Raw genomic sequence first — 72089 nt, 5'->3', positions numbered from 1 at the left:
GATCTGACAATAGTGATTTTGAATGAGAATGTCTCTTTATAATGCATTACAGAGTGGGTGGGAGAAATGGTGACTAAAGTTGTATAGTCAGTAAGGGTGGGATCACCATTGCTTAACAATGGCCTTCTTACCTTCTGTTGAAGCAGTCACATTGACCTTCATGGACAAAAGAAACAGATGGTAGTACATAAGGATAAAATGGGTAGTACATAGGGATAAACTTGTATGGAAGGATACCAGAAAGGAGGTGGCTTGTGAAATTATAGGTTATTAATGAATATTATGAATGGTAGTTATTTAGACCTTTGCAATTATTTTTGCATTTTCTTTAAAGTAGCTAACATATTTTTATTAATTATGACTAGTAAATTTATGTGCTAGCAGCTTTCCAGTTGCATATTGGAAGGCCTCAGTATATTTTCAAAGATCCCAAATGGCTGGCTCTAATTCTTTGATATTGTAATTGCTGCCACTTTGAAAGAAATTCCCAGGTTTTCTGCACCTTTAACCAGCTCTTCTTTCTGACCTACAATGGTGTCCACAAAATCTTCACCACTCAACTTTCCAGGCAACTCTCAGAATGGGCATCATACCATCATCTGTGGCTAGAAACCTGCCCCAACCACCTGGCTTTCTAAAAAATTCACTGTCCCATTTTACCTCACCCACTAATAACTTAATGTTCATCAATCATTTAGCAATGTGGTTATAGAAGACTTTTTTTATTCTTCCAAATACTGGCATCAATACTTAGATTTTTTCCATAGTGTTTATGTCATCATGCATTCCTTTGGAAGTCTGAGAGAGAGTCATGATATTAGGGGAAGGAATCATCTTTTTAATTTACACTCAGCCATGAACATGGAAGAGCTTGTGTATATTTGGTATATTATTAGCAGAACCTTAAATTCACAGTTATGGGAAGTAATATCTATACTAATAAAAGGGTAATATACTAATTAGACCAGACGTCTTCTGGACGTCCTTTCGGATAAAGCCACGATGGCGGGGGCCAAGGCAGAGGCAGTTAGGGGTGTTCAGGCCGTCAGGGGAGAGCAGTTAGGGGGCGGGCGATCAGGCTGGCAGGCAGAGGCAGTTAGGGGCGATCAGTCAGGCAGGGAGTCGAGCGGTTAGAAGCCAGCAGTCCTGAATTGCAAGAGGGATGTCTGACTGCTGGACATCCCCCAAAGGGTCCTGGATTGGAGAGGGTGCAGGCTGGGCTGAGGGGACTGGGCCTCTAGTATATTTATATTTTTGGTTGAAACATTTATTAAACCAGTTTCAAACAGATCTATCATGATCCACACTTTCATACACACCTTCCAAGGAGGTCTGGCCTCTTGGTGCCCTACATTTTGCAGAATGGTAAAAACAAAAAAACAAAACAAAATAAAAACAAACCTGGCTTAACGACTCTGTATATAAATTTGTATATTCTTTGTGCTATGAAGAACTAATGAAAATTTTTTATATTGCCAATGTATTGTAGAGATTTTACAGCTAAAATTGGTTAAAGTTCTTTTCTATGTCTTTTGATAAAATATAACTTCAGATAGAGTTAAAGCAGGGAGAGAAAAAAATACATGTACTCTTGATAAAATTGAATAAATAGTGATCCCAGGTAATTAATACCGTTTTTGTATTTTAACCCACCCACTAATATATATATATATGGCTAATATGCTAAGTGTCCATCCAGGTAATGATGTTACGTAGCAACGCTGGGTTTGCTCTCCCTAGTGACTAGCCTCCTCGGAGTTTCTTCAGCCCAGGAACACAACTTGCTTTATAACCAGGTGGAAACATTTTACACTTAAACCAAATGTCTGTGAAACGTTTTCCCCTGCCTCATCTCATTTGATCCTCACAGAAGTCCTGGAGTAGGTAGATAGGAAACTCGGTGGTATCTATTTTCTTTTGAATAGCTGGAAAATGGAGATTTAGAAAGCTTAGAAACTTGACCCGACTGAAAAGAAGTAAGAAATGGTGGACCTTGAAAATGACTTCAGGCTTTATCACTGTGCAGAATATAGACAAACACTGCTGCAGTTAAATATTTTACCCATTGTTCTCCCTGCATGATCTACAATAATAATCTGCTTCGTGTTGATACTTACTGCTATGTTGCTGACAATTACCTGAAAGAGAAGTTGGGGTGCTTCCCTGGGCTGGAAAAAGTTTAGCTAAATCAGAAAACAGGTCTAATTAAGCAAGTTTATCCTATAACTATAAAAGGCTAAGTTGACCTGCACATGCACGATACATATAAAGCTCTTGCTGGCACCAATTGCACATGCGTGTTTCCATCTGTCATTGTCGATCATGAATTTGGTTGATACTTCTATTATAAAGAAAGGGCAAATAGTGATATTAAAATATTTCTTCCAATTAATTTCCTTTCAATGTGCATGAATTCATGCACTGGGCCACTAGTAGTTAAATAATTAAAAGCATCAGAACTGTTCTTTTGTTCAAGTTGTTTATTTAAAAATTTATTCAATATTTACTTACACTTTTTTGGGCCAGCCACTGGGCTAGGTGGTAGAGATACAAAGATAAGTCATTTGTCCTTGTTTCCAAGAAATTGTTTAGTTAGAGAAAAAAAATAGTTCTACAGATGAGAAATGTTCTAAGTGTTGTAGGTGAAAAAAAGAAGAAAGAAAGAAACTGTCTACAAGAGTCAGGGCCGTCTTCCAAGGAAAAGTGAGATAGGCCCTGAATCTTGTAGGGCAGAGAGAAGGAACAGGAACAGTGTGAGGAAAAGTGAGTGTTTTTGAGCAACAATGAGAAACAGTATAACCTGAGGAAATGAAAATGAAGAGAGAGATAGTATGATTAAGGAAGAAGATGGGAAAAGTACGTGGTGAAAGATTTTTTTTTTTTTTTTTTTTTTTGCCAGATTAGAATGTCGGAACTCGATCCTTCAGATATTGGGAAATCATTAAAAGTATTAAGGGTCTCAGTGATAATTTAAAAAAAAAAACACCTCAATGTATTTAAAAGGGAATGTATGGTATATAATCTCTTTTATATCCTTCCTTAGTTTTATTTAAATGACCTGCTATGGGGATCCTCAGAGTATCATAATTTTTATACTCTTTAGAGCCTCATTGACCTACTCTTTGCCTCTGAATTACTTCCATTATAAACTGTCTTTAAGTCCATGCCAGTTGTGCCAAAGTGAAAAGATATAGTAAATGTAACCCCTAAGGAGAACTCAAGTCATGCAATGTAACATATATTCCTGAAGCATTTGGTTTGAGTCTATGTTTTTACATTAACTATTTAATTGCCACTTCAGCTGGTTCTAAATAGCTGAAGACAACTGATATAACACATGAAAAATGAGGATATCTAACTGAAAATTAAGAAATCTGAACAGGTTCAATTGTGTTGGCAAAACAAAGTTTCTGTGCGCACAATGAATTCTAAAAATTAATTGTAAAACTGACTTAAGAAACAGTTGTAGAACACTATTTTTTTAAAAATAAAAATCCTTGGGTAAGGCATCAAGTATCATTTCATTGAGAATCCAAGACATTGAAATAACTTTAATATTCTTGTATATTGTAAAATACTTGGATTGATAGTTTGAAATGTACCTCTTCTAGGACTTTACAGTCTACTTGGTGTTCTAGTTTGAGATAAAATATTTCATGTTATCTTTCTTACTTCATTTTTAAAAATAAACTTATGAATATGTATAATTATAGCTATTTGCTATTGATTAAAATATCTAAATTTAATGAGGATGAACATATTTATATTTTTTAAATGAACTGATGGTAAAATATCTTCACAATTTGTTCAAAGTTGAGGTTGAGAATGGGAATAGAAGAACATAATGAACATATAATCATACACATATAGTACACACTCTGCAGTTTTAATATAAAACAATAATATTACATGATTCAGAATTTCTCAAGTAGTGAAATAGTAATCCTCTGAGGTGTTAAAAGTTGTTTAATGAAAAGGGTCCAAAATCAAGTAAATTTGGTAATGCTGAATTATTATTTTATTCCTCTTTTCTTAGAAAACCCTTATACTTATTAGCATTTTAAAGTCTTCTAGAAGTTCTGCCATAAAAATACCCATTTAACTTTGTTTAACTTAATGTATCCAAAACTTATTCATCTTTGGAAGCTCTCCTCTCTCCAGATCACTTATTAATAGCACATGGGACTCTAGTATTCTAAGGAACATTCTCTGGGAACAGTTGACATAGAATATAAGTAAATAGAATGTATTATACACACAGAGGTGCACATAATAAATAAATAAATGCATTGTCCTAAGTAAGTGGAACAGGCAGTCTTGACAGAAGCTGTATACTTGGAAGCTTTACAACTGAATGCTGTGCCCCGAATATAGTAGGTACTCAATAAATATCTACTGAAGTGAACTGATTTTATTTTGTAGACATTGTACTATCCCCAGCCTATCCCCCCACCTCCAAAGACCAGAATCCTATAGCACTCACTGAAGCTATTTTTTGCCTACAGTAAGATAAGCTAAGTTATTATGATCCCTTGTAATTAAAACCCTTTGCTCAGCAAAGAAAAAAAAGAAAAGAAAAAGAACTTTTGGTGGTTGTAAAACACCCCTTCGCCCTGAGACCTTAGCGTGTTGAAATAGATCATGTCGTTGTTAACCATCGGAGGATTGTTCTCTCAATGTTACGTGAACTCTGCCCAGGTTGACGAAGGCATTTGTCTTCAGGGCTCACGGCTCTCCCTGGGCCTCATGCTTTTTCACCATTCTGTGCCCTGATGACATTTCTTCTCTTGGGGTTTGATCATTCCAGGTCTATAGTTGTGCTTCCCATCTCCATGTGAGCTCAGGTACTGAAGTTCACTTGTGAAATTTAAAATAATTTTTTTTTATATTGACCTAGTTCCCAAGGTTTTCTATGAATTCGAACAAACATTTTAGTGTCTGATTTTTGAAACTACAGAGGTGAAATATAGGCCATTTAAAGTAGTCTCGTGGTTTAATAACAGAGCTCGAGCATAACCAGCAATCACAGTTCTGGGTGATAACAAGTAAGTTCAGAGCATGCACAGGAGGCAGTGTTATCTCAGAGCAGCATTACCTCCTGTGTAGCCACAAAAATCTGTCAGATTCCTTGCCTTTCTCCTTCCACCATACACCTGTAAAAAAAAAAAAAAAAAGCCATCCTTCTTACGTCTTCAGAACCCAAACCTGAAAAACTCCCAAACTAGGCTAATGGATTACTTTAAAATTTATGATTACGTACTCCAAATAAGCTCTCAGCAAAACTCAGTAATTTTGTAATGTCTTTCTGTAGGCTCAATTTGGAATTCTTTAACAGAACTCTTACCAGTTCAGTTTCTTTTCTCTTCTTAAACCTCCCTATTCTCCCACTCTTTAAATATGTACTCTCATTTGAAATGTTGCCTCATTAAGAAGAAACTAGAAGCCCTAGCCGGCTTGGCTTAGTGGATAAAGCGTCGGGCCTGTGGACGGAGGGGTCCCGGTTTCGATTTTGGCCAAGGGCACATACATGCCTGGGTTGCGGGCTCAGTCCCCAGTGGGGAGCAAGCAGAAGGCAGCCGGTCAATGATTCTCTCTCTTTATTGATGTTTCTATCTCTCTCTCCTCCCTTTTTCTCTGAAATCAATAAAGAAATATATTTTAAGAAAAAAAAAAAAGAAGAAACTAGAAGACCCTACAATAATACCCTCATCTTACCACTATCAAACTTACAGGTTATAGGCATCTGCAGGTTATTGCCTTCCTCCTTCCTATAATCATGGAGCAAGTGTTTCTCCTTCAATTAAAAGTCAGAGCCTCCACTTCTGCCTTATATAAAGCTTTATCTCTACTATTGTTTCTCTTTTCTACTTAGTTAATATCTCCCTCTCTGTTGGAGCATCCTGCCAGCTTAAACATCTTCTAATATCTCCCATGTTGAAAACCAAAAGATGGAGGAGGAGAAGGAAGAGGAGGAGGAGGAGGAGGAGAAAAGAAACTTGTCCTTTAAGCACTCTCTCTAACTACCAACCTATTTCTCTGCCCTACTTAGCACATCCAAATTTATTGAATAAAACTGTCTACATACTCTGCTTCTGCCTCCTCACCTCTTTACTTTTCAATCTCCTCCAATCTGGCTCCATTCCCATATCTTCATTGATGCTGATCTTTGTCATTTAAGCCAATACATTCTTCTTCTGTCCTCATCTTTTTAGACCTCTCAGCAACATACAACACGGCATCTAGGTCCTTCTCAGAGCTCTCCTTGACCTTGGCTTCTGTATCTGTTCTCCTGGTTATTTTCCTACTACATTGGACACTCTCTCTTTCATTCTCCTTTGATATTCTAACAACAGTAATTCTTTCGGACTTGGCTCTCCCCCTTTCTTTGGCTGAATTTTCTTATATAATGATCTCACCCATTTCCATGGCTTTATTTATTTTTTATTACATCATGACTCCCTCGAGCTTCGGAGTCATATCTAATTATCTAGTTGAATATATTTCATTACTCTCTCACTTCAGAAAGGATCATGAGGTGGCCTCATTTGTCATTCCACTCCACTCACTACAGGTGTGGGAAGTCTTCCCTTCCAGACCATCATCTTACCACTGAGTATCTAGGGCTTTCTCGCGCATTGTGAGTCATTGGGATTGTACAGAATGATGTGTCTATTTGTCCATATGGGGTAAGTCAGAGAAGGGTCAAGCAAAATCTGAGGAACCAACAGTTGTCACTCCTGCTGAGCAGTGACTGGGAGAAGTGCCAGAGGCTATTGAGGAGATACCTTTATTAAACATTGATGACAAGAACAGCTTGTCTAATCTCTGAGCACAAGGGATGGACAGCGATTACATAAAAGTAGACCCGGAGGCTCATCAGATGATGACTCCCACGTGGTTTCTCGGTACCTTAGCCATGCTCCTCACTGTGGCCCTTTGCTGAACGAGTTCCCATTCCTGTCCATGGGGCCCATTTAGGTCTAGCCCTCTTGACCCATACCACCAACCTCTCTGCTCTCATCACTTTCATCTCTTTCTTCTTCTTTTTTTTTTTTAAAAATTCTAGGCAATATTTTCATTTTTGGCTGCTGGGAAAGGGGGTGCAAGAGTGGGTGAGGGCACTGTGGGGCAGAGGCCTGAGATCCCTAGTTATGTCTCTCCCAAACATTTTATCCGTGTTAGGGATCTTCTCTATATTCTAAAGGGATCCATTGTCAGGAAGCCTCCCTCTTTTCTCTGGATGTTATAGTCAGATCCTCTTAAACCAACTAAGTCCAGAGTAGCATGGCTGTTTGAATTGGGGTTGAGGAGAGAAGTAAGCACCAGGTAATATATTAAGTTATTATCCTACCAAGATGTCTTTATTAGCTCAGGCTGCCATAACAAAATGACGTACACTGGGGGACTTAAACAACAGACATTTATTTTTCTCGCAGTTCTGAAAATTGGAAAGTCAGTATTTATGAGACAGAAAAAAAAATAAACCATGCTGAACTTACATGAGAGCAGTTGGGATGAAGTTGTAAGGATAGAAGGTTGATTACAGTGTTATTTTTGTTTTTTAATCCTCACCAGAGGATATTTTTCCATTGATTGTTAGAGAGAGGGAAAGAGAGAGGGAAAAACAGAGAGAAATATCAGGCCCAAGCCGGGGAGAAGCCTGCAACTGAGGTACGTGTGTGCTTGACCAGAATTGAACCTGGGACTCTTTGGTCTGCAGGCCGACGCTCTATCCACTGAGCCAAACTGGCTAGGGAAATTATAGTATTTTGAAAAGAGAAGAAAGCTTTTATTTTTCAAGGAGCTTGGTAAAAAGGGAACAATAGTGTTAACTAGTGGAAGCCATACATTCAAGGGAAGGTTTTGTTGTATGTTGTTTTTCCTTTGTACTTGGAAGCAAAGGAGGCTGTAATTATGGAGAAACCTATTGACTAATGAATTGGCTAACAGCCCATACAATAGAAGAAGAGAATAATAGAAGGTAGGGTGCGTCTCAGAGCACAGGGGAAGGAGGAGTTGGTCAAGTAAGTCAACACATCTCTTCAATGTTGAGTTCTTCTCCCTAACAATCAATAACGTGGGATATTTTATTAACTGTTCAATAGAGCTTTATGTTTTCTATGAAGAGTAAATTATATGTTTATGTGTGTTTTACCTCTAAAATGCCCAAGTTAAATTTGCTTTTGATTTTTGTATGGCTTATGATTAATTTCTTCCCTTGTTGATGGGTAGTCTGGATAAAAATTGACTACACTCTGTGGTGGCATTATATTGTCCCTGATCTTCTTCCTATACAAACAGAAGTCTGTGTGACTGTTGTAAATTAAACTATAAACGTTTCAAAATACATTGCCACTTTGGTACTGTTCACCAGTCAAGTCCTAATCACTCCAGCTACAGCATGTTTTACTTTTTATTAGATCTTTGACATCTATGTCCATGATTCAGTTTCCTTTTACTTGACACCTTAGCTCATTATAGGAGCAATTGAAAAACTTCCCTAATTAAAATTCACAGATCATAAAAAGTTTAATTCAGTGGTGAGGCTAATTTTCCTCTAAGCTATTGAATGTCACTGGTTACTTTTTCAGTGGGAGTGAAGACAAAAGCCAAAAAGAACTTTTCATCTCTTTTATTGTTAACATAAATTATTCCTAACCAACACACTAAATGGAAAGTCCTAGAAAAAGTCCTCAATATGGATCAAAGCTGCACTAGAGTAGATGGCAAAGATTCTGTCCTCTATACGTATGAGATGATTAAAAAAGAGTTAAATGTGATCTCCAAGAACTAAGTAATGGGTCCCAGCCATCTTAGAAATAGTTCACTGCGTAGAAGTTTCATGAGTTTGCCTTGTTCTGGTGGTCTGAAGCATTAAATGTACTTTTGCTGGGAAAAGGGAATGGAAGCAGGTTATGCTACATTAATCCTTCTACTTGCTCCCCAAAGAAACTCGGGTACATTAAAATGGGTAAAAAAGATGTGGATGTATAGAAATTTTTTTGCTGTGGGTGAAATTAACTTGCAAGTTATAGTCCTCCCACTGTCTTCAGGAGGCACAGCCCACTGCTACATTGTAAGGAGCTGGGACTCTTCCAGTGTTCTCCCCGCAACCACCATCACTGCTTTTTTGTGCGTTAGTTGAAATTTCACAGTATGTAAGTTCATTTGGGTTTGTCTGTATATTTGCAGAATTAAATCTGTTCCTCTACAAAATGCTAATAATAATGCCACATACGTTACAGGGCATTAAACAAATATTTTTTACAGGGCATTTTAAAAATAAAATGAGACTGATCCATTTACAGAAATTAGAAAGTTCTGAGCATAGATTAAACACTCAATTAAGTATTAGTCATTGTTATTCTTTATTCACTTAGGCAATACATATTTATTAACCACAGGTTATGTTCATAGTACTGTACTAACTCTGGCACTCATTTATTCACTCATTCAATTAGTATTTACTGAGCACATATGATAAGTTGGGGAATTGTTCTAGATGCTGGGGACACAGCAGTGAATAAAACAAAGTTTAGGCCCTCGTGGATTTTATAAGGGGAATTAGAGAAAATAAAAAAATATAGAATGTAATACCAGGAAATAAGTCCTTGTAATATAAATTGTATAAGATACAACGGTAAGCAAGATAAACATAGATCCTACATGCACTAATTAAACCCTAGTCAAAATAAAGATAAACATGAAAGTTTAAGATTAAGGAGTAAAACAGTTCTGAGTAGAAGTAAGGTTCAGGGTGGCTCTGGGTGTGGGTGATGAAATTATGGAGGGTTCACTGGGGTTGCACAAGCCAAAAATCTATGAACTTGAGAGTTGAATGGCTCTTCCATATAAATCCTGATTTGGCATTGACCCTTAAATGGGGAAAGCCCTAGACTAGAACCTCCTTAGGTCAGATATAAAATACAAATGAGATGTTGATTCAGATTAGAAACTCATTATAATGGAAAGATGTTTGGTTTATAATTAAAACATTCATGTCCTGGGATTTTAAGTGTTTGTTTGTTTTTTTAATCTTTGTTTTGTAAGGAAAATGACTTGGTTTTTAATAGGCATCTTGAAGACTTGATTGCATAAAAATTACATAAGAACTCTGTATATCTGAGAAATGAGTAGATTGGTTTTCTACAGAAAATGCATTTGGTTCAAGTTTATATGCTAAGGAACCCCCAGTTCTGAATCAACCCCCTGAGCATTCTTGGAGAGGCAGGTTGCCTGAAAGGGCTATATAGGAAGTTTTAGACAATCTGTGCTGGCTTGCCAGGGGTGTCCTCAAGTAATACCTTAAACCCATAGAAGAAGGCTCTTTCCCCTGAGTTCCACACTCTAGTGTGTTCTACTTATCTCCAGTGAACAAAAATAAATTACTTAAATAATAATTGAGGCCCTTTCTTCTGTTCTTGGTATGTGACCGTGGGCCATGTATGATGCCCAACTCTAGCTCCCCATTTGCAGCATCTTAGAGTGAATGAATTTTGGCTTTTAAAAGGCGATTAGAAGCCTTGCTTTCTCAACCCACAGCTGCTTCATCATGTCTAAAGAAACTAAGGAAAAAGAAGACATGATGTATCATAAAGTTTGATTCATGGAAGGGAGGAATCTAATTAAAAATGTGTGAAACTATAAATAAAAAACACAAATATAATAAAGCTGTTTTTTTTCTAGGCTTTCTAGATATTAATAATTTACTTTTATGTGTCTTATTCCATAGAACATTTTGAATAGTGTGGTGCCAGTTACCTTACAATGACATTCTGAGACTAACCATGCAGTGTTTTTCAGAATTTTTAAATGTAGACATGATAAACTTTTTAATAAACAAAAATATTTGTTACCATTTTTCAAGCTAGAAATTAAAAAGTTATGACAGAAGCTTCTTGCAAGGCAAGTTATCATGTTGCGTTGCCTGGCAAAACACATGTTATATGCCTGTGGAGTTGACATTGCTGAATGTCTGCAGGCCAATGCTCTACCCACTGAGCCGAACCAGCTATGACAGACTGTGTCTGACTTAAACAGAGAATTCTATAACAACCGGAATAGACAAATTCAGGAAAGCACAATGCCTTAAGAAGAATTTTTGTTTGCTTGTTTTGTAATCTGATTTAACGTTTTGTGTGTTCTCACCAAACTCTTTAGTAATATTAGCGACTAACTTCCAGTAACTCAGAATGTTCATGTTTGACTCTTCTAACTTGCATTGTTCTATTTGTGTCTTCCAAATTCTATTGGGTGATTGGTAAACAAATTTTAAAAAAAAGAAAATGGTTTTAAGAATGTGGCAGATATATGTTCCTTATGTTAATTAATACTATTAAAAGTAACCAGAAATAATATTACATTTCAATAGAATTCACTTTTCACAAAAATTATGCACAGGTATTATTTGTATAACATCTATTTAATAAAGGGAATAAAACCTCACTAAACATTTTGCTGGGACTGTAGAATTTCATTTCATTTAAAGACACTTGTGTTCATTAATGGAAATTAAATTTCATATAGCTAATATTTGACAGCCAGCCAGGCAGGAGTATATGTTGACCTAACTATGCAGATTAACCAGAATCAAAATCCAGATGGAAACAAATGGCCTAAAATTATTCAATGCAGCTTCCTTTATGGGCCAGGTTTATACACTTTTTACAGTGTGTAAAAAATTTTTTGCAGGCACTGGCCCTTCCTTGCTTTCCTCATCTCTGGATTCTACCTGTATTAGTCAGGGTTCACCAGAGAAATAGAATCAGTGTTTGTTTGTTTATTCTGAGTAATTAACTCATTGATTATGGAGCCTGAGATGTCTCACCACCTTTTCTTTGCTAGCTGAAGACCCAGGAGAGCCAGTGGTGTAATTCAGTCCTAGTCCAAAGCCCTGAGAACCAGGGGAGCCAATCGTTTAAATCCCATTCCCAGAGCCAAAGAGATTTTCCAACCCAAGCAGGCAGGCACGAAGGAAAAAAGAAAAAGGAGGGAATGAAAGCTTTCCTCCTCTGACTTTTGTTCTATTTCAGCCCTGAGGAATTTATGCCCACTCACATCAGGGAGGGCCATCTACTTGACTTGAGTTCACCAATTCAAATGCTAATCTCATCTGGAAACATCTTCACAATCGTGCCCAGGATTAATGTTTAATTGGGGTGTACTGGTGGCCAGTAAATTGACATAAAATTAACCATCACACTATACACTCCTACCTGCTGCTATTTGAGCTCAACTCTGATTTTCTTCCCCTTGTTTTTGACACTTGCTTGTGATGGGTTTCAAATATAATTTTCCCACCAGGTAATCGTCTCCTTATACATAACATTTGATCATTGCCCTCTAGTTTTACACAGCAGAACCATGCCAAATAGACACTCAGTTTTACCTCCATTTTCTTCTTCCTCCCTGTCTTTCTCTCCCCCTTCTTCCTTCCTTCCATATGTCTTTCTCCTTTCTTCTTTTTTTGCTTCCTTTCTTCTCATTCTTTATTCTATCTCCCTCCTTCTCTACCTATCTTCCTTCCCTCCCAAAAAATTATTCATGCACTCTAGTGTTTTGATCACTAACTGGTACTTAGAGCCCAATGAAGAACAAGATAACCAAGATATCAGCCTTTAAGCAACCTACAATCAAACACTAAGTAAACAATTTCAAAATTAATGATTTGGCTCTAATCATCAGTGCTATAAAGAAGCAAAGGATGTGATGGAAAAAGAAAACATGATAGGCCTCGAGACCATATTAATGCGTGGGCTGTCATCTTCTTGGTGTACCGGTAAATTTATTATACTTGAAATTTGAAGAAAGCATAGAAGTTAGCCAGGTAAACTCTGATGGGAAATGGTTTTTCAGGCAGAGGGAGTGACATGTGTTGATGTCCTAGGCAGAAAGACACAGGGAGCATTTGAGGAACCAAAGGAAATTCTGTGTGTCTGGAGCTTGTTAGAGAAAGAAGGGAAGGTAATGAGAGATGAGGCTCCAAAGGATGGTAGTAGCTACTAGTAAACAATGCAATGCCTTGTGGGTAATGATACATCTCCTGAAGGAAATTAAATGGGAGGGATTAAAAAGTACTTTGAGTTCATGGATCTGAATGACCAACCTGACCATTAGTGAAGGAAGGAAGAGAAATGAAAAGACAAAACAACTTAAATAAGACTTTGAGATAATTTATAGAGTTGTACTTACCAATACTCATTTTATAACCATTAGTGAACAATAGTTTTAAATCCTTCAAATTGAACACAACTGTGGTTTTGTTTGTTTTCACTCTCACCTAGAATATCTGCCTCTATTTTTGACATATGAATCTCGGTTTGCTGAATAGAATTCAGAAGCCTCCTTTAACTGATACATTTTTGGACTTCACATAAAAGTAGAGAAGGATCAAGAGAATGCACAGTACTGTTTGTAGTTCTCTGTTTATAAGAACATATAGCAATCAATGTTTGCACCCCATAGAAATATGGTTTCAATTTTGTCCTTGATATATGAGAAGAGATGTGTTGCCAGAACATATTTATGCCTGCCAAGCCTCTTCTTATTTCTAGAGTGCACAGACATCTTAGGAAGTCTTGCTTTCAATTTTTTCAAGTTTAGTTTCATTTTAATGTGATGAACACCTGATAAATGACAGCACTTGTTACAATGATGAGAATATTGTCTGGAATGATGTGCCAGCAGAGATGGTGGATAGACACCAATTGCCGCGAGACTCCGAAGAATACCAACTGCTCTCTTACTTATTGGGATTTATAGTTGAGCACACGGGCTAACTTTCAAATCTGAACTTTGCGTTGATTAGAGTCAAGGCCCAGCCTTTGAAGCCAGGTGTTTAGAACTTACCACCATATTGAATTATATCGCAGACAACAATGATTTATAGTCATGACCTTGCAGGTTTATTGTAAACTAGAGGCCCGGTGCCCAAAAATTTGTGCACTCGAGGGGGTCCCTCAGCCCAGCCTGTGCCTTCTTGCAGTCTGGGACCTCTCGGGGGATGTCCACCTGCTGGCTTAGGCATGCTTCCTGGGGAATTGGGCCTAAGCTGTCAGTCAGACATTCCTCTGGCAGCCCGGGAGCCCTCGGGGGATGTCCACTTGCCAGTGGTGAGCAGGCCTAAGCTGCAGTCAGACATCCTTAGTGTTGCTGAGAAGGCAGGAGAGGCTCCCACCACCACCACTGTACTGGCAGCCATCAGCTTGGCTTGTGGCGCACTGACCACCAGGGGGCAGCTCCTGCATTGAGCGTCTGCCCCCTCGTGGTCAGTGTGTGTCATAGTGACCAGTCATTCCCAGTCATTCTGCTGTTATGGTCAATTTGCATATTACCCTTTTATTATATGCCTGGTGCATGGGTGGGGGCTGGCTGGTTTGCCCTGAAGGGTGTCCCAGATCAGGGTGGGGGTCCCGCTGGGGTGCCTGGCCAGCCTGGGTGAGGGGCTGAATGCCGTTTTCAGGTTTGCCACACCTTCTTCAAGGAAGGGGGTCCTGCTGGGGTGCCAAGCCAGTCTGGGTGAAGGGCTAATGGCTGTTTGCAGGCTGCCAAGCCCCCCAGCAGGGACCCTCACCCCATGAGGGTGTGGCCAGCCTGGGTGAGGGGCTGATGGCTGTTTGCAGGCTGGCCATGCCCCCAGCCACCCAAGCTCCCAGTGGAGGCTGGCTGGAAGCAGGTATCTGGGATTTATTTATCTTCTATAATTGAAACTTTGTTGCCTTGAGCGGAGGCCACAGCTGGCCAGGGCAGGCGGGAAGCTTGGCTTCCTCCATCGCCAGGGCAACCAAGCCTCCTGCTTGCTCCAGCTCTGTGGCTGCCGGCGCCATCTTGTTGGGTTAATTTGCATATAGTTGCTCTGACTGGCTGGTGGGCGTGGCTTAAGGCGTAGCGAAGGTACAGTAAATTTGCATGTTTCTCTTTTATTAGATTAGATAAGACACATGTTCCTTTACCCAAAACTTCAAGTCCTGAAGTTTACCTATTATCAACAAGATGGCCTGTGATTAGCAAAGTATGACGAACGTGAAATAGACTTCAACTGCAACTTATAGGCAATGCCCAATTTTAATATTGGTTTTCCCTTTCATTTTTAATTAAAACATTTGCTTAGTACAATCATTCAGATGTTAAAAAATAGTAAGTACTCTTATTCTTCACCTTTTGCGTGAACTCTTTCTCCATAAATATTTTTATTAGTTTCCTATGGTATAAGCTCTCTGAGTTTCTAAAATGTAAGTAACAGAAAATATCAATATATATTCTGACTTTGCTGCCTCTTTTAAACACATAACTTTCTATGAAATGATTCTGGACATTGCTTTATTTTCACTTAATGGACCTTGGAAAGCTTTTCTTATCAGTGCTGCTATGGACCAAATGTTGTCTCCCATTGAAATTCACATTTGAGTTGAAACCTTACTCTCAAGCTGACGATATTTGAGGTGGAGCCTTGTGGGGGGTGGTTAGATTTAGATGAGGTCATGAAGGTAGAGCCCCCCATAATGAGATAGTGCCGTTATAAGAAGAGGAAGAGACCAGAGCACCACCCCTCTTTCCTCCCTCCATTTCCCCCCCTCTTTCCATTTCAAAAAATATGTTTTCTATTGATTTCAGAGAGAGGAAGGGAGAGGGAGAGGGAGAGAGAGAGAGAGAGAGAGAGAGAGAGAGAGAGAGAGAGAAACATCAATGATGAGAGAGAGACAGCCATTGGCTGCCTCTTGCACACCCCTATTGGGGATCGTTCTGGCAACCTGTGCATATGCCCTGACCGGATTCCTGTTGCATGGGACGCTGCTCAACCAATTGAGCCACACCAGCCGGGGACCCCCTTCTCTTTCTACCATGTGAGAATATAGTGATAAGGTGACCATCTGCAAGCTAGGAAAAGGGCCCTCACTAGGAACCAAATCTAATAATTGCACTTCCCTGCCTCCGCAACTGTGAGAAATAAATGTCTGCTGTTTAAGCCATCCAGTCTATAGCATTTTGTTACAGCAGCCCAAGCTGATAAACACAGTGAATGTGTTGAGGGTGGGGGTGGCCACAGAGAGCTGAATGGGGGAAAAAGCAGACATATGAAATACTTTAAACAATAAAGAATTTAAAATTTGGAAGAAGGTTGCGTTGGTGGTATAGTGGTGAGCATAGCTGCCTTCCTAAAATTTGGAAGAAAAAAAGATGGTGCATAGAGATTCCTTAGTATTTCTCATAGTTGCATAGTATTCTATTCCATGGATATACCATTACTTAGAAAACTAGTACTTTTTTATGAAAATCTGGTTTGGTTGTTTCTAATCTGTTGTTATAGGAATGCTGCAGTGGATAGCCATGTATACTGGCATATGTCAATTCCTATCATTGTAACTCAGTTCAAAGGGCATGTGCATTTGTATTAACTTCTAATCTCTCATTATTTGGCACATTTCTTGAAGGAATATTATGCAAAGTGTTCTTGGATGATTTTAACTTGAGCAGATGACAATGCTGTAGACATTTAAATAATAAAACATATTTTAAAAATGCTATAGAAATGTAAAGCATCAAAATATCTCAGATGCTATAATCCTATATAATAAAACCCTAATATGCAAATCAACCAAACAACCGGTTGCTATGACATGCATTGACCACCAGGGGGCAGATGCTCAATGTAGGAGCTGCCCCCTAGTGGTCAATGGGCTCCCACAGGGGGAGCGCTGCTCAACCAGAAACTAGGCTCACTGCTGGCGAGCCCAGCGGCGGTGGCAGGAGCCTCTCCTGCCTTCGTGGCAGCACTAAGGACCCCTCGGGGAATGTCCGACTGCCGGCTTAGGCCCTTTCCCAAGGGTCCTGGACTGCAAGAGGGCACAGACTAGGCTGAGGGACACTCCCCCGCCCCCCTCCAGTGCACGAATGTCATTCACCGAGCCTCTAGTAGGTTTATATTCCTCTAAAATATTTTTGGATGTTGGTGTGGGGGAGCAGGAAGACATTTAGGGTGGGAGATTTAGTAGAGTACAAATTCCATCCTACTGCTTTTAGTTAAGATGAATATGTTCTATTCGTTTATTATGGTCCTTTTAATGAAGCATACTTAATTAGAATTACTCATATCCCTTTTGTGCTAATGTATTGAGTTAGGTTTGGGTTAGTTGACTTGAAAGAAATACTAGTTAAGAGCAATGGCTTTAGAGCTAGAGTTTTAAGTTTAATTTTCACTTCCCCACTTAATTAATTGTCTCACATAACCTCCAATTTCTTAGAGGTATAATTTTCTTATTGGTGAAATGGACATAGAATTATTTTATATGGTCATTTTTAAGAATTAAATGAGATAATATATGTTAAATACTCAAACACAAATACAGGGTGGAGAAAAAGCAGATTTATAATTGTTTGTATGGAAATTATTACAATGTATACTAATAAAAGGGTAATATGCTAATTAGATTGGACATCTTCTGGACATCCTTCCTGACAAAGCCAGGCCTGGGCGAAGCTGCCCGCCCATGGTCCTGGGTGCCAGTGCCTGCGGCTGCAGCCTGGGAGAAGCTGAATCCACCTGCCCTGTGGTCCCAGGCGCCTGCGGCTGCAGCTGGTCCGAGTCCCAGGTGCCTGTGGCTGGCCAGAGAGAGGAAAGCCTGGGTGTTGGTGCAGGGCTTAGGCAGAGGTGGTTAGGGGCAATTAAGCCAGCAGGAGAGCAGTCAGGGGTGATCAGGCAGGCAGGCAGGCAGAGGGGTTAGGGGCAGGCAGGCAGGCAGGCAGGCAGGCAGGCAAGTGATTAGGAGCCAGCGGTCCTGGATTGCAAGAGGCATGTCCGACTGCCAGTTTAGGCCTGATCCTACAGGGCCTAAACTGGCAGTTGGACATCCCCCGAAGGGTCCCAGATTGGAGAGGGTGCAGGCCAGACCAAGGGATCCCCCCACCCCCGTGCACGAATTTCGTGTGCCAGGCCTGTAGTAATTAATAAATAATAATGCAAGAATAAACTCTGTGTTTCACATACTCACAACTATAAACCTACTTTTGCCCCACCCTGTACATATTTATAGATACAAAGTAATGGAGAAAAAATGCTCTTTGGTAGGAAGAAATGAATGTGCTTGATCCATTTGTGTATGTTTTACAATTACTCATTCTAATATTTGTATCTGTATCTACATTAGCACATTCCAGAAGGATAAGCAATATTTCTAGTACTGCATTTTCAGAAAAACACATCTGCATGTACTTTGCGAATCCATTGGGGTGCTGGGCTCCCTGTAGTATAATGCTGTGAGTATAACTCAGGCTGGAAATCTTTCAGGGATAGCATCATAACACATCCCATGATTTCGTGCATTACTTGGCTGGCATCGTTCCCGGTGGGGCAGGATAGACACATATACTAACATAGCTCTTGCAACAGGTTAGGATAAATCATCTGAAAATATTTTAAGACTAGGATTAGTGAGGACAGCCTCCTAATTTTTATTTAAGTGCTTCGTAACATCACTTGATATTAGACTGTGTGTTCAGGAACATGCCACCTGCAAATTCTCTTTCTTTATTAAATCCGCAAAGCTTAACCTTGGAGTAGATGACGACGAACTCAAAGGAAATGGGGAGAACGAGAAACTTGTAAAGAATGAGTTTTAAATGAGAAGACTGAAACTATCCAGAGAATAATTTTTATCAGCAGTAAATATACTTTTCACCCTTTTCTCTAGATTCACATAAATTTAATAAAGAGAGTAAAAAAATGTGTGCTGGCCTGCACTTTATTATGTAATAATGTTTGCATGGTACCGCTTTTCTGTTTCTCACTTCATCAGAACTGTTTTTCATTTGGTCGGACCTCCTCAGCTGTGACGGTGTCGGAAAAAAGCATCTGTAGTTGTGCAATCATCTACTGAAAGCTGTTCTGTTTCCATGTAACTATATGTCTCTTTGAGACCAAATTGGAGATGCTTAATGTTAATAAACAAGCAGTTTCTGCATAAGTAAAGACCAGGCCCTGAAATCTACAGACTTGATTAATTATTTTTTTTCCTGTGCCAAGCCAAATGGACTCATAAAACAAGTGATAGAGCTGTGAATTGTACACTTAGTTACAAATGCATTCAGAATAAATATGGTTTCTATTTGTAAATACAAATATTATAGTGCTATGGGACTCCACCTTAATCCATTACAATAGAGGAAAATAGAAATATATGACTCTTGTGCATAAAACACATTTTTACCAAAGTATTGCACCAATGAATAATATGTTTGTCTTTGTTTTAGATGCCAAAAATGTGGCTCAAAGCCTGGGAAGATGTGACCAACTCACCTCCTTTCTGGGCTCTCACTGTCCCCCGAAACCTTTAATATTTAATGGGATTAAATGGAGACATTGCATGGTGATTTTCATACAAGTTTTGTATATTTGCATTTATTTAAGAATATGATCTTTAAAAAAGTGGTGGTGCTAATTATACTTCTATGCACATAGCAACTGGGGACTATAATAAAGAAGGAACTCCATTAACTATTATTTCTATTGCTCTGAGGATAACTTTTACTACTGTTTGAATAATTTATACAAGTATTCTATTTTCCTTTAATTCTTCTCTTTTCTTAGAGTGAAACCGTAAAGTCAAAATTGACCACATAAGAAATGGTTGCCCTAGATGGGATTTTGATGTCACAAATTCAACATTTTACTTTAGGATCAAATAGATGAAGAGCTTAAGTTTGGAGGAAGCAAAAGCCTGTTAAATATAAGTAACTTCGACAATTGTCTGGGATAGTTAAAAGGATTATGAGAAACATATGAAAGGTAATAGATACATGTTTGTTTGACAACAGAGTTCAAAGTTTCTTCTGTTCTGAATGTTCTACTTTAAAAGAGAAAATATAAATTAATTTTGATTTATGGCCTTTTTTCCCATTTAACAACAAAAGTTACTTTATAATGATAAGATTCTGGCACACTATTGTCTTCTTTTTAAAAATAAACTTTGTTAAGTGAATGTCTAACAAAGAATACATTTTTACTTTGGTATAGAACTTTAAGAATGCTCATTTATAATTAACAGAAAAATATAACTTAAAATTCAATAGTGCATTAAGAAAGAAGACATTAAGTAGCTCCACATGTTTTATGAAGTTCTGATAGACTTTAAGTGGCTCATTTGGCAACCACCTTCCAGCCAGCTTTGTATTTAATACTTATTATATTCAACTTGAACCCAGCATCTATGCCCCACTAACTTTATAAACATAGGCATATAGACCCCCTAAAAAGAAAGATGGTGACCAAAACCACCATCACATAAATACCCATATAAATTTTTCATGCATAAACTGAAGATTGAATTGAATTCTTAAATCAAATGTTATATCCTCTGTGAAGTTTTCTTCAATTTATTTTTATATTTAATTTATTGGGGTGAGGTTGGTTAAGAAAATTATATAGGTTTCAGGTGTATGATTCTATAATGCATCATTTGTATACTAGAGGCCCAGTAAATGAAATTCATGCACAGGTAGGGTCCCTAGTGGCTGCCAGCTGTCAGCCGGGGCCTCCCTTCCCCGGCTGCTGGCCAGCAGCCAGGGCCTTCCTTTGTTCCACGCCACCCCCTGGTGGTCAGCACACGTCATAGTGAGTGATCAAACTCCCGGTCAGTCAAACTCCTGAGGGGACACTTTGCATATTAGGCTTTTATATATATAGATTGTAGTGTGTGTTCACCACTGCAGTCAAGTCTCCTTCCATTATCATTTATCCCTCCATAACCTCTTCTATCTTCTTCAATTTCTTAATCCCATCTCAACAAAGGTATGTCTAGGTCCTCCTCCTTGTGTAATCCTGTTACATTTTACTTAGACACACACTTCCTGAGTTTGTCTGGACTTCTCTTCTATGTGATTATAAGATTCTGGTAAAACATGGAAAATATCTTCTTACTATACACTTGATAAATAAAATACCCCAATTAATGTTATAAGCAAGTGAACAAATTAATTCATTAAAAGTAGTTAAGATAAAATTTATTTTGAAATCCCATATAAAAAAATAAATTATTCTATGGATGACTCTTTACTCTATATGAACTCTTTACTCTATCTGACTCTTTACTCTATATGAACCTGTATCTAGGCTCATAACCTAAAATTCCTTTAATAGCAAAATGAGGACTATAATTTAACTTTCTATTTAAACATGAAATTATGTTAAATATCTGATAAATGGTTATAAATTCTGAGAGAATTAAATGGATTTCACCTTTATTCTTTCTATGGAAGATATCTGAAGCCAGAAGAAAATAATAATGGACAAACTACTATAAGAAGATTTCATGAATATAATGTATCTTAAGTACTTTGGAGACTTTTTGAATGGAGTATTCCAATTGTTGGAAGTTTGGAATGCTCCCTTTCTACTTCAGGTAGTTTTTGAATGAAGAGAGTGATAAGTAGGTAAAAGCAAATATATATGTATTTTGATATGTTTGGATTTAGGTAATTAATATTTTATACTAGAGGCCCAATGCACAAACTTCATACACGGGTAGGGTCCCTTGGCCTGGCCGGCGATCAGGGCCGGCCAGGGCCTTCCTGCTGCCAGCTGGCGCCTTCCTTCCCCCAGCTGCTGGCTGCTGGCAGGGGCCTTCCTTCATTCCGTGCCACACCCTGATGGACAGTGCACGTGATAGCGATCAAACTCTTGGTTGAACTCCCGAGGGGACTATTTGCATATTAGGCTTTTATATATATATACTAGAGGCCCGGTGCACAAAATTCGCGCATGGGGAGGTGGTGTCCCTCAGCCTGGCCTGCACCCTCTCCAATCTGGGACCCCTCAGGGAATGTCTGACTGCCGGTTTAGGCCCAATCCCTGTGAGATCAGGCGTAAACTGGCAGTCGGACATCCCTCTCACAATCCAGGACTGCTGGCTCCTAACTGCTTGCCTGCCTGCCTGCCTGCCTGATCACCCCTAACCCCTCTGCCTGCCTGCCTGATCACCCCTAACTGCCTCTGCCTGCTGGCCTGATCACCTCTACCTTGCCCCCCTGGCAGCCTGATTGCCCCTAACTTGCTCCCCTGCTGGCCTGATTGCCCCTAACGGCCTCTGCTTTGGCCCCCAGCCTAAGCCGCAGTCTGACCTCCCTCTGCAGGAGGCGACCTGGTGGATCAGGGGAAGGCGCCGTCCCCATTACCTGACTGACTGCTGCTGCCACTGCTGGTTTCGCCTGGGCCCTTTGCAGCTGCACTGCAGCCCTTTGCAACCACCCACGGCTGCCTGAGCCTGGGACCCAAACAACTGGCCCTGGACCCTCAGATCCCTCCTGCTGCTGCGCTCAGGCAGCCCGAGGCCCACAGACCCTTCTCGCCGCTGTGCCCTGGTGGCCCAGGGTCCACAGATCCCTCCCGCGGCCACGCCCCAGAGGCCCAGGGGCCCACTGTTCGGTTGTCCATCCGGTCATGATGGACCCTGCCTCTTTATATATTAGGATAGATGTTCTCTTATGGTTTTTTTAATTGAGAAGGGAAATTTACATATTTATCTTCCTATTATATATTTTACAATTGAAAAGAATGCTCTCATTAACCGCTAATTAGTGTATTTGGCCTGGCTGATGTCTCTCAGTGGTTGAGCATCAACCTATGAACTAGGAGTTCATGGTTTGATTCCTGGTCAGGACACATGCCTGGCTGGGTTGTGTGGGCTTGATCTCCAGTGTGGGATGTGCAAGAGGCAGATGATCAATGATCTTCTCTCTTCATTGATGTTTCTATCTCTCTTTCCATCTCCCTTCCTCTCTGAAATCAATAACAATATTTTTCTAAAAAATAAAAAGTCATTTTGAATGTGCTACCTTGACCTTTAGTCCCCTTAAAGTAAAAGGAGGACAGTCACTTAGGTGTCTCAAAATCACAAAAATTAAAATATATGCTTATCATTTTCTATTGCTGCTGTCATTCTTTGCCTTAAATGTTAAATACTGGAATATCTTCTTTTATTCTTTGTCCACACTTTTAGAATGACTGCAGCAACTTCTAGTATCAATGGTATTATAGCTGCTCTTAAATTTGAGCTTAATTCTGTTTATTTGGGTTTAAAACATTTTAAAATTCCAGACATATATACACTTTGAGAATTAAATAATCAAGAGGCTATCATGTTTGATTTAAAGTAATAAAAAAAAGTTCTCAAACTAGCTTATGTGGAAAAAGGACATTTATAGGAAAGATGCTGGGATGGGCCACCTAAAGCAGTGGTTCTCAACCTTCCTATTGCCACGACCCTTTAATATAGTTCATCACGTTGTGGTGAACCCCAATTTCATTGTTACAAACTGAACATAATTAAAGCATAGTGTTTAATCACAAAAACAATATGTAATTATATATGTGTTTTCCAATGGCCTTAGGCAACCCCTGTGAAAGGGTCATTCAACCCCCAAAGGGGTCGCGACCCAAAGGCTGAGAACCGCTGACCTAAAGGAAAATGTCAGGAGCTAAGGTAGCTGTAGGAATGTCAGAAAGTTTCTACCTCTAACGGATGCTTCTTTCTGGGCGTTAGGGACAAGGCTGCTAAAAGTTGTGGCATCTCAAATTTGAGGTTCACAATTAGGGAGGAAAGAGATTCTTATCTCTAGCAGAAAAATCCCAAGGAAGACCTCTGATTGGTTCACCTGGAGGCACATACCCATCCCTGGACCAATCCATGTGTCCAGAGCTAAAGCAAATTAGGAATAATCCAGCCTGTGTTGCATGATGACCTGTATGGTCTTGATGTGGGGCTGTTTTTCAAGGAAGAATGGTGGAGATGCCAGTTCAGCAATGGCAATAGCCATTACAAAGAGAAACCAACCATTTTATTTCTTTCACCTTTTATGTATTCTATAACATTACAGAGATTATAGAAAAAAAGATTTATATCAGGTGTCAAATATTTATAATTGTACTATTAATTTAAAGGTGGGAATATGTTGTCTGTATAATATTTAAATATTTGCTCTGACTAGGTATTATTATGAACAAAAACCACTATTAAGGCCAGATGTTAAAGTGAAAATTTAATTGAAATATTAGAATGTAATGAGTTATTAAATTGTAAAATGAGATGCCAGACCAAGATGAAAATTTTCAAAGAAAATGTCTATAAATGAGCTTCTTGGTTCTAAACCCACCCACCCATATTCTCATTGGAAATATAAATAATAAAAAGAGCAGAGAGGGAGGGGAGATTCATGAAGAGGATTTTTTTAACAAAATTATTCCCTTTTCATCTCAAGTCCAATGGGAGGATTTATAACAGAATTACTCAGAGAGGCTGAGCTATGGCCCTGTAGTTAGGGAGTTTTAGCAAAATATAGTCACAGGGCAAGGGCCTGGCTAACTGCAGTGAGAGTAGAATGAGGCTCCCTCATTGGTATAGGCCCACTGTTCTAGATGTATGGGTTCAAGGATGCCTGAGCATTTTAAACACATCTTATGTGGTTGAGAGAGAGGTGGTGTACATGCTTTATTAGATATTGTACAAGCAGATTCATGAGAGGGAAAACAAACCCAAAAGAAGTTCAAGGTATATCATCAAACTTATAGCAAAGAAGTAAGCAACTATGGAAATGGAGTACATTAGTCCTACTTAAGGGAACTGCATGTAAAAGACCACTTTGAATGAGAGGAGGGTACGATAGGGCATTCCAAACAAATATGATAGTTTCCCAGAAGGAAAGTGTTAGCTTTATTTTTAAAAATATATTTGTATTGATTTCAGAGAGGAAGGGAGAGGGAAAGAGAGAGAGAAACATTAATGATGAGAATCAACCATGGGTGCCTCCTTCCAACCCCACACTGAGGATCAAACACAAGCACATGCCCTGACCAGGAATCAAACTGAACCGGGACCTCTTGGCTCCCGGGTGGACACTCAACCATTGAGTGTCTGGGCGAAAAGTGTTACTTTAAACACCTGCTAGCCCTTGAGAGAGAAAAAACAACTGAGGACAATGGCAGTCAATGAAGAATTTTTCTGCCGCAGCTCACTTCTTGTCCTTTCTCTCGTATTATCTCTGGAGAGAGGCATCAAAAACCAGTGAGCAAGATGGAGGTACAGGAGTGAAGACGCAATAGAAAGTAAGAAATATACAAAGTGAGTACTCCCTCCCTCTTTCCTGGTTTCTCACTTACAGCAGGCCTCCAAGCTCCCTCTGGGCGATTGGGCAGAGCTCTAATTTTGAATGAGGTTGAATACTTTTGACTATTACATGAGACTGGTCATTCTAAATACCAAATCCAGAGTGATCATAGTACTTTTTATTATCTGGAAGTGAGAAGAACAGTCATGGGGCTACTTGTACTTTATTCCAGGGTCAAAGTGAAAAGCTCTTATCACTGAATCAATTTTAAAGGAAGAGTGGATAAGTATATTTCTTATTATAGTCTTTGAGTTCTGTTTCTCTCCCCTTCCTCCCTCCCTTCCTCCCTCCCTTCTTTCCTTCCTTCCTTCCTTCCTTCCTTCCTTCCTTCCTTCCTTCCTTCCTTTCTTCCCTTCTTCCTTTATTTTTTTTAAAAGTAGATATAGTCCATTTACTAAATTGTCAGGTTTTTAGGCTATACCTAACCAATTCTTGTGATTGGTAGACATTTTGTCCTATTTTATTGGGTTTGATACATATAAATTCTGTGTACTACATTATTGTGTCTGTGTGTATCAATCCATGTATATTTTATATCCTTTATCCTTTAATTCATCTGCTGTCCCAATATAATATTAATTATAAGAACAGTTTTGTTGAACTTAAAAATTATTTGAGTGTTAGATTCATATAATAAAAGCAATAGAAAAAAATCAACCACTAATTAGAACTTGCAAAATATATTTTTACAGATGAAAATGAAAAACAAAATGCTGTTTAAATGTTTTAATTGGTTTCAGTTTTACAACTGCAAACCAGATGGGTTCTTTTCAAGTAGTTTACAATGTCTTTGCCGAATAACTGAATTACCAAACCAGCTGTGATTATTAACATTTACCTAAACAGAAAAATATGTCTGCTATTTGTTTGCCAAGAAAGTACCTGCATTGCAAAAGTTTGGCAACAATTCACAACTGTACTCTGTAGAGCATAGTTGTTTATAAGATAGAGAGCAGAGATAAATAGAGATACACATATTAATATGCTGAGTTAAAATTTTAACTTATATACCAGTTCTTAGAATCTCTTGCAGATTCTTCTGATTTTATGATTCTACAATTGTAAAATTTATTTACAATTTTAACGTGAAGAAACTGCTTTTAGACTTATTTAAAATCTTGTTAATAATTCTCCTTAACAGCTTGTTAAAATGTTATATTGTGGAAGCAATTGGTTCTTACAAAAATTTATTTTTTATATAAGCTGAGGTTTTCTAACTCTAAACTCTTAGCAAATGTAAATTTCTAGATACTCATTGTAACTGGAGTACTGGATACAAATTTAATTCGCTTTAGAGCCACTTTAGAAAAGAGACATTTAAGGGAAAGTAGTGGTGAAGAATGCTGTTTCAGTTCTTTTACCAAAAAGATAAGTTATTGGGGAAAAATCTGATTAGAAAATGACATTGTAAACATTCCATGTCAGTTATTTTCCAATCAGAATTTCCCTTGGTAATTTATTGTTTTGATAAAAGGATTTGAAACTACTAATTTTTGTCTCACAAGTCTATGATTGGCTAAGCAGCTTTTTGTTTTTATTAAAATTGATCTGGGTTCATCTTGACTGATCTCAGTGGGACTTTCTTAGACATCTATCTCTTGTTGGCTGGAGGCTCTGAGGGGGCTGGCTGGTGTACGGTGGTCAGCATAGTGGTGACAGCTGTTCCTCCAGCTGTTCCTCACATTTCCTCAGCAAGCTAGCCTGGGCATGTTCTCATGGTTCTGGTGAAGGAGCAAGAGCAGCAAGAAAGCAAGTCCAATGCACAAGAACTTTTCTCGACTGTGTCATGTTTGATAACATTCCATTGGCCAATGGAAGTCTTGTAATCAAAGCCAGGGTCAAAGAGTGGGCAGAAGGCTCTGACTGATGGGAGGAGTACAAAGTTAGGGCCATCACTGCAGTTAATGGAACATATGTTCATGTAGGTTTACACTACCAGGTAGTCTTTAATAGCATGGGCATGTTTTACTATAATTTACTTACTCATTTCCCTATTGATATATATTTAATTGACTCTAGTTTTTTAATTCTTCATTGTTTAAAGTATTACATATGACTCCTTTTCCCTGCATTGACCTCTCCCCAGCCGCTTCCACCCCCTAGCACATGCCCTCACCCTCTACTGTCTGTGTCCATTGGTTATGCTCCTGTGCATGCATACAAGTCCTTTGCTTGGTCTCTTACCCCCCTATTCCCACCCTCCCCTGCCTTCCCTCTGAGGTTTGATGGTCTGTTTGATGCTTCTATGACTCTGAATCTATTTTTGTTCATCACTTTATGTTGTTCATTATATCCCACATACGAGTGAGATCATGTGATATTTATCTTTCTCTGACTGGCTTGTTTTGCTTAGCATAATGCTCTCCAGGTCCATCCATGCTGTTGCAAATGGTAAGAACTCTTTCTTTTTTACAGCAGTGTAGTATTCCATTGTGTAGTTGCACCACGGTTTTTTAATCCACTCATCTGCTGATGGGCACTTAGGCTGTTTCCAAATCTTAGCCATGGTGAATTGTGCTGCTATGAACATAGGGGTACATATATTCTTTCTGATTGGTGTTTCTGACTTCTTAGGATATATTCCTAGAAGTGGGATCACTGGGTCAAATGGGAGTTCCCTCTTTAATTTTTTGAAGAAACTCCATACTTTTTTCCACAGTGTCTTCACCGATCAATCCTGCAATAAAAATCTGTGTACATATAGCTCTATAAATATTTTTAAATGTAATTGTGCAACTTTAAAAATACAAAATATATGTTCTCACCACTGAGATAATGTAGCTCTTCATATTGTTTCAAACTTTGTGAATATCTTTTTTGCTGGTTTTAAGAAATGGAAAAGCTGCATCCCCATGATTTATTTTTCTCTGTTTGCAGAGGCAGGCACAACTCTGAAGTTGGTATGTGTCATTCCTGTGTGCTTCATATGTTTATTATATTTGGAAAAGTATACTGCTGTTTTGAATTTGGTCATTTTTATATCTGTGGTACCGTACTACACTGATAAGTTTACTTATGCAGCACTACACTGCGTAAGTTTCTGCAGCTTCTATTTTTATTCAAAATTATGTTTTTGAGAGTTAGCCATATTAATACATGTAGATTTATTTCAACAATTTTAACAGCTATGTAGTATTATTCCACTGCATAAGTAAGCCATTTATTGGGAGGCAATTTTATGTTTTCAAAGTTTTGTTGTTGCAAAGACTGCTCAGTGATCATTCTTGCAGGTATTTCTTTGTGCATATATGTCAAGTATAGAAACCCAGTTTAGTAGAGCATATGCATCTTGTTTTGACTTTTTATAGTCTCTCCAGGAATGTAGTAAATAACTTATCTTTCCTTATATCTCACAAAAGTTTGATATGATCTGACCTAAAAGTTTGTGTCAATCTGATGATTCTGAAATTGTAAATCATTGCTACTTGCATTTGTATTCCTATGACATTAAGCATATTTTTATACACTTATTTTCTATTCCAGTTTCTATTCCTGTTCCTATACTTTTCTATATAAATGTTTGGATCTGCCTGTTAGACCCCACAAAAATCTTGTGAATTGAAATTGCATTACTTTATAGATTAATTTTGGGGGAAACTGTCATATTTTTCTTACTTATGATTGCTATATATAAACATGTTACAGCATTTCTTTAAGACTTTTATATGCCTTTGTATAACGTTTTACTATATTCTCCATAAAAGTTGTTGTAACTCATTTATTAGATTTATTCTCAGGAAATTTATGGTTTTTGTTACTATTGTAGGTGATACCTTTTTAAAGTACATATTTCTTTTTGTTGTGCAAGTATATTGACCATTATTGATTTTATATACAGAGCTCACATAAAAAAACACAAAAATCAATAATTCGCTCTAGCTTTTCTGTATGTAATCATTTTCAGAATACTAATATTTAAATTCTCCTTCAAATTTTTGTTTCATTTTCTCACATACTTGTGGATTTAATGCTGCTGTTTGTACCTTCTGACTTTGGCTCATTCTGCTTTCTTTTGAATTTTTATTTTTGGTGGAATTTATATCTACTATTCCTTTTCATTCTTTAAAAATTTCTTCAACATTTTAACATAAATACCTGATAAAATATGAAACTACAGAACATTTCTACTTTACTTCCCTCAAATAGAAGAATATCAGACTATTTCATTCTGATTATTGTTCCTTTTATCTCACATGTCATTGTTGACCAGGATTTAAATTCCACCCTTATTACCCTTATTTCTGAATGATAGTTTACTTATAAAATTTTACAATGAATGTTATTAAATTGTTTTAATTATGTTCTCAGCTCATTCTTCTTATTTTCTTTTGTAGCTAATTTTTAGATGCATTTATCATACTTGTTTTGTTAATGGTATTCAACAGTTTTTCTAACACTTTTCTAAGTGTGGATTTTATTGATTTATTTATCCATTCTGCCTGAGATGCATAATGTTCCTTGAAAGGGAAAATTAAGTTCTGGAAAATTCTAGCCATTCTTTTCTGGATATTTCTTCTTTCCCATTCAGTCTATTCTCTCCTCCTGGAACTCTTATTTTTTCTTCATATTTAAAATTTTTTCTTTTATCTTTTCAGTCACTTTGTAATTTCCTCAATTTATAAGTCACTACTCCTCGCTTTTGCTGTTTCTAATGTCTTCTTTAATTAATTATTTGATGCCAAGCAATACTCTTAAAATGAATTGATACTTTATTTTATTTTGGAAAAGTATAACTGACTTCATTTTTTTGGTAATAATTTGTTACTTTCTAATTAAAAAAATTAAACATACATTTTATATTACATATTCAACCATTTATTTATCTGATGTTTTTCGGGATCTACTTCAGGTGTCTGTTACTTCTCTTGTACTTGCTGCTTCTGGTTAGTTTCTTCACCTGATTTTATTTTTTATTATAAATTTATATACAGAGATAGGTGGACAGAGAAAATAGAAGCTTAAATTTTGGAGGCTATTCAAGGATACTGTTTTAATCATCTGCTCTGCAGTCAAACGCAAGATTTTTTTCCCCATTTGAAACACATCTTTATGTTTGGTATTTATTATGAAAATTGAACTAACTGTAGAATGTAAAGATTAATTTTGGTTATTAAATTTCTTAGAGAAAACAGTAATAAATCATATAGGAGCACTTGATATACATTTAAAAAATTGTCTTTTGTGTAGTGTGATGGCAGCTCTACAAAACTCAATCTTCCTGCTAAAATAGGAAGTCAGACAAAATATGGGAAATATACACAATAGTGATAGCATTAGGTATTTTTCCCTTCTCAGATAATACAATTCATGTCTACAGAGATTAAGCCACTTGCCCAAGGTTTCAAAGCTAATAAGTGATAGACCCTTACTCATTTCAGTTTATTTGACTTTACAATCCACTTTAATATCTACTTATACTGTCTCCCAGTAAAGCTGCATATGTCAGAAGCTGACAGTTATTACACATTCTTTGATTTTTAGCTGGGCACATGGTAGCCCAAAGACAAATAGCATTTTCTGTTCTAATATGCATCTTGGCGTGGTCATGTATCAGAATTCTGTTCAAAGACATATAAATGATCCGGTATGGGCAACTTTCAGATACTGACTTTAAGGAAAGGGGGAGTGTGCTTCATTCCCACTTCCTCCTTTATATTTGCTGGAACATAGATGTGCCCATGTTGAAAAATTAGTTTTCAATAATGCTTAAGACTATTTTGTTATTTCATCGCTATACTACAAAATGCGTATAATACAAAAAACCTAGTTTAATTCAGTTTTTTTTAACAAACCATTCTGGTTTGGATAAAAAATTTTAAAAGTAGATTCCTTTCTCCATTTTATTATAAATTTATATTTTTCCATAGAGAAGTAATGTTACCACACTAAATAAATAGGAAATTACAGAGAAAAAAAATCACCTATAAAATTAACACCTTTTCATTCACATTTTGTGATTTTTCTTCTAGCTATTTTTATAAGCTTTAATTTTAACAAAAGTCATATAAACAAAACTACCAATAATAGAATATCTTGATTTTTTTCATGTATCATATTTCTACCTGGTGGTTAAAATCATTATTTTAAGTGTGTGCATGGTATTCCCCAGAGAGACTGTATTTATTTATTCAAACATTTTATGTTGTTCTCAGTGATGAATTTCATCTCCACCAAATACGAAATGCTTAAATTTTGGGAAGTTACCTTTGAGTCTCGTTTTTCTTCTCTATAAATGAGAATAATAATAGTACTTACCTTGAAAGTTTTAGAGAAAAATAAATGCACACACACACACATATTTGGTATTTTGGGCAGTTCCTGGCACATGGTAATGCAAAGCATGAAGATTCTTTTATCACATTTTTTTGTAATGGCTTAAGTATACTGAACAAGCCAGACTTGATGAAGTGGAAGGATAAATTAATTTTATTCTTTCTCTTGTTTTCCCTCTAAACCTGTTCTTCTTTTTCTCTCTTAGATGGAACTCTCAGGATTTTACTATCTTTCTTAAGTAAAGCTCCTGTGGTTTGTTTTTTTTATGTATATATTTTATTGATTTTTTTACAGAGAGGAAGGGAGAGGGATAGAGAGCTAGAAACATCGATGAGAGAGAAACATCAATCAGCTGCCTCCTGCACACTCCCTACTGGGGATGTGCCCGCAACCAAGGTACATGCCCTTGACTGGAATCGAACCTGGGACCCTTGAGTCCGCAGGCTGATGCTCTATCCACTGAGCCAAACTGGTTAGGGTGTAAAGCTCCTCTGTTTTAATGACAAAAAGTTTAGTTTAGTCTCATAATTATTCCATTATTATAATTCATCCTGGAGAAAGAATTAAAACTTAACACTCTTAGGCTTTACCAAGTTACTCTCTCCTAGGTTTTGTGCCTGATTCTAGGCTGGAAGCCTGGAGTGGGAAAAGGGAAGTTCAGTGTTTCTTTCACTACATCCTAGCTGTCCCTTCCCTCTTACTTTCAATTAATAGTTACTAAGTAATAAGTTATGTTGGAATATTTCCCATTTGCTTAAAATTTTCCCCTATACAAATATTGTCATTTTTCTCGGATAGAATAGAAAAAGTTTTACTTGGCAAGAAATAGTTTTTTCTTCTTTCCCTGACAGTCAATTGATGTCATTCAGTTTTCTTATAGACTTTTTAATAATGTATCCATGGAAAGTAGTGTCAGTTTGAAGACTCCCTGGAGGCACTAAATTAAAAATAAAAATTCCTGATGATTTGATATGGGCCCATTACCAACTGGGTAAAAATTTACCCATATACACAGACAATGGTTTGGTGATAGGCCAAGGGAAGGGGGGTTGGGGGCTGAGTAGAGGTGCAAAGGGAGGGAGACATTATCTGTAATAATGTCAACAATAAAAATAACGTTTAAAAGAGGGAAAATAAAGTTTATTGAAAGGCATAAAAGGAGACATGAAAATAAATAACATGTTTCTAAAGAGGAAAAAAAAATAAATTGCAGTATTTCTTTTTGTCCTAATCTGTTCCAAATAATGTTCTAGCAGCAATTATTCTTTATAGTGTACAAACTGATAATAAAATGTTACAGAAAAATTATTTTTAGCAATGAGGCTTTTACCCCAAATTATAGTTTTTATTTTCGCTTAATATTTCCTCACAATATCTATTTCTTTTGGATTCCTATTTCCTATTTCAAAGCCATCTTTTTTATCTTGGAAAACACATCAAAATGTCTAAGGTTTCTGGCATTCATAATAAAAATTTGTTTTAAATTCAGTGTCTTTCATCAACACTGGAAAATAGATTTGTGTTCCTGTAACCACTTCATATTCAATCTAAAAATAGGAGAGTCAGTGAAGGGAAGAGGTTTAAGAAGAGATGCACTTAGCTAAGCTAAACCTTTGAAATATGAACTAAGAGACTACACAAGTAAGGTGAAATTTTTCAAAGCTTCTGAAATAATTTGTCTTACCACCCATGGGACTGAAGAAAAAAAACACACACACACAAATCAACTGAAATAGTGCAGTTTGCAAAAGTTTGTGAGATTCTGTGTCTCACAAATGATGAATGAAGCCATGACAGAAGTATTTTGAAATTACAAAATTTTTTGGCAACTGTACTGCACCTGGCAGATTACAATTTTTAATTTAACCATTATTATAATCAGCATAATTTTTAAGTGTCTAACAAAACAATATGTCAAGAACTATTTTTGCGAACTATGAGATTCTACCTAGTGTTAATTATTGTGAACATTTGTTCTCATGTTTTGCTAATGAGCACAAAAACACAAGTCAGTAACAATCTTATAAATCATTCATTTCATAGAATGATTTAAAAATGTTTATTCACAGAAATACATTAACTAGTAACATATACCATGTGTGTGCATTAGTATAATTTATGAAAAGCAAAATCAAATGTCTTCTTCAGATTGTTCCAAACATCAAAAGGTACTGTCAATTAATTTTAAAATTTTTTCTAGTGTAAATAATTTTCTTAGAGAAATATTTTAGTGACATTTATTCAGTAAACATTTCAAGTTATATTCAACATTAATTAGCTAAAATATGAAATATCTCTTTTGCAAGTATGTTTATTACAGAAAATTGAACATTTAAAATAATCAAAAACTTCATATTCCCATTATCTAAAAACTATGTTCAGATTTTGGTATATTTTCCCCAGTGTTGTGTATGTGTGTGTGTGTGTGTGTGTGTGCACGCATATTTTCTAATATTCTGCAGATTATATTACATTTACGTTCGTATATAAGTGTTGTGTTTTTTTTGCACTTGGCATTACATGGGCCTTCTTCTAGGCTATTACAATTTTTCATGTTATTTTTAATATGGCCATAATAATTAACTGGACGCATGTACTCAAATTTATACATTAGATATTTAAAAAATATTTTAAAGTCTCTGTTCATAAAATGTATTTTATACTTAGGATGAATTTCTTTAGGAAAGATTCTAAAAAAAGGAACCACTATTTAAAAGAATATCTTATCAGATATTGAGATGTCATCAACAAAAAAGGCAAAAATTCTCAATAGCTTAATATAATAATAATTGTTTCTTATGTACACCAACTCCTAAGAATAGCATGAGATGGGGTGGTGGTGGTGAGAATTCTTCAATAATTTTCCTTAAACATTTTTATTTTTTGTCTTTCCAAAGTAAACAGCAGTATCAAAGGGCTTTGACCTTTGCAAATCAGAACTAAAATTACAACAGAAGAAGAAACGTTTGAGATAAAGAAAGGGAAGTATTTATCCTTGTGGTGTCAATACTACTCCTGTCCAGATCGTCACTGGTCCTGAGACTAGCAATGCCAACAAGGTCTGAGTACTGATTAGAAATGCAAATTCTCAAGTTTCATTAAGACTTCTTGAATGAGAATCCCAGGGGTGGTTCTTCATTTGATGGACCTTGAAGTTTGAGAACTACCAAGGCGATCCTATCTAATAAAAGAGAAACATGGTAATTAGCATATGACCGCTACCCTTCCCATTGGCTAATCAGCGAGATATGCAAATTAACTGTCAGCCAAGATGGCGACCGGCAGCCAGGCAGCTTGAAACTAACATGAGGCTTGCTTGCTTCAGTGATGGAGGACTCCAACGTTCCCCGCCTGCCGCTGCAGGCCTCTGAGCTGCAACTCTAAGCAACTATGTTACAAATATAGAAGCTAAACAAAACCCCAGAAACCTGCTTTAGTCTGCCAGGCTTCAGCCAGCAGGATTGCAACATTGTAAGCAAAGGCCAGAAACCTACTTTCAGCAGCGGAGGCCTAAGAGCTGGAGCCAAGCCTCAGAGCTAAAGCTGGCCCAGAATAAAAAAGAAAAAAGAAAAAAAGGAGCGGTTGGGAGCTTCAGTCACCCGCCAGCCTGAAAATAGCCCTCAGCCCCTCACCCAGCCTGGCCAGGCACCCCAGTGGGGACCCCCACCCTGAAGGATGTGTGACCAGCTGCAAACAGCCATCATCCCCTCACCCAGGCTGGCCAGGCCCCCCAGTAGGGACCCCCACCCTGATCCAGGATACCCTTCAGGGCAAACCAGCTGGCACCCACCCGTGCACCAGGCCTCTACCCTATATAGTAAAAGGGTAATATGCCTCCCAGCACCGGGATCAGTGGAGCCGCGAGGCCTCCGGGCACCGGGATCAGCATGACAGGGGGCAGCGCCCAAACCCCCTGATCATCCTGTGGCTCTGTGTGTGACAGGGGGTGGGGCCACAACCTCCCTATCCGCCCTGCTCTGTTCATGACAGGGGAAGGCGCCCCAACCCCCTGATCAGCCCTGCTCTGTGCCTGATAGGGGGGAGCTCCCCAACCCCCTGATCGCCCTGCGGCTCTGTGTGTGACAGGGTGCAGCACCCCAACCCACCCCCCCCCCCCACAGGCCCTGCTCTGTGTGTGATGGGGTAGAGCCATAACCTCCCTATCGGCTCTGCCTTGAGTGTGACAGGGGACGGTGTCCCAACCCCCCAATCGGCCCTACCCTGAGCGTGACTGAGGGTGGCATCACAACCTCCCGATCACCCTGCTCTGTGCATGACAGGGGGCGGCGCCCCAACTCCCCAATCGGCCCTGCTCTGAGCCTGACCAGGGGCTGCACCTAGGGATTGGGCCTGCCCTCTGCCACCCGGGAGCAGGCCTAAGCCAGCAGGTCGTTATCTCCTGAGGGGTCCCAGACTGCGAGAGGGCACAGGCCGGGCTGAGGGACCCCCCTCCCCCCCGAGTGCACAAATTTTTGTGCACCGGGCCTCTAGTCCTATATAATAAAAGGCTAATATGCAAATCGACCAAGAAGTGGAAGGACTGATCGCTATGACATGCACTGACCACCAGGAGGCAGATGCCCAACGCAGGAGCTTCCCCTGGTGGTCAGTGCGCTACCACAGGGGGAACGCTGCTCAGCTAGAAGCCCTGAGCCTGGCTCACTGCTGGCAAGTGCAGCGGTGGCGGCAGGAGCCTCTCCCATGGGGAGCGGGCCTAAGCCATCAGTTGGACATCCACCGAGGGCTCCTGGACTGCGAGAGGGCACAGGCCAGGCTGAGGACTTCCCCCGCTGAGTGCACGAATTTCGTGCACCGGGCCTCTAGTCCAGCGGTTCTCAACTTGTGGGTCGAACGACCCTTTCACAGGGTCGCCTAAGACCATCAGAAAACATATATAATTACATATTGTTTTTGTGATTAATCACTATGCTTTAATTATGTTTAATTTGTAACAATGAAATTGGGGGTCACCACAACATGAGGAACTGTATTAAAGGGTACTGGCATTAGGAAGGTTGAGAACCACTGCTCTAGTAGCTTAGATAATAGAGAAGTTAATTGCTTGAAGAAGTAGCAAAGTTTTCAAAGAAAACTGAAGTTATTGCAAGGTTACAAGGAAGGGCCTTAAAATGAAAGTGAGCCTCATTTGTAAAGAAAAGACAGACTCATGAAAAGACTTCAGGAAAGAATCGAATGGATTTCTGTAAAAGTGTAAAGTGTTAGCTGTTAATATCCGAAAGTCATGCTTTGCTAGGAAGACATTGGTTCTTTAGGAATCCTGACACAACATCACAAACGTCTTTCAATGCATCTGCTTTTTAAGTCCATTGCTGTTGGGCTCAGTACAGAGCGGGAGCTTGGAGAGAAGGTGTAGCTGCCCTGGCATACCCACATTTCCCACAGTTTTCCGACATCTCTACGAAACCTGGTAGAAATGGTTCCTCGGAATCGGTGTATCACATTGGCCTGGCCCTTTAAGGACAGCACCCGGGCGCCCGCGGCTGTTTTCCATCAACTTCAGGCGTCCCCGGGGGCGGGGCTCGCGCGGGATGACGTCACTGCCGAGCGCCGGGCGCGCTCCTGCGGCGGCGGATTCAAACGCTCGGGCCGGCGAGGCCTCGGGCTGGAGGCAGCTGCCGGTCGGCGGGTTGCGTTCGCTCTGCCCGCGGACGGTTGCTTCTGTGCGGCGCCGGGCGGACCTCGCCGGCCCCGGCGGCCGGTGCCTGAGGCGGAGCATGGCGGTCGCGGCCACCATCTCTCAGAGGAAGCGGATCAAGCGCAAGGCTCCCCGCGGCTTTCTTAAGCGCGTCTTCAAGCGACAGAAGCCTCACCTTCGTCTGGACGCCAGTTGCGACTTACTGGTGAGTTCCCTGCCTCGGGGGCTTGGAGCGGGGCCGGGCCGGGCCCGGGGGCGGGGGGAACCCCCAGCCTCCATTCGCGCCCCCGGACCAGCCCGCTCTTCCAGGCCTGTGTGTCGGGCGCGCCCCGCCCGGACCTGACGGGCTCGCCCCGACCCCGCACGGACGTTCAGATTCCCGGCGCTTGGACTCCACGGAAATGTAGATATCGGTGCCTTTTATTTTTATTTTTATTTGGTTAATCTAGGAGGCTATTAGCCGCCTCAACGTAAGGAGGAAACTAGCGGCGAGTTCTGCTTGTCGCTTTTAAATGTCGCTGTTCAGGAGCACATAGGGAACCGAGTGGAGTGCCCTTGCCCCAGGAAGAAGGTTTCAGCCGCTTATAAGGGGGCTTTGGAATTCAGGCCGGGCCATTTTTTTTTTTAACTGTTGTAAAGGCGTCGCTGGCATACCTTTTTCCCTTGCTAACCAGATAGATTGCCTGGTTTTCTCTCCCGGAGCTTGCTGACTCCAGAGCCCCGGTCCAGACGCGTGTTTGTAAGCAGCTTGCTCGCGGCTGTGAGTCCCTTTTCCGACCGGGACAGACAAGCACGCCTGTCAGTGCGCTGTTCGAGCCAAACCACCGTCTGGCCCGGAGGACCTGCCGCATCTCGCAGGGCTGGCGCGCAGCCGGCCGAGCCGCGGTGAAGGGCATGCAGGGTTTGCGTGCCGAGCGCCTGGCACGTGCACCCCCTGGCAGCGAGAACACGGCTTCCCCAGGTCTCACCACGGGGGATGCCTGCGGTGGGTTCCACGAGCTCTTTGGGTAAAGGAGGCATTCATTATAGGCGGGCACCTCATTTTCAGGAGATCAAGGTCAAGCATTGGTGCCCAACAAGGACATCATAGAATCGTCTTCATTTTTCCTTTCTTTGGTCTCTGAAGTCAAAACAAACTTTTTGTTTTGTTTTGTTTTGTTTCTGGCTTGAAAAAGTAGTCCATCTGATATCTCCTACCCTCCTTTTTTTGTTCCTGTCTTAGATCCCATAAGAAAAGACAGTATATATTGTTCTGTTTTGTAACCATCTCTCCCCCAACCCCCACTTCTACCCCTCCCAGTGGTGATGTTAAAGGTGGCACAAGTGCCTTGGATTAAAGTGAAACTGATTTACAAGCCATTTTTAAATATATATATTTTATTGATTTTTTATAGAGAGGAAGGGAGAGGGATAGAGAGTTAGAAACATGATGAGAGAGAAACATCGATCTGCTGCCTCCTGCACATCCTCTACAGTCCGCAGGCTGACGCCCTATCCACCGAGCCAAACCGCTTAGGGCTACAAGCCATTTTTAGGTATTTTTTTTTTTTTCTGTAGTTTTCATTGGTCCTGGGGTCCCAAGTGGATGGGGAAGAAATGTACCTGCTTAAGGATATCTAGGAGACTGTTGAATAGATTGGCAAAAATTTCTCAAGTAACCAGCTTCCTCTTACATTCATACTGGTCTGCCCCAAAGTGACTCATGAACAACAGGTGGGATCCAGGTGGCCCGGGCAGGAAGATGGGCTGAAATTCCAAGCATTTTCAGTGGTAGGGGGAAGGAATTGCTTTAGGCCACTATCTAGTCCTGGGTCGCATGCTTTTCTTTGGCTCTTATTTGTTCTTCACTCTCTGTGTATGCCATGCATCTCCCTGGTCTCTTTGCTTAGCTTAGGGTTTCCTGCTTGCCATTGACACTTCATAATCTTACCCAGCAGATGTCCCACATCATCCATAAGCCTTTCTACAATGAAGGCAGTCTGCTCTGACCTATTGTTTTCTGAATTTTGATAGCAGAGAAGGTGTACATCATACAGTGTAGCTATTGGTAATTGGACACTATTCACTAAGAATTTCATATGTCAGTGTTGTCTCCGACTGTGGTGTGCAGCTTCTTCAGGGGAAGGAACTATACTGATCTCTTTTTGTGTCTCCCGTTATCTTTAACACAAAACTAATCCACTTTTATGTTGTGTTTTATATATGATATTTCTTCTCCCTGAAGATGTCCTCACTCCACTCAGCAAACTCCAATTCTTTCAAAACCCAGTTCAAATACCACTTCTTCAGTGAAGCCTTTCTTAATCTTCCTAGAAAGGATTAACCTTATTTTACCCCATCATCTACTGTCACACATGCCTTTAATTTCTTTATAGGTTTGGTTCTGCCATTGGCCTGGGAAGTTTGGGACTATTGTATTCCTAATGTTTAACGTAACAACACCTTTCATATTCTGAGTGTACAGTTAATATGGGACTGCATGGAAAAGAGACTTATTTTTGACAGTCTACCCTTTTGTAGACTCGTGCTTTATATTTTTATTTTGCAATCTAGATTCACAAGAAGTGGCAAAATAGTAGAGACTACTGATGTATCTTTTACCCAGCTTGCCACAATGCTAACAACTTACTTAACTACAGTCCTTTGTAGAGTTTTTAATTTTGTTCTGTCTGCTTATATTATCTATTTTAAATAATTTCTTAAAAGTTGACTTAAAGATTATTAATAGTAGATATGATTATTTTGATATTGTTAGATAATAAGTAATGACCTTTGTACATATACTTTTCAACTCAGTAAATCTTCAGAATTTCAATTATTACCTTTTTTTTTTTTTTTAATAGGTCTTTCAAATACCTGGTTAAAAAAAAATCTTTAGACCTTGGATTATATATTGAAAGATGATTAGCCTTAAATATGTTTTTTGATTTTAAATTTTAGAAAAATTTTAAATACATAAGTTTATTTGGGATCAGAAGCAGGAATATTTGTTACTTAATAAAGTTCTACATAAATTTTGATCTAAGGATGCTTTACAATAATGTTATTGTCTATAGCCTTTGGTTAGCCTTACATGGCCTTGTTTCATGTATTTCAATAACTAAGTCTTATTTGTATGGAATCTAAGATGAACCTTAGATTATATATTAAACTAGATCCTGTTACTTTAAATAAAAAAAACCCAACTGATTTAATCACAATACTAAATTAGCACAACATTAAATTTTGTTATCTTTATAGTTCAGAACATCACTATTTTAAAAATACTTTTGAATTTCCTCTTTTAAAGGTGCATCTGAACTGTTTACTGTTTATTCGTCGACTGGCAGAAGAGGCTAGGACAGATGCTTGTAAGAATAAGTGTGGAATCATTAAAGACCAGCATGTACTGGCTGCAGCAAAGGTAAGGCCTAATTTTTTTAAAAATATACTTTTATTGATTTTAGAGAGGAAGGAAGAGGGAGAGAGAGACAGAAACATCAATGATGAGAGGGAATCATGGATCGGCAGTTTCCTGCACACCCCACACGGGATCAAGCCCGCAGCCCGGGCATGTGCCCTGACCAGGAATGGAACCGTGACCTTCTGGTTCCTAAGTCCACACTCAACCACTGAGCCACGCTGTCCAGGCATGAGTTTCTTTTCTTGAGCAAGAACTGACTTTAAAAGTACCACTTGGTTCATCACTTCTGCCTGATTTAGATTTTTTTATTCAGCTTTGTCTACTCAGTTGACAGTTAGCTTTTCATGTTAATGGATTTAATTAAGGAGTCAGATTTTCTTTCTCCATATGTATATTATGGATTACTGATGCAAAGATTCATGGCCACTGATTTATTACTATTTAGGGGAAAATTAATGTTTGACTGTAATCTATAGGCTTTGTAGTGGATTATATATAGTTGAGAAGGTTATCACCTTGAAATTTATCAAACCTTCTTGATCATTTTGCTTTTCTAATTACCTATTTGTTTTTCTAACTGTATTTTGCGTGACTTATGACTCAAATTACTTATAAAAACAGAGGAGATTGCTTCTTACTGGTAGTTCTATGTAATGTGAGAGTATGATGCCTAGGGCAGAGTTTTTTCCAAATATGTTCCTGAGATCATTTCCACTTGATGTTAATAGATGCCGCACCATGAAAAGCTTCTGGTGTCAAGATACATTTAGATAACATACTATACCTCCTTGAATAGTCACAATGTTATTATGTATGTAGAGTCTGTTTCTATAGGAATATGCAAGAAATTGGCAACCATGGTTGACTGGGAGTGATGTGGGGGAGAGACTTACTTTTGACACTGTATGTCTTTGTATACTTTTGTTTTAAAATAATTATAGACTGACTCACAGAAAGTGCATAAGTAGTATAGAGAGTTCCATGTACTTTTTGTTCATCTTTACACAATGCTAACATCTTTATATAACCATAGTTATGTAAAGTTTTAAAAGGTTATGGAAAATATAGCAGTAAAGAACCTTGTTGAACTCTGTTTAATTTAGCATTTTGTAAATTTGAATACATAATATACTCAGCATTTTGAAAATTCATTTGAGTACATAGTACTTCCTTTTGTCGTATACATGCTAACATAAAACAGAGAAGTACTAACTTAGGGTATAGACCTGTTTGGTGGCATAGAGCAAGCCTAGAAATGTGCATGCCCTGCCATTTTTTTTTAGAGGTTTCAAATTTTCTTACAATTATAAACATCCTAACAAGATTCTAGACTATTAAAGTCAGTTTTTCTGTAGGTAAATCAGGGTTTAAGAGCTTGAAGAATGTATGTATGTATTTTAAATTTAGGGTTTATTTTTATTAACAAATGATAGGTATGCTTACCCTAAAAGTAGGTAAGTTCTTTAAAAAAATTTTTGGATATATTCTGGTCTAATGCTTCCTGTCTTTTAAGACTAAAGATCTGTTGTTTTATTTCTGTCATGGACTATATGTTTTGAAAATTGTCTACCTAATAAGCTTTTCAGCATTAGACGACTAGTTTTGGTCTTTAAATTGATATAATTCCAGAACAAATGTAAGAAATATGGTGTTGCAATGGGTTTGTATTGCTTTATAGTTGTTAAATGCCCAATTTATAAATAGGATTTTAGAATTTTAGAACATTCTATAACTCCCAGGATTACTAAATTGTCTACAAATGTTAGGAACCATTAATATGGACACTTTTGGCTTACAATTGAAGAAATTAACATCTAGAAGTGACTATAAAACCAGATTTTGAGAATCTAGGCATGTTTTACATTATTCGAGAGAAATAGAAGTCTCAGACCATTTATAAGGCAAAAGGATTCCCTAATCATCTTCTGTATTGGGTTTTATAAATTCAGAGTCTTACATATTATAAACATAGGAATATTTAACTTTTTGTTGAAGAATTATGTTTTATTTGCTATAGGTATAATATGAATCTTCATATTTTTTTCTCCTTCACAGGTAATGCTAAAGAAGAGCAGAGGTTAGAAGTCAAAGAACACATTTTTGAAATTTACATGATGAATTTTTTTATTTTAGTTGGTAGCAGATCGTGAAAGCACTTTACATATTAGTTAATATTGTGTATTAAAATATTGGCTGCTTGAGGGATGTGTGCATTTGTGTATTCTTTTACTGGCATTGAAACATCTCAAACAATATCTAACTATATTTTTTAGTAATTATATTTCATTCCCTTTAAATGGACTCAAGTTCATTTTACTTTTGCTTGATTGGTATTGCAAATGTTTTGCATATTAAAAATGAAATCTTACTATATGAAGTAGCCTGAAGAGATGTATTTCTTGAAATTAAGCTTATAAGTATTTACCTTTACATACAATTAACTATGGAATTAATTTAATCTTTGAAAAAGTACAGTATACAATCAAATCTAGGTCCATTTAAATAATTTAAACTCTTTTTAAAAAAAATTCTTTATTGTTGAAAGTATTACATATGTCTCCTTTTCCCCCATTGACCTCTCCCCGGCCACTCCCACCCCCCAGCACATGCCCTCACTCCCTACTGTCTGTGTCCAATGGTCATGCTCCTGTGCATGAATACAAGTCCTTTGGTTTGGTTGATCTCTTACCCCAACCCCACCCCCACCCTCCCCTGTCTTCCCTCTGAGATTTGATGGTCTGTTTGATGCTTCTATGTCTCTGGATCTATTTTTGTTCATCCACTTATGTTGTTCATTATATTCCACATATGAGTAAGATCATGTGATATTTATCTTTCTCCGACTGGCTTATTTTGCTTAGCATAATGCTCTCCAGGTCCATCCATACTGTTGCAAATGGTAAGAGTTCTTTCTTTTTTACAGTAGTGTAGTATTCCATTGTGTAGATGTACCACACCCATCTGCTGATGGGCACTTAGGCTGTTCCCAAATCTTAGCTATTGTAAATTGTGCTGCTATGAACATAGGGGTGCATATATCCTTTCTAATTGGTGTTTCTGGTTTCTTAGGCTATATTCCTAAAAGTGGGATTACTGGGTTAAGTAGGAGTTCCATTTTTAATTTTTTGAGGAAACTCCATACTGTTTTCCACAGTGGTTGCACCAGTCTGCATTCCCACCAGCAGTGTACGAGGGTTTGTTTTTTCTTCACATCTTTGCCAGCACTTGTCATTTGCTGTTGATAGCCATTCTGGAAGGTGAGAGGTGGTACTTCATTTTCGTTTTGGTTTGCATTTCTTGGATGGTTAGTGACTTTGACCATGTTTTCATATGTCTCTTGGCCTTCTGTATGTCTGCTTTCGGAAAGTGTCTATTTAGGTCCTTTGCCCATTTTTTGATTGGATTGTTTATTTTTCTTTTGTTAAGTTGTATGAGTTCCCTGTAAATTTTGGAGATTAAACCCTTATTGGATGTAACATTAGCAAATATGTTCTCCCATGCAGTGGGCTCTCTTGTTTTGTTGATGTGTTTCTTTTGCGGTTGCAGAAGCTTTTTATTTTGATGTAGTCCCATTTGTTTATTTTCTCCTTAGTTTCCATTGCCCTTAACAGTAGTCGGCAAACTCATTAGTCAACAGAGCCAAATATCAACAGTACAACGATTGAAATTTCTTTTGAGAGCCAAATTTTTAAAACTTAAACTATATAGATAGATACATTGTTATTAACTTAATAAGGGTACTCCTAAGGCTTAGGAGAGCCACATTCAAGGGGCCAAAAAGCCGCATGTGGCTCACAAGCCACAGTTTGCCGACCACGGGTAGGAGATGTGTCAGTAAAGATATTGCTATGAGGTATGTCTGATATTTTGCTGCCTATGGATTCTTCTAAGATTTTTATGGTTTCCCAGCTTACATTTAACTCTTTTTTCCATTTTGAGCTTATGTTTGTGTATGGTGTAAATTGGTGGTCTAGTTTCATTTTTTTGCATATATCTGTCCAATTTTCCAACACCGTTTATTGACGAGACTGTCTTGACTTCATTGTATGCTTTTGCCTCCTTTGTCAAATGTTAATTGAGTATAATGGCTTGGTTGGTATTGCAAATGTTTTGCATATTAAAAATGAAATCTTACTATATGAAGTAGCCTGAAGAGATGTATTTCTTGAAATTAAGCTTATAAGTATTTACCTTTACATACAATTAACTATGGAATCAATTTAATCTTTGAAAAAGTACAATGTGCAGTCAAATCTAGATTCATTTAAATAATTTTAACCCTTTAATGCCTTTGTGAATTGCATTACTTACTGAGTTGTACTCTATGGTATTTATATACCACAGTTTTTGTACAACTATTCACCCACTGAGGGCCATTTGGCTATTTCCAGTTTTTTACTATTACAAATAAAGCTGCTATAAATAATCATTTATGAGTTTTTATACAGATACAAATTTCCATTTCTCTGGGATAAATGCCCAGGAGTGTGATTATGGGTTATATGGTAAGTATATGTTTAGTTTTTAAAAAAGAAATAGCCAAACTATTTTCCAGAGTGGCTGTATCATTTTATATTCCCATCAGCTGTTATGAAAGATCCACTTTCTTCACAGTCTCATGAATATTTGGTATTATTTTTTATTTTAGCTGTTCTCATTGGAGTGTGTTGTTGAGTGTTTCCTTCCACGACTCGCGTGGAGTAGCGTTCGGTATCTGAAAGAGGAGCCGCACAGCAAATGAGAGAAAAAGACACGAGATAATTTTGCAATATTGGGGGACCAGGCGGCAAGTCCCAAAGGACTTCTCTCTGTGCTCAGGCCTCACCAAGCTTTTATTGATCTGGGATGCACCCATAGCATAGCCCTAGGCAGGTGACCCCCTGCAACAGGCAGACTAGCCCATCAGCAAGGATTTACATAATAATAAATGGGGGAGTAGTTTCAGCTACCACTGTCTGGACAAACAGAGGTGGCGCCTAGCTCCGACTTTTGGGAGGGCTTCAAAGGCACCCAGCCTTCCGGGGGTTCTCTGTCTATGCTTATCAGATAGTGAAGGCAATAAACAGTTTCCCACAGTGTGTCTCTTTAAGCTTTTAAATTTGCATTTCCGTAATGGCTAATGGTGTTGCACATATTTTCATATGTTTATTTGTCATCCACTTTTCCTCTTTGGTGAAATACAGTGGGGCCTTGACTTACGAGTGTCCTGACTAATTTTTCGAGATATAAGCCGTCTCTTGGCTGATTTTTTGCTTTGAGTTGCGAGCTAAAATTCGGGTTACGAGTTAGCTTCAGATACCCCACCGCTAGTTGGCGCAGCGAACATCACAGTGAACGCCACAACATCAGCCCAGCATCACGTGTCTCACTCCTTCACTTTAAGATTTGACATATGAGTAATTTGAGTTACGAGCTCTGTCATGGAACGAATTAAACTCGTAAGTCAAGGCCCCACTGTATTTCTTTTTTGGGGGTACATTTCCTGTTTGGGTCTTTTTTATTGTTTTTTTTTGTTTGTTTTTTTGTTTTTTTATAGCAAAGGTGGAGATTTATTGAAGAACAAGTACAGACTCCTACATGGGGAGAGGGAAAGAGTCCCACAGAATGGACTCCCACATGCGGAGGGAAAAAAAGTCCCTGGGTCTTTTGTTTTTTTAATGTTGAATTTTGAGAGTTCTTTATTCTAGGTATGGGCCTCTGTCATTTAATGTGGTTTGAAAATATTCTACTGTGTAGCTTTTATTTTTAATGGGTCTTTTGAAGATCAACAGTTTTTAATTTTGATGAAGTCTAATTTATTGGATTTTTTTTTTTTTTTTCATGTATTGGTGTCATGTTTAAGAACTCTTCACCAAATCCTAGGTCCTGAAGATTTTTTTTCTATTTTATTTTTTTACAGGTTTTATAGTTTGTTTTACACTTAAATATCTGATCTATTTTGAGTTAATTTTTGTATAAGGTGTGAGGTTTAGGACAAGGTTCATTTTTATATTTGTAGATACCCAGTTGTTAAAGCACCAAGTTTTGAAAGGGCTGTCTTTTCTTCATTGAATTTGTTTTTCAACTTTTATCACAAATTCATTGGTCATATTTATATGGGCTATTCTTGGGTTCTGTATTCCACTGGTTGTTTGTTTTTTTTTTCAATCCTCCACCAATAGCATATGGACTTTATTAAAATAGCTATATAATTAGTCTTGAAATTAGTAGAATGATTCCTCGTACTTGATTCTATCTCAGAATTGTTTTGGCTTTTCTAGTTCCTTTGCCTTTCCATAGAAGTTTTAGAATAATCTTGTTTGTATTTATAAAAGAATCTTGCTGGAATTTTCATTGGTATGCATTAAATCTGCATATCAAGTTGGGGAGAATTGGTATCTTAACTGTATCAGAACTTCTAGTCCATGTATGTGGAATATCTTTATATCTTTGATTTGTAGTTTTTACTTTTTTCATTTTCTTTCTGTTTAGAGAACTTCCTTTTGTCATTGTTTTAGTGTAGGTCTGCTGGTGACAAATTTTCTTAGTGGCCTTTATTTGAGAATGTCTTGATTTTCCCATAATTCTTGAAGCATATTTTTGCTGGATATAAAATTTGGGGTTGAGAATGTTGTTGTTTTTTAACACTTGAAAAACTTTTTAACCCTATTTCTTTTTTCTTTCCTTCTGGGTCTCTGATGACACAGATGTAAGATGTTATTTTATAGTTCTACAAAGTTTTGCTTGTTTTATTTTTAGTCTATTGTTCTTTGTTGTTTAGATTGGCTAATTTCTGTGTTTCATCTTATAGTTAACAGATTATTTTCTCTGTCTTCTCCCTTTTGCTGTGACCCATTGAGTGGTTTTATTTAATTTTTAGTTATGTATTTTTTAGTTTTCAGAGTTCCTTTGAATGTCTTCTTTATATCTTTGCTGAGACTTTCAATTTATTTATTTATTTATTTATTTATTTATTTATTTATTTATTTCAAATGTGTTTGTAATGACTCATGCATTTTTATGATGGCTGTTTTGAAATCCTTGTCTCATGATTCTAACATTGTGCCATCTTGGTGTTGGCATTCATTTTTTATCATTCAGTTTGAGATCTTGAGTCTTTATTATGAGTGATTTTTTTATAGCACTTTAAAAATGTTATTCCACATCTTCAGGCTTCCATTTTTGAGAAGTTTGTAAGTCTTAAAGCAATATGCCCTCCTTCTTCCCCCCACCCCCCACTATTAGTTAAAGCTTTCCAGTAAAACCTTTTTGGTTTTCAGCAATCTTATTATGTTTAATTCTCTTAGGCTTTGTTTTGTTTTGTTCATTTGTTTTCTTTTTTAAAAAAATCTCTTTTATTGAAAGTATTACATATGTCCCCCTTTTTCCCATTGACCCCTTCTAGCCCGCCCCCACCCTAGGTCTTCACCACCCTATTGTCTGTGTTCATGGGTTAGGCATATATGCATACAAGTTTGTTGGTTGAGCTCTTCCCACCCAACCACCCACTCCTGCCTTCCCTCTGTAGTCCTTTTTATTCTGCTTGAGGTTCCCGAACTTTTTTGAAATGGTGAGATGGTGTCTTTCACCAGTTTTTGTGTGACCTGATTATACATTTTTAGAAATTTGCATGAGTTGGACTAAAACTAAAACTAGGATATCACAGAATAAAGAAAAATAATGTTACCTGTGTGTAAAAATATATGTGTTTATAATGAAAATAGGCTATTCTAAAGCTACTGTTTAGGGATTTCAGTAACTAGTAAAGTAAGAAAAATGTCTGTTTTTGTTTTCCTTAGCTCTGATCCACAAAGCATTAAATAAAAATGAGCATTTTTATGTTTTTGGCTGTATGAGTTTCCCCACCATATTTTGTGGGTGATGAAATTTCTTAATAGTGAAGTCCAGATTTCTGATTAAGCAATTTGTTCTTAGTGGGCTTTTAAATCAAATTTTATCTCTGAGCTTTGAGAGTTAGGGCTGCCAAGATTTGAATGAGGAGGAAAAACATTTTGATCCCTACTGACATTAAATTTTAAGACTTTGTAGTTGTAAAACATAAATACTAAAAGTAATTCAAGTTTGAAAATAAAGTTGCAATTGTGTTATTATTTTTATTATATTTACTGTGCATGGAAAAATGCAATCTAATATAAGTATGGTATACAGTTACATTTGAGTTGTATTATAAGTTCACGTTAGAGCCTTAAAAATTTGTTTTGTAAAATTTTACTCTAGTTTTTTATGTTACCTTACTCTATATTATAAAGCCCATAATATCAAAATAATACATATATTTCATTAGTTTCCTCACATAGACAGTTTGGTTAATGAAATAATGGCAATGTGTAAGACTATCCAAAATTTTTAATTATTTTAGAAAATTTATTGATGCTTTGTACTTGAAGTTGAAAGTTAAACATTGAAGTTTCTATTTTTTAAATTGTCATTAGTATTTAAATATATTATACTTATAAATGGAAGGTTCTTAGCTGCAAATCCCAGTTTAGAGGTGCTTAGGGAATGGGAGGGGGCAGCAACCCAATCAGTACCTTGATTACATTTCTCTAACCCAGCAATTTTGTGCGTAGAGTATCGTGTTGCAAAAATAACTGTTCTTAGATTTGTATTGTAATTGAACTGTTAAGGTTACCCAGAGGGAAAGAACATACCTAAATCTAATGAAACAAACTCGTTTATTTTCAGTGATATGTATACATTTTTGGTTAATTTAGATTTTAACTGGGTTAAGTATTATTAATCATACCTGCATAGGTGTTTAAATCCAATAATACCTTTATGAGTGTTATCTTGTGAATAGTTTCTGATTTTGTAAATGTATACCGTACATTCAAATAATCATGTTGGGCATGTTTATTTATTTAGCACTTTCTATGTGCTGATCATTCATGTACCATCTAACTAGTATTTACTACAGAATTCGCTTAAATATGTGTGGTTTATATCTGGGCTCTCTACTCTCTTACAGTAGTCTGTGTGCCTGTTTTTTATGCTAGTACCATGCTGTTTTGATTATTATAGATTTGTAATATAGCTTGAAATCAGAAAGTTTGGTGCTTCCAGCTTTATTCTTTGTTAGGATTGTTTTGGCTATTTGGGATCTTTTGTGGTTCCATACAAATTTTAGCATAGTTTCTCCTGTTTCTGTGAAAAATGCCATTGGGATTTTGTTAGGGATTGCATTGAATCTGTAGATCACTTTGTTTGGTATGGACATTTTGACAATATTAATATCCTTTCCATCTAAGAGCACAGGATATCTTTTCATTTATTTGTATCTTCAGCCTTTTTAATCAACATCTTACCATTTTCAGTGTTCAGATCTTTTCCCTCCTTGGTTAAATTTATTCCTAAGTATTTTGTTGTTTTGGGCACGTTGTCTCTCTGAGCACAATCAAGATTCTGTCATTAAAGGAAGGAGAAGCATATATTAGGTAGGCATTTCTGGCAGAAAAGTTGTTTTATAGAACCCATTAATTCTACCAAAAAATATATTAAATCATAAAATTAAAAACCTTAACCTATTGGGCTGGAATTCTTTCTGTTGTTTGAATACTGAATCAAGGACATTTGGTACTGTTTTTGATCCGAGTACTTTCTCAGACTGTGTGGCCAGAGGAACCCAGAATATACCAACGAGAAATGGTAGAAAATACATGTAGTCTGAGGACCAACTTATAAATATGAAAAATAGTATATAAATATGTGATTTCAAACATCTTTAAATTTATAATGTATATAACCATGCTTATAGTTTGTTTTTGTTTTTAAGAAAGAGAGGAAGGGAGAAAGACATCAATGTGAGAGAGAACTATCTATTGGTTGCCTCCTGTACATGTTCTGACTGGGAATTGAACCCGCAACCTTTTGGTGTACCGGGATGACGTTCCAACCAACTGAGCCACCCATTCAGGGCCCAATTATATTTTCAAATGTGCATTATTTTGTTATATTACTTGTGATCTCAGATGAAGATAAGCTTTCGAATTAAATGATCAATATGCTTATAACAATTCTATAATAGGAAATAAACATAGCCAGATAGATTATCAGATATATGTAGTTACACTTTGTTCCCACAAATAATATGTGATGTAGGTGCAAAATTGTACAGCTAAAGATATTTCCAGTGAGATCATCAAATTGGCAAAATATTCCTGAAGGTTTTAAGAATGAGGTTCTGAAGGTATGCGTTATTTGAAATATATTTTGGACAAGCTTCTAGTGATGTAGAAGTTAAAAGGTCTAGCCAAAAGATTGAATCACTGAAGAAGTGCAGAAAGAACCAGCAATAAACTTGCTAAGTGTCCTTTCTGGAAATGCAATCATTTCATTGTTACTCACATAAGTCTTCTAAAGTGCTTTGGGATACTACCAGTAATATAGATTCTGTGCCCATGAGTAATAAAATAAAATATTACTCTTAGTCACTTGGAATTTTAAATGTTGCTTTATTTCTAGATACAGTAGAGTCATTTTTCTTCTTGGTTTCCAAGGAAATCCTCAAAATAATTGTATTTTCTTTTTATATTATTACAGTTGAATAACTATGTAATAATATTTCACATGAAAAATGTACAAGGTATAAATGATATCAAAAAATTTTTTTGAATTCTGAAATCTTGTTAATAACAGAGTCCTCAAAGACTTTTTATATGTAAGGAAAATAATTTTATAACAAAATTAGCTTTATTTTAAAACTTTCAACAACCAGAAGAAATTAGATGGGCCACTAAAAGTTCTTAGTCTGTGGACAAGATAATAAATATTATTTCAGTACCTCCTGTTTTTAGGGCACTAGCTATGCTGGCACTATGCTAAAGAGTGAGGGACATAAAAATCACTAAAACATATTACTTGCCCTTGAGAAGCTTATAGTTTGAGCAGATAACAAAATAATTCATGACAGGACAGTTTACTGATATGTAAAACCATTCCAGCAATAAAAAAAAACACCGTGCTGCTGACATGATTGCCTATTTTGGTTATTGCTGCATAGCAAATCATCCTAAAACTTTAACGGCTTAAGACAAAAGCACTTTTATTTCTCATGATTCTGTGAATTGGCTGGGTGGGGCTCATCTGGGTAGTTCTGTTGCTTTTACTTGAAGTCTCTTATACACTGCAATCAGATGGTAGTTGGGCTGGGATGGCCAAGCCAACTTCTTCATGCACATGTGTGAAGATTTTAGTCTCCAAGTGAATTCTCTCTTCCCAAAATGTCTTATTCTCTAGATTCTAGAACATCTTAATGTGGCCTTTTTTCTCCTATGGGTTAGCCTTATATCACGGAGTAGGGCTCCAAGGGTCAGGAGGTGGAATTTTTAGTACTCAAATCCTGGAATCAGAAGTACTATCCATTTTCACCCATTTTGTTGATCAAGATAGTCACGAGACCAGCCTCTGCTGGTGGGATGGAGTCGGGGAATAAGTTCTAGCTCTTGATGTAACAGCAGATAGCTAGTGGAGGCATTTTTGTGGGTCATTTGGGAGATTAGTTACCACAATGCCTGGAGTAGTGATCCAGGTTTTAATTGCTGTGGGAATTCAAAGAAAGATGATTCTCTGAGTTTGGGTGACTAAGGAAGTTTCCAAAGATTAGCTAAGGCTTTACTTCTGAGTTAAGGCTGAGCATAGAGGAGGTGGCAGAGAAGGGGTGTGTGGTGGGTATTGTAGGACCTGCTATAGGTAGAATAGCATGCAAAGTACACAGGTGGAAAAACAAAGTCATTAGGTTAATAAGAGTTCTAATAAAAAATTTTAAAAGTTGTTCCCCAAAGCATTGCTTGTTTCAATTACAATAGAAAGAACTGGTGAAATGCATAGGAAGTAAATGCTTATGAAAGGCTGATCGTTCTAAATAGGGAGCATATTCTTCAACCACAGCAAAGCCAGTGACCCTAGAATTGAACCATTATGAGCTTAGCAATAAGATGGGGAAATTTGATTTGGAAGAATCCTCATTCTTTCCTACAGCAGACAATGAATGTCATCTATGAGTTAAACACACTCAAAATGACTTGAACTATAACCCTGAAATACAAGGAGTCAACATTGGGAAGATCTGCTGACAGAGTTCAACACTGAGCACACACACCCTAAAGAGGAAGTAAACGTAATGTATTCAAGGAACAGGAATAAAGTTGGCCTTGCTGTAGCTGTTGAAGAAGAGGTAAGGCCAGATAAGGGTGGCCTCTGAATCCATGATAAGGACGTAAGAGTTTTTTCTGAGTGTGAAGGGGAGGTTGGGGCATGTTCTAAGCGGGAAGAAATGTGGCTATGATTTACCTTTTATAGGGATCATTTCTGATTCTGGATAGAAGGGAAAATTACAGAAGAGCGCTGATAAGAAGATGCCAAGAAGCTATTGCAATAATCCGCAGCGATAATGGCAAATTGGAGTAGGTGGAAGTGGAATTACTGAGAAGTTGGATGCTATCTGCCCCGCGCTCCTTTGTCTAGCCCAGTGGTCGGCAAACTGCAGCTCGGCAACCCGCGGCTTGCGAGCCCCATGCGGCTCTTTGGCCCCTTGAGTGTGGCTCTTCCACAAAATACCGACTTCTGCGCATGGGCCACCAAGTTTCAATCGCACTGTACATGCACGCCCGCATGTGGTATTTTGTGGAAGAGCCACACTCAAAGGGCCAAAAAGCCGCATGTGGCTCGCGAGCCATGGTTTGCCGAGCTGCGGTTTGCCGAGCTGCAGTTTGCCGAACGCTGGGCTAGCCTGTCTTTGCTCTCCACATATTGCCCCTTTCTTAATTCATTGTAATAGTTGGTGAGTGCCTGTCCTTGGTCCTCACAGCTCTTCACTTCTTTTGCCTCTAGCCCTCTTTTCTCTCCTGCTTTACTTTCTTCTCTATTTCTTTCCCATTTTTTTCTGTGTTTTTTTTTCCATCTCATTCCTTTCTGATTTTTCCCTCTTCTCTTCCCCTCTTCATTACTTGAGCTATATATAGGCCTTATAAAGATCATCTTACTCTCATTCAGTGATAGACTAAACCTTGACTCCTTTGAAGAGGCATATGAAGGGGCCAGTCTTTTCTAGTTTATCCAGCCTGGGAAATTTACAATATTCTGACCTGGTCTTTCTTTTTTACAGAGGGGACTGTGGAATTAGCTCTCTTTGTAGCTTTGGCTAGCACTGGAAAGGCATCAAATTGTGGCTCATTAAAGGAAGCTATCAATAAATATACATGTCCTGAAGCTGGAACTGGCTGAGCTACTAAGCCAGTTTTGATTTGGCTGTACTTCAGAATCTTGCTGTGAATGAGTGAATGAATGAATGAATGGAAATAAAATTTTCTGGTCCACACAAGGCATCTATCCCTGTGTACATGGCTGAAAAATTTATACCTTAGTGGCTTTCACATCCTAGATAAATGCTTTGGACCTAGGCGGATAAATGGGCCAGGCAGCCCACATTCCTCCTGGGACAAATGGGCATCTTTCAAGGTCAACATATTTCTGACTTGGGATTTCAGCTATCTCTAGTTTTGTATATTGTTCCATTAGTAACAGTCGGCCTCTCCTCATTCCTATCATTAATGTTTAAAAGTAGTAACTCAGGAACCAGCTACATCTCCCACTCACAGTAATAAAGTTGACAGGGCAGGGGCTAAGGACAGCTAAGAGAACAAAACCAGAGTAGATACTGCAGCTGACGTCCAAGAACTAGGCATTTCTTGGGAATTCACACAGAATTTCTGGGGCTAATTCTGTCATACAATTTATACGCCTAGCTGTATTGTTAAAATACTTTATTCTCTAAAGGCAAACTGAAGAGCTCAAAATGCTTCTCCGTGGTCATAGGAATTGGCAGCAGGAAAGTTCCACGTGGTGAGTAAAGTGCCCCTGATACAAGGAGAGACAAGCAGAGAGGTGCCTTCATGGGACAGCCTGGTGCACCTGTACGTTTGGGGTGGGCAGTGATTGGTGCTTTGGTTCTCATTTGGCAATGCCACCATGGGATTAATTTACTCTGTGCATGGTTCAGCCTGTGTGCACATATTTGTAGGTAAGGGTGATGTTCTATTTTTGTGAAGGAACACCAGCAATACATCAAGTAAATAAATTATTTTATTTTTAGATTCTAGGATTTGAGGACAAAGTTAGGATAATACAATGCAGGGTCTTTACCCTAGTGGTGTGCAGAAAGGGGGATATGTGAATTGGGGAGAGCAGGAGAACCCTTCAACCCAGACCTCTATTCACAAAGATTATCACGTTTAAATTGCTATTTTTTAACTAAAGTTATGTAGATGATTTCAGAGAGAGACAATTTTAGAAAAAAGATGTGTCCTTTTATGGAAACATTCATCCCCAATTGACTTCACTACATGTTCATCAGGTTATTTATTCCCCGGCCCCTATTACAAAGAAAAAAAAGGCCAGAGGTAATTGCTACAGAATGGAGGTTTGAGTTGCTACTATTCAAAAATTTTATTTTAAACCTTGGTAAATGTAGCACGCAAGTAGTATCACTGTCTACTTAATTTAAGTGGTGCTGTGGCGGAAAGGGCCTAGTAACAGCTTCTGCAGCATTGCTACAATCAGTTGCAGAAGGTGATAGTTAAGTACAGTGCCATTTTTTTAGACAGTGTGAGTCTGTTGTACCACAAAATTGGGACAGCTAGGAAATTTTCTAAAAAACACACTTTTAAGAAATATACTTTAATCCATCTTTCAACTTGCTTTGCATAAGTAAACCACATGCTAATACACCGCTCACTTTAAGATTACTTATCCAAACATCACAAAGTCAGTTCCAAAGTCTAGACAATTTCCAGTCCCTCTGTCGGAAAGCAAATAACAACAAAAGACTTATTCCAAACGTAAGTCAACCAGAACCTTGGAGAACCTTCACCGTAACTTGCTTTGCACAACTTCAAGAAATTTTGTGAATAACTCACAGTGGGGAGGAGCACATCCCCCCTAAAACTGAGAACATATTGCCCAAGTTACACATGCTGACAAGGTAAACATCTGCTTAAGAATTCTTTCAGAAGGGAAAGTGGTATGAAATAACCAGAGGATGCTGTCCCCTCTTTGAAACCCCAAATTAACCACAGCCTTGGCTGTACCCAGGACCCTCAGGATCTGAGCACTACGCATGATCTCATCTTTGGTTTTAAGAAAATGGAAGCTTAACTTTTCCACCAAAATACTTGTAATTGTTAACCTGCTGGAATGAAGGTAGGCGTGGGTATGGGTGGATGATAGGTGATGTTAATTTATGATTCTTTTGTACTTCTTGCTATGTATACACTTGTCAGCTGACTTCTAGTGACTCCACATATAGGCACAGTTATGTGTATATTCATTTAGTTATTTTCTTCCAAAGAGCACAAGATGATTGATCATTTATGGCATTTTTCCAGCATGGATGCAATTCCCAGGTAATTACTATAGTGCCATGAAACCAAATTACACCAACTTCAGAAGTCTTGCACTTAGCCATAACCCCACACCCAGGGGTCATTAAAGTTAAAATGTCCCTTGAGTTTCTTTTTAACCTTAAGTTAATTGCAAACACTACAGATGGAGATAAAATAAAAATAATGTACTGGCCTTAAATACTCTCTTCCTGAATAAAATAAAGTTATGATGGTGAGATATTTTATCATAGTGCTTCAGGATCCATTCTTGTGATATTACCTGGTTCACATTGGGTGCAAACACAGGGAATAGTAATTAATCTTATGTTGAAAGTATGAACTTAAAGGCCTGAAGAAGAGGATCAGAGCTGTATGCACACAACAGGTTGCAGAATGTCAGACATATTTATGTGGCAATTTGAAAATATTCCTGATTCTCATAACTATACTCGTTGGAGGAAAAGGAAATTCATCTCATATTCTCTTTTTAAAAGTAAATTTTTACTGATTTCAGAGAGGAAGGGAGGGGGGAGAGAGAGAAACATCAATGATGAGGGAGAATTATTGATTGGCTGCCTCTTGCACGCCCCCTACAGGGCATTGAGCCAACAATCCTAGCATGTGCCCTGACGGAATCAAACTGTGACCTCCTGGTTCCTAGGTGGGTGCTCAACCACTGAGCCATGAGGACTGGGCTCATGTCATATTCTTTATGGAAGAAGGTTATGTATAAATTAGTCTGAAGAAGAAGCAGGAGATGTTAGCTACTATTGTTTTAAATAGAAATACATTGTATATAGAAATTTAAAGAATTTGACCCTATATCAAATGTAGAAGAAAAACACTTTATTTAACTATAATAAGCATAGGCAACGCACCAGCTTTGCACCAAGTCTTCTCTGGGTGGAACAGTGATTATACAGGTAAGAAACACTCTCCAAGGAACTTGCAATGCATGAAATCCACAGTCCAGGTTCCCTTAATCCTAGGCAACATTTTTTGGGTTGCTGTTGAAAAGTTTTAAAATTAAATTGTGAGGTGGAGACTTTGCTTTTTTCTCCTTATAAGGTGTTCTTCCCTGGAAAATGGGAAAGTTCATTGGAAGAACTTGGGAGGAGATTTTGCTACTACTGGAGCTGAGACCTATGTTACATGTGCCTTGGGAATAAAGGAAAGATACTGGTCTCCAGTGCTGTCAGGCTGGCCTTTTAGGTGAAGTTAATGTGCTTGATTTTTATTATGCTTCTCTGCTTACCCTGAAACCTACACTGGTATATTCCAACCAATGTGGTCTGAATTTCATCCAAAATTTTAATATTTATCCGTGCTAAACTCAGTATTGCTTGATTCGTCAAATTTGTTGCAAATCATTACCAGTTGTACAAATACATTATTTACTCATAACTGGTAAAAACACACTGTCATTAAATGAGTCGACATACTCAATGTAATTACCTGGCTGGGAGTCTGGGTAAGTGTGATTATTCTGGAAGAAGAAAAATAAGAAAAAAATAAAGTATAATTTCATGGAAACTATAATCTTTGACAGTTATAAAGGTAAGCATTTTCTAAAACTTTCATTGTACCAATTTTTATTTTTCTCTGTTCCTTTTTATAAAGTCCCTATAAATTGAAGTTTGGATGGATGTATTGAAATATTTCACTCAAAGCTTGGCACTGATGCACTGTACCTAGTTTCATTACCAGTTCCAGATGACCCACCCTCCCAATTGAGTTCGTGGGTTGTGCCACCAAACCCTAAAGTCATGGGGAAGTGACTCATTTGCCAGGGGAAATGCTTATGGCACAGCTCCAATCTGGAACAGAGTCTGGCAGTTGATTTCAGCTTGGAGCAGAGGCAGAGAAGGAGCCAGAGTCCAGACTAAAGCTGCAGTAAGGCTGTCCGAGTACTGGAACATCCTCCAAGATTCACAGGGCTGTTCTCAAATTTTGTATTAAACTGAAAGTAATGAGACCTTATATCTGGTAATGATTTAATTTGGCATTTAGTGATGAGCAATGACCCTGCTCTTGTCTTTATGGTCATAGCAGGACGGCTCTCTGCTTTGGGTTGCACTGTCATAGAAGTCATGGAAAGGACCAAAAAAGAGGTTAATAAATTCTACTCTGGCATGTGAATCATGTCTCAGGTGTCTCCTTGAGATCATAGGCAAGGGGCACCCAGTGTCTTAACTCTAGCTTGTCACATAATGCATAGTAGGCATAAAAATATTTCACTCATCAACTTATTTCATAAGCATTTACTCCTACTATGCAATAAGTATGATACGCCTAGTATACAGGGTAAATAGCAGTGGCCTCCACAGTTATGATACCAGCATCAAGAACCTGCAATCTAGAGTTTGTTGCATATATTAATTTTTTAAACATAAAAAATTTATTTAGTTTGTCCTGATATAACAATAGCATAGGAACTCTTGAGTCATTGTTATTTAGTGACATTAATCCATTCTGCATATGTTGACATAGGACCTTCACTGGCATCCAAGTCACTTCTGTTGCAGGCAGTACTGCCCTTAGAACAAGGCCGAAGGGGCCTCAGCCCTGGCCCTTATGCTTCTTTAGCGATCTAGTTGATGACCGGTACTCAGCCCTGATAGAGCCACCAGGAACCTTTAACATCCTGAACATCTCTTAAGACTAACATTTTTTCAGACCCCGAGGAAATGCTCTTCCACTTTTTTTTCTTCCCTGCTGTGTTCTTGAAACAAAAGGCAGCTGTTCTGAATGTGGTGAGTCTGTAGATTGTGCTGCTGCTCTTTTGAGATAGATGCAGCTTCAGGGTTTAGGAAAGATCCCCCCCCCCCCACCCAGTTTTATTGAGATACGCTTGGCATATAACATTGTGTAAGGTGTACAACAAATTGAATTGATACACTTATATGTTTCATGATTACTACCACAGCATTAGCCAACACCTCTATCATCTATTTGAGTGGAAGAAGTATTTAGTTAGATACCTGTTGAATCTTAGATAGTTACTGTGGCGAGCCAGCACGGCCATGGCACACGCAGCCCCACGTTGGGCACCTTATGTGCTGAGCCAGTTCAGCCAGGTTCGGTGAGCCTGAGTGGGGGCAGTGAAGGATGGAGAAAAGACAGACGAGAAGAAAGCTGGGTCTGGGTGGGACGCTGCCCTCTGATGGAGAGCCTCTCTGATGGAGAGCTAGTGACAGCACCATGGACTACAAGCCGTGTCTTTATTTTATAGCCAGATTCCATGAGGCAATGTAAGGGTGTGGTCAAGATGTTCACAACATTCTTGTGGGTTTCGATCCTACTCAGTTACATGCACCTGAATCTATCAAGCCCACATCACTCAGGCACGTGGGGCCACGTGTTTGTGCCATAGGTTCAAGCTTACAACTATAGCTGTTGGCTATAATTGTGCTGGGAGGGCTTTACCCTCCAAGCTGGGACTTGCACGTGGCCATGAGAGGACTGTGCCTTCTCATTAGTCCGAGGCTTGAACCTGTCCAAACACTAGCCATTCTCCACAAGTGACTGAAATAAATTCCTATTAACAAAGTTTCCTAACATCTATTTTTTATTTTTGCTGCTTTTGTGTTTCAATTTGATTCTGAAGATGCTCACAAGTTAGCATTGTATTTACTTTGCATGAGGCAGGTGAAGAATATTGTGCAATATTTAAAAATTTATATTTCATTTAAATTTATATATGTAGGTCTACATATAATATGCCTAAAGCATAATATCAGTTATAGCTAGATTGACACTAAGTATTAGAATTGCTAATAGTTTTTTTATTAAAATATTTAATACATTTAATTTTTTTATACATTTAATTTTTTAAAAATAAAATTTCAGCATTTAAATATTTTACACTTAAGATTTTTTTTTTTTTTTTTTTAAATATATTTTATTGATTTTTTACAGAGAGGAAGAGAGAGAGATAGAGAGTTAGAAACATCGATGAGAGAGAATCATCGATCAGCTGCCTCCTGCACATCTCCTACTGGGGATATGCCCGCAACCCAGGTACATGCCCTTGACCGGAATCGAACCCGGGACCTCTCAGTCCGCAGGCCGACGCTCTATCCACTGAGCCAAACCGGTTTCGGCTACACTTAAGATTTTGATGTGAATTATGATCTTGTCCTTCACTTCCAATAGGGAATTTTGAATACTTTAGAAGAAACTAATTTTGAAAATATGCATGTGAAATAATTTTTAATATTTTGATTTTTTAAATTACCTTAATTTACATTTTTATAAAAATATCTCTCTATATAAAAGCCTAAGCGACCATCTGACCATCTGGTAGCTATGACACACACTGACCACCAGGGGGCAGACACTCAATGCAGGAGCTGCCGAGCTGTGGTGACGTGGCAGCTGGGGTTCTTGGGTGATGCACCCAGAACCAGAGAGGAGGGAGCCCGATTCTGGGGTGCATCACCCGAGAATCGCCCTCTTGCAATCTGGGACCCCTTGGGGGATGTTGGAGAGCCAGTTTCGTCCCAATCCCTGCAGGCCAGGCGGAGGAACCCCAGCAGTGCACGAATCCAGGCACCAGGCCTCTAGTGTTCATATAATTTATGATTATATTTAAAGAAATTTTTTCATTACTGCCCTTGCCAGATTGACTCGGTGGATAGAGTATCGACCTGTGAACCAAAAGGTTCCAGGTTCTATTATGGTGAAGGGCACATACCTCGGCTGCAGGCTCATCCCTGGTCACATCGATGTTTCTCTCTCTCTGCCTCTCCCCCTCCCTTCTACTCCCTCTAAAAATCATTGGGGGAAAAAATCCCCTGGTGATGATTGACAAAAACAAAACAAAACACTTAAAAAAATTCTTCATTACCTTTAAGACTAAACAATATAATAATTATTTATCTGAAAGGAAGGTAAGAAAAATGATTTAAAAAATAAAGAATGATGCCTGGCTTGTGTGGCTCAGTGTTTGAGCATCAACCTATGAACCAGGAGGTCACGGTTTGATTCTTGGTCAGGGCACATGCCAGGTTTCGGACTCCATCCCCAGTAGGGGGCATGCAGGAGGCAGTGGATCAATAATTCTCATCACTGATGTTTCTCTCCCTTTCCCTGCCTCTCTGAAGTCAATAAAAATATATTTAAAAAAATAATGATATAGTTCTTTATTACTCAGTCCATCCACAGACAACTTACATACTATACTTATTAAATTTAATTTTCTCTGTTATAAAGCAAAGCTATACATTTTATTTTTCTGTTTTGAAATATTTGTCAATATAGGAAGATAGAATTTATTTTAATGAAAAGTTGCCTTGACTTATAATTTAAATATATAGAGTGTGATATGTTGGCCTCCATTTGTAGTCTTGCCCAGGCTTACAAATGCTAGAGTTTACCAGGATGGTTGGTTAGTTGGTAAGGCTTCACAATGTTTCGAACATTTTATTTTACACAAATTATTGAAAATTGACATGATTTAAGCAAAAATCTTTTAAGGGCTTACTTTAGCTTTATGCTGCTGTTTTTCTAGCTTCCGGTTCTCATGGCCACCCTTCAGCACACTGTTGCTGCAGGTTCCTTGCTTGGCAGGAGCTTTGTAAGAGCGGCCAGGGCTGTAGAACTGCATCCATCTCTGCTTTGCCCTTCCGCCCACCTCTCTGCTTCTAACCACTTCTCTTGACTGGGCTTCCCAGGCTGTATTTTATTGCTTTTGCTCCAGGATCTTTTTCTCTGATTTGCCCTTTGTATTGATGATGTCTTTGGGCAGTCGGCTAGGTTTTAATTTGGCATCACCTCAAAGTGCTGCATTTGGTACCATCTACTACACACTCCTCCCCTCAAACACCTTCCTGGCCCATGCTCCCTAGTCCCCCAGTGACCAACCTACCCATTTCCATATTAGTAAGAAGAAGAAACAGTTGTAAATGAGCTAAACTTTCATATAAACACAATTCAATTAGTTAAAATCCATAAATGTACTCTTGAAATATGGGATTTTATTAAAGGTAAAAGTGGTTTTACCTGGGGAATGAGATACAGGAGTAGGGGAAGTAGTTAATCATTTTAATCCATTCTGTAGACTTTGATTTATCTTTTTTAACCACAAACACGATCTGCATTAAGTTCAATTAATTTTTGTTTGGCCTTCTACCCTTTACTAAGTCCAGTCTGTGTGGTCAGATAGGAAACAAAGGCTTTCTTCTTTCCTACTTGTGACACCTGCTTCAATGAGACTGTTTTACTGCCTCCCAGTTGTAAAACAAACACAATGTACATCAATGGGAAGAGAAACTTCCCGTGAGGCCAGTGCTGTCAGAGTTGTCAGTGTATTGCAATGCCCTGCCCTCTGCTCAAATTAGCACTGGCTGTTTGTTTTTTTTAAATGTTTTTATTGATGTTTTAGAAAGAGAGGAAGGGAGAGGGATAAAGAGATAGAAACGTCAGAGAGGAACATAATCGATCAGCTGCCTCCTACATGGCCCCTACTGGGGATGGAGCCCGCAATCCCGGCACGTGCCCTGACCTGGAATCTAACTGGGACCTCTTGGTTCATGGGTTGATGCTCAATCACTGAGCCACACCAACTGGGCAGCATTGGCTGATTGAATAAAAGTAACAAAATGTCTTATACTTACACCCTGTACTATTTGACTGTATTGGACTCTGTGCTCAGAACATAATGGTTATCAGTTCCATTAGTCAATTTCCACTGTTCTTTGGATTCATTAGTCAGTGTGCATATTCCTGTATACTGTGTTCTATTTTCATGGGCCTATATTTCACAGGTAGGCAATATCTTTCAACATATTAATGTTTATTTTTCCAGTCTGCTTCTAGGTAGATACTAGGGGCACGAAGATGAATCAGACATGGCCTTAATACTAGGTGAACTCATGGTCTAGTAATAGTAATTATAGTTTATATTGATAAGTATTGTGGTTGGTATATAAATAAATTGTGGGAGCACAAAAGTGGGAAGCAGCAAGATTAAAAAGGACATTCTCCACTTGAATAAAACAGATTTTAGAATTTAGTAGTAATGCCAGTAAGCATGATTACTAATTTAAAAACAATGATAATTTACCACACATAAATTATATGTCTTTAAGTGACTAAGTAATTTATTTAGAGATTAACTTAAAGAAATTCGTGGATAGTAAAAGAGTAAGTCCAGACTATGAATCCTTAATTTCAATTATGAATTAAGTAACTAAACTAAGAAAATGATACTCTAGTTTTTCCTCCTTAGAAATAAATCCTATACCTTTCTACTTTCCACTGAGAAAATGTCCTAATTCTCCCAATGACAGAACTCTACCATAGTCTTTCTAGACATGAAATCTATGTATTCCCAGACCAGGCCACATCCTGGCTACTGTCATAAATGAATCACAGTTAAAAACAAACTCTGAAGTATGTAAAAAAAAGTTGGAGGAATTAGATACAAATTTGGTGTTTTATATCCAGTATACCTTGAATTTGGAAATTATATGCAAATTCTACAGAGAAAAGTTGCTATTTTTTTTAACCTTGGTTTTCGAACTAACCTATTATAACAACTTTTCTGTCTTCACCATATAAAATAATATGTATTAAATGCCTTCAAAGGCAGTTAGTGTGCTTGTCATTTTCTGAATCAGCAGCTAAAGTGAGAAAGCAAACATACCTTAGAATTTTAAATATGTCATGTTCAACACTGCATATCCTGAGTTGCCCAAAGGCCAGTGCACAATAGGAACTTAAATATCTGCTCAATGACTACATGGAAAAGAAAGTATTCAAAGAATTTCTATAGATTTGATAATTATGGCGGGAGTGAATGAGTGGTAAAGTTATAAGTCTCATTCTGTTTTCTAATAGCACTGTTGTATGGACAGATGCAAAGAAGATGTGAATTGATCAATAATGTAATTTGAGAGGTGGGGTTTGGTTATGTGTCTTCCTAAACAAATACCTAACAGGTTTCCACCTACTCTGTGGTTTACACAGACTTCCAAATCAGAGAGTAGACTTGATCTGGATTGTTAGCTCATATATAATCCAGAAGGGCTAGCAAAACTGCCCATGTCTACTTTCCTAAGCGCCAACCACATGTGTTTCTTCAATGTAAGCTTGAATTCTAGACATTATGAAACGTATTAGCCAGACCCCCTACTGACTTTTAGTAAACAGAATTGAGTGTAAATAATATTTATGACCTTGTAGACTACTTGGCTGAATCCACCTTAAAAGACAGCTTCATTCTGCTTATACAGCAATGTTTCACCATCTACAGTAGCACACATGCACATATACAAAAGTACAGTTGGACCAAGCCAAAAGGAGAGAAGAAAGAGAAATTCACCAAAGGAAAAAATATGTATAAAGGAAGGTGACTAAACTGAGACTTCATACAACTGTTTATTTGTTATAAAACCATCCATGAGCTAAGATATAAGCATAAGCATTAAGTGAATGACAGTTGTTTTATTGTGTTTTCAACATTTTTAGTTGTATCTTAAAAAATACCAGATGCTGTCCACATGATGCCAAACATATGGCTTTTGGCTGTGCTCCTATGATCTGTAGTAGATTGCTATAATGTACAGGGCAGGGAAAAAAAGAGATTTACAGATAGCCCTGGCCTGAGTGGCTCACAGCTGGATTTAATTTCACTGAACTGATGGCCTCTTCCCTCCAGCACCTTCTATTTTATCAAATGCCACATATTGTTTTTTGAAGTGGTTCTTGTTGTCATAGTGAATACCACAGATGGATAGCACACAGGACATTTGGTTGTCTGTTTTCTGACTAAGGTCAGGACCTACTGTTGTTCATGTTTGGGTGGAGGACATATTTCATGTGCCTGCCCAAAAAACTAATGAGTTTCAGCTGTCTTGGAGATAATGTATAAGACATTGCTCACTTGGTTGACATACTTAGAGGCCATTATAGTCACTTGCATTCTTAAGCACTAATACGGTGCCTGGCGCCGCTCAAGTGTGTCTTTGTATCAGTTCCTAAGCTGATATATCACCCTAAAGTTAACATATATAAAGAAGGCGAATGAATACATGTGAATAATTACTCAATTTAATTGTGATATCTTTATATATTTTTCTGCTTCCCTACTAGAATTTAAGCTTCTTGAGGGTCCAAAATATGTCGTTTTCAACACTGAATAGCCTGAAGATAACCCAGGGGGTGATACACAATAAGGACTTAAAGACCTGATAATTATGGAGGGAGTGAATGAGTGGTATATGAATGGTAAAGTTATAAATTTCATTCTGTTTTCCAATTTTTCCTTAAGCCCTATTGTTTTAAGAGCTTTGTTCTTTGTTTATATGATCCGTTTCTTCTAACTGTAGCATAATATTTGCGTGTGCATTTGCTACATTTTACCTATCATTCCCTAACTGATGAATAGCAAGATTTCCTCCAATCCCCTTCCAACACAGCAAATTTCCAGCCATGTCTACTGCTGCCATGACACTGTGATGTGGGACCATATGGGAAATAATTGCTATCTCCACTTACAGATGGGGCTGGTCAAGTTTGAAAATGTTACTGAAGTCTTATTTACTTTTTCAAAAAAATTTGTTTAAACACAATTTTATTTTAGTTTATTATTAAATTTATTGTAGTGACATTGGTTAATAAAATTATACAGGTTTTAAGTGTACAATTTTGTAATACCTCATTTATATTTTGTGTCCTGTGTTTACCACCCAGAGTCAAGTTGCCTTTGTCACCATATATTTGACCCATAGTTTCTAATAATAGTTGTTTGCTTCTGAGTACCCTTTTTAATCTTCTATTTTGATATATTATTGAAAATGTAATTAAAGTTATTTTGTTGTTTTTCAATAATCTTTATTAGACCCGGATTGAGAAGCTTATAAACATTAAGTATAGACAATACTGAGATCAATCTCTGACAGTAAGATTTTAATTAGAAATAAGTGGAGTCTAAGAGAACAGACCTGGTGAAAATCTTCTAGTTGACAAAAGATAACCTTTACTCCATCTCAGTTTTTTCAACTCTGTAACTTACCAGCCCAACTCTGGATGTACATGGGCTCAGGGGAAATTATATCAATGGTTAAGGAAACTTGGAAATGTTTTTGACATGGTCTACTGAATCCATCTCATGAAAGTTTATAAATAGAGTGTTAGTCTATAAGTCTATTAGTTTAAAATAGCAGCAAAATTATCCCTACATTTATTTGCTAAAACTTACAAATGTTGAAATGTATTTTTAAATCAATATTTTTAGAAATTTTTCACATATAAGTTATATCCCTAGAAAAAGAACCTATGATAAAATAATTTTTCAGTTCTAAATAAACTCCAGATAAAATGATGGGAGCTCTACCAGCATTTATAGCTCTAAAATAATTATGTTAACTCTCCATTTAATAGACTACATGGAAATCTAAAGATTCAAATTAAAACCCATCAGCATGAACCCTGGCAAAGGATTGCAAATATCAAGGCAGACCATGTCCTTTTTGTAAGAGAGCTGAATCAGGATAAGAAGGAACATATTCTTAGTGTAGGAAAGTTAAGTAACACAGTCCTCTGATACTGAGATTAAAATGACCAATGCACTTTTATCCCTGCCAAACATTTCCTATCCTTTTCCAGTTAGTAAGCATAAAGTTTTTAAGTCTAGGGAAAGAATAAAATTCCTTAGCAGACAGAATTCAGATTTTGTGTACCAAAACAATTATTCACTCAATTTAATTTATTGTGTGCTTACTGTATACAAGGCACTGCTCTAAGTGAATAACTATGAAAACAAGGCTCTTGTCCGTATAGGATTTATTTTCTAGTAAGAGGAGACAAATACTAAATAAATGAACAAAACAAGAACTTGTCAGGGCGTTCGTTTTTTATTAGAGCTATAACAAATTGCCACAAACCTAGTGACTTAAAAATACAAATTTATTAGTTACAGAGGTCGGAGTCTGATATGGTTCTCACTGAGCTGAAATCAAGATGTCAGCTGGGTTTGTTTCCTGTGGGGGACCCAGGGAAGAATCCATTCCCGTGCATTTCCAGCTTCTAGATGCCTCCTGCATTCTTTGGCTTGTGGCCCCTTTCTCCATCTTCAAAATGTAATACTCAACCTTCTCCTCCCATCATCATATCTCCTCTCGCTGAGCCAATCCTCCTGCTACTCTTGTAAATGGTCTTTGTGATTGTATTGGGCCTACCTGTTTAATCCAGGCTAATCTCATCTCAAGGTTCTTAAATTAATCACACGTAAAATCTCTTTTTCCTTACTCTATGCACATGTCTGAGATGAGGATGTGGACATTTTTGGAGCCATTATTCAGCCTACCATACGTGGTGATAGATGAGAGCATGAATACTGATGGCACTATGAAGTACAACTGATTTGCTCCTTTAGGTGGGCAGGAACATCCCTCTGAATAAGTAGAGTTAAGATGAGATCCAGATAAAAAAGGAACCACACTGTGGAAGATCAGGTCAGGGAGGATTCCAGGTAGAAGAAAGAGAAACAAGTTTGGCTGTGCAAAGAAAATAAAGAAGGCCTGGATCTTAGAGATGGGAGAGGGGGGTTGAAGCCAGATAATGTAGGATTCAGTAAACTAGGGAGAAGTATCTTTGTTTCTGGTACCTTCGCTCACCACATTTCAAGAGAAGACGAGTATGCAGTAAAAGATGAACTTTACATAATTAGTCAGGGTTAAAAGCTGTGTTATGTAACCTGATGCAACTGGAAATCAAAGCTGTTGGTGGTGAGGATTGGAGACAAGTAAGCTTGATTTGTCTTGGCAATGTTGTGGTATGTCTATCCCGTCTTTGTAGTGGGAGAGTCTGCAGAATGTTGACCAAATACTCTGCAAAGATTCACTGGAGGATCAGTGAAGAAAGAAGATTGATTTAGAAATGAACACCTTGGCAATGGATGTCCTCTTCACGAAGCAGCTTTTAAGGAAAGTTCCACCCTGAGCCCTAACTAGGAAGAAAGGTTATTTCCACGGAAAGAAAGGACTCCCACTCAAATAGGTCCTTCAAAGGGAAAGATGTTTAATAGCTGCCAATTGCATTAAAATAGGGACACATAAACATGGCTGAAGCCGAGCTTTATTTTTCAATGTCTAAAGACGGTCTAAAATGGCAATCTGCTCTCTTAGGGAAATGGGGAAAAAAATTAGGAATGTGTGATTAGCTCCTTCTTGGTATCCACAGGGCTTCTAAATAGGAGAATGAGTGTGGTTAGGATTGAAGACAAGTACCCTTTATTAGTTTACTAAACATTTAATGAGTATCTGCTTAAAGAGAATTGGGAAGATAAATGGTAACTAATCCAAATACCAAAGGGTTGGGAGGAAAATATGTATTCTTAGCTCCTTTTTGCTCTCTTGTGCTATGAAGGTTTATCCTGGTGAAATTCATGTGATCTAGCTATATTACCCTCTACTCTTCCACATTGACTGTTGATAACATTTACAGATTTCATTAACACTTTCAGTATATAGCGTATAGTGTCATATCCTACCACATTTCCTGCTTGTCATCACAGTCTGTGTGGATGACAAGTTCTTTGATCTCAAGTCCAGAGAGCTTTACTTTTTTGTACTTGAGCCACTGTTACCTCTGGCTTTATCATGAAAATTGTTGCTCTCTGGAACTATTCTTTTATGAAATCCTAAACCCCAATATCACCACTTTTATTTTTCTGGTCATTTTATTCACTTAATTCTACATCCATTCTCCAACATTTTATAAAAATATATATTTTTTAAATATATTTTATTGATTTTTTACAGAGAGGAAGGGAGAGAGATAGAGAGTTAGAAACATCGATGAGAGAGAAACATTGATCAGCTGCCTCCTGCACATCCCCCACTGGGGAAGTGCCCGCAACCCAGGTACATGCCCTTGACTGGAATCGAACCCGGGACCCTTCAGTCCGCAGGCCAATGCTGTATCCACTGAGCCAAACCAGTTTCGGCTAAAAATATTTTTTTTTATTGATTTCAGAAAGGAAGGGAGAGGGAGAGAGAGATAGAAACATCAATGATGAGAAAGAATCATTAATCAGCTGCCTTCTGCATGCCTGAAACTGGGGACGTAGCTGCAATTCGGGCACGTGCTCATATGGGGAATCAAACCATGGACACTCAACCACTGAACCACACCAGCCAGGCTCCAACATTTTTAAGGCCTCTTTTTTCTCCTAATTTTCCCCATAAAACACTACCTTTCTTGTACACTTTATCTTACACCATGTAATCTAGATTGGACTTCCATCAGTCTTTGGTCTTTTTGCAGTAACTGCCTGACAAAACCTTCAGTCTTAGGTAACTCTGTCTACAAAGTTGGTGTATCTGTCAATCAAGGATTGCAGTTGGATTCATGCAAGAGAAGATAGTCAAATACAATGGTTTCACTAAATAGGATGTTCATTGTTTTAGTAAAAATAATAAATCCAGAAGCTGACAGTAGATGGCTGGCACAGTAGTTCTGCTATATTATTAGTATTCTGAGCTCCTTTTATATTTCTGCTCCACTATCCTTGTCACTTGGCTTTAATCCTCATAGTTATATCATGATCATTTTAAAGCCAAAAGCAGTTTGCCATCTTCAGCCTCACATCCAAAGAACAGGCAGAAAAAAAAGAAAGAAAGAATGTAACAAAGAGAAAAGTGACAATGCTTATGTTAGGAAAGCAAAACTGTTTCAGAAATTGCCAGCATACTTTTTGTCATTGGCCAGAACCACCAGTTATAGCTGTAAGAGAGGCTGTGAATATATGTATAAGATGGACACACTGCTGTTCCAAATGATGCCATTGTGTTCGTAAGAAGAGGAGGAGAATGGATATTGGGAAGTCACTATTGGTACCTACCTCAGCATCATTACAAATTAGCTTTCCTATGTTAACTCCTCAAGTAACCCTCCTATGATTACCTAGCTGAATACCTCTTAGTATTAGTTTGGAAGAGCTGCCATAACTAAGTGGTGGTCTCCTAAGGCCGCTCTCCTTGGCTTGCTGATGGTCATTTTTTTTCACTGTGTCATCACATGACTTTTTCTCTGTGCACATATGTCCCAGTGTCCCCCTCTCTTCTTATAAAAAGGTTAGTTCCAATTGGATTAGGACCCCACTCTTATGACCTTATTTATCATGATTTACATCTTTAAAGGCCCTGTCTTCACAAAAGTTACAATGGGGGTTAGAGCTTTAACATATGAATGTTGAGGGGGAACATAATTCAGTGCACAACACTCTTCTATTTCTTACAAAAGATGTCACACCTTCACCTTTCTTCATCTGTCAACTACACACCACTCCTTTCCTCACTCAAAAAATTTACCCTGCCTTTACGCTAACTCATAAAAAATAGGGACTATCAGGGAAGAACCTCTTCATCTTTCTCCCCTCTCCTCTTCACTTGAAAGTTTAACTTCAACAACTTTCACACACTCAGTGCGTCCTTCCAGTTAATGTTAGGGAGGTAACAACAGTAGCAGATGAAGATTTCAGAATTAAAACATATGTAGAGTGGACAGCATCTTCTGAGGTAGTAAAACTAGCATGATGTTAGAGAACCACAGTTAATTGTTTTATCAAGGTTTGGAGTATTCTTTTAAGCAGAGAGTAGGAACTTTAAGATAATGACAACATTTCATATGCTTTTCCCTTAAAAATTGTATAATCTTTCTAATTTTATCAGATATATAGTTGTCCATCGATATTTGAATGACATCACAATGACAGTGCTGTAGAAATTTCTTTCATCTCTATGAAGTATATCTTTAAAAATAGAAAGATCTTTCTAAGCTGGACAAAATAAAGGAGAAATGAGTCATTATAATACACATCCATTCCATTTGAAACAGAAACAGAAAGGATGCAGAAAAGTTGACACCTGGAAAAGTACCATGTTAATGTCCAGTTGAACACTTCATGGAATCTCTCTTGCGTGAGCAGAAATGAGCAGGTTGATAAAAAAAAAAAAGTGTTGTTAAATATGATATAAAATGACTTCCAGGTAAGAAACTAGTTATCCACATACGTATGATCTAGATAATTTTAATAACAGAACCAGGTCAAAGTCATCTTTTATGTCTTTGCTTTACAAAAAAAATAAAAAATAAAATGTCTGCAGTGGTGGAGGATGGGGTGGGTGGAGGGTGGTGTTGGTATGTAACATGAGATATCCTTTGGAAACATAGCATTTTCCTAATAAGGAAATATGGGAAGTATTCATAGATCATTGCTTTTAGTAAAAGGCAAAATATATTTTTTATCATCCTGAAGTAAAATGTTTTTTAAGATTTTAATGACTAATAAATTTAGATTCTATAAAAATTATATTAAAGATTTTGTTTAACTTTTAGAAGAAATTACATATGAAGAAAATTAACTTGCATTGTTTATGTTCCTTTACTTTTTACAGCATGGTGAATAATATGTAGAACAGATACTTAGCCTACCAACATATATTCAGTCTCAAAAACTTTGACCAAAAGGATATAAAAAATATTCTCCAAACTTTGATGTCCTTTTAAGATAAATATATTTTGTGAGGTTCATCCTGAAGACCCCACACAGACAAACTGAGTTGCATTTAATTTATAATTTTAGAAGGGCAAGTGGCTGAGTCAATCATGACATATTTGAGCATGTGGTTAGAGAAAGTCTAGATGAGGTTTTAGACCACTAAAGACATTTTATTCATCTATATAACATACTAAATTACTGCTAATTTTTTTCCACTTGAATTTAGGGATTTATAACTTCATAGCACAAGTAATTGGGTCCTTTCCCACAATCCAAATCATGTTTCAAGGATTGACTAGGACCTGTGAGTATAAGTACCTCTGTGAACATAATTTGTGGGGAAGGGAATTTAGGCCATGTAGACAGACTTTACTCTTAATTCTGCACTTTGTGGTAATTCTTTAGCTTAAACTGGAAGATAAACCAGTGCCCTCTGGAGACACGATTGATCCAGATATGCACGACTGTTTTAGGTGTCGTGCTTATGTACTGAAATTTTTTAGGTGATGGTTTTCCTGCTCTCTTTTTGGATGATCATTTGTTGGATCATTTGAATGTTAAAGGTCCTAGAGTGGTCTGTATGGATATGACAATACCTTGAGCGGTCAATATTATAGCTAATGTGGCTGTATTTTGAACTACTGCTTGTTCAGTTTCATCAACCTCTTGGGCAAGGCTTTTATGGCTTTTAGATATTGTATGGTTCTCCTGGAATTCTTA

The 72089-nt window shown here is 37.9% G+C and overlaps 1 protein-coding gene across 2 annotated transcripts; it reads left to right on the top strand.

Annotated features, from left to right (window-relative positions):
* Positions 1-36769: 36769 nt before the first annotated feature.
* CENPW (centromere protein W) lies at positions 36770-42685 on the top strand (the record flags this gene model as incomplete). Of its 2 annotated transcripts, XM_081094216.1 has the most annotated exons (3): positions 36770-37286; positions 40371-40484; positions 42540-42685. In XM_081094216.1, exons 1-3 carry the CDS (start codon positions 36975-36977, stop codon positions 42564-42566), a joined length of 453 nt encoding a protein of 150 aa, XP_080950342.1. In that variant the 5' UTR covers positions 36770-36974. The 2 variants fall into 2 exon arrangements, with proteins under 2 accessions (XP_080950342.1, XP_080950343.1); XM_081094217.1 differs by lacking the exon at positions 42540-42685 and having other exon boundaries at positions 37018-37286; positions 40411-40488.
* Between the last annotated feature and the right edge of the window lie 29404 nt (positions 42686-72089).

Source organism: Myotis nattereri (genome assembly GCF_964212035.1).
Source record: "Myotis nattereri genome assembly, chromosome: 6".
Classification (NCBI taxonomy): Eukaryota; Metazoa; Chordata; class Mammalia; order Chiroptera; family Vespertilionidae; genus Myotis; species Myotis nattereri.
The sequence above is the reverse complement of the archived record's forward strand: the minus strand, read 5'-3'. Positions and strand labels throughout refer to the sequence as shown.